Source organism: Pituophis catenifer, unplaced genomic scaffold (assembly GCF_029215685.1).
Source record: "Pituophis catenifer annectens isolate HBS135680 unplaced genomic scaffold, rPitCat1.0.hap2 SCAF_2, whole genome shotgun sequence".
In the NCBI taxonomy this organism is placed as follows: Eukaryota; Metazoa; Chordata; class Lepidosauria; order Squamata; family Colubridae; genus Pituophis; species Pituophis catenifer.
Genome location: NW_027256882.1, coordinates 29,236,480 through 29,304,734, shown reverse-complemented (window position 1 = coordinate 29,304,734; position 68,255 = coordinate 29,236,480). Strand labels below are relative to the sequence as shown.

Here is a 68,255-nt window from a genome sequence, read left to right as displayed (position 1 = left end):
CCTCCTCAGGATGAACCTTTAAAATCCCAGCCAGAATTTCAGCAGATATTTTTCTTAAATCATCTCTATTATTTTCCTGTAATCCTCTCATTCTGATCGCAAATTCTGTGAACCTGTATTGCATCATTAAAACTTCTTTTTCAATCCCTTGTTTTATATTTTCTACATTACAAGTCTCGTGATCAACTTCCATTTTAAATTTTACTTCTGAGCTATTGTCTTGAATATTTGTCAAATCATTTTCAATTCTTTGTATTTTGTTATCCAAATTATAAATCTTGTCATCAACTTCCTCCATTCTAGACTCTAACAACCTGATATTATCATCCATCTTTATAAGTATTTCTGAAAAAGTATTAGTCACTGTTATAATCTTTTGTTTCAAATTATCATACTTTGATTGTATCAATTCTTTAATTTCCTGCTTAAATTTTTCAAGATTCTGGTTCACAATCTCATCCCGTCTTGCCATCTCCTCCAAAACAAATTCTTTTAAGTTAAAATCATTTTTCTGAGTCTGTAAGTTTGAAACTTGTTCACATAGTTTGTAAATGGGGGAACCCCCCCCCCCCCCGCTGCTTGTTTGTCTAGCTTTGTTAGTTAGAGCCAACAGGTGTTCTCTTACCTTATTTTTCCATATTTTAATTTGCATTCCTAATCTGGCACTTATGATTCTGTTTTTGATAAGTTGTGTCATGTTTTCTTTTTAGGTGAAAACACATGTAAAGTATCTTCTTTGTACCTTCTCCCCCCTTCTTATACTCCTGTGAATTAGGGAGGAGTCTGTCTGAGTCTCTTCTAAATAGGATCCATGTGCTGCGGACTTGGGAGATGTTTCCCCTTCACCTCTTTAGTAATGGAGTTTGCATATCTCCCAAGCAGGGGTGGGTTCTATTTACCTTTACTACCAATTTGCAATGGGAGCGTGCACGTGCTTCTGTGCATGCGCAAAAGCTTCTGTGCAGACGCAGATTGTCCATCATGACATCCGGGCGGATGGGCGGAGCCTCCCGCCGCTTTTACTACCGGTTCGCAGGAACCAGACCAAACCGGGAGCAACCCACCACTGCTCCCAAGGCCATTTTCTTCAGTCTGAGCATAGGGAGGGCATTGGATAGGGTGGATATTGTGCTGGGTTAAGAGCAGGGAGGTAGAGTTGGTGTTCTCCACTCAGTCATGGAAAGTCCCCAGTGATTATCCATACAGACCACTGAGTTACATTCACTAGCAAACTCTAGAGATGCTCCTGGCCCAATAGTTGTAGAGAGCTTAAAGTCTTGTTGTAAGTAAACATTGACAACAAGCTGAACTGGGCCTGCATGGGCACAGGGGGAAGAATCAGGCTGGAATTTCTGGACCAGTGGATCAAAATCGGTAGTGGGTTTCAATTCTGTTCGCTAACGGTTCGCTTGTGCGCACGCAGGCTGCTTCTGTGCATGCCTCTCGCTCTACCACTTTGCCTGATCTGGAGCAAACCGGTAGCAACCCACCACTGGTCGAAATGTTTATATTCCCTGACTGTATCTCACAGAGCGCATAGTTGCCCTGCTGACCTTGTAGGCAGAGAGAAATAATGAGATTATCAAAAATATTCCAACGTCATGCTGTACTCTATAGGGTGCTTGCCTGTTTCTACATCTTTCTAATGTAGTGGGCCAACGGTATATAAGATGCGGTTCTGCTTTAGGTCAAGGCTGCTCAGAAAGCTGCCAATGCTTTGCTGGAATCCATTGTGCACAGTGATTGTTTGCATGCTTAATATATGTTGAATCTTCAAAGTGATTGGTTGCTTTAGATGAGGCATGTCTTGGCCACAATATTCCCTTACTTTATGTTGTTGTTTTTTTACCTCTCTTCTCCCCCATTGACGGCCAGGAAGTAGTCAGGTTGCTCTCACTGAGATGGGTGTGTGTGTGAGAGAGAAAGAGAGAGGGAGAGGGAGAGGAGAGAGGTAGGGAGGGCAGGAGAGAAAACACACTGAAGAAGGAAATGACAGTTTGTGTGTTGCTGTCAAGAAACCTGTAATAACTGGACTTCCGGTTTTGCGGGCTCCGGTGAAGACGGTGCCTTTTTAAGGTCCGCCAGCCCCGCCGTCTGTAGAGCCGCTTCGATCGTGAGAAGCGGCTTGAAAACTCCAGAATCTGCAGGATTTGAAGGAGAGAGTAGGCAAGGTGCAGGTTGAGCCCCTGTGAGCCCCCAGAAGTTTGCTACTGGGGAGGAAACAGGCGCGGCTCCCTTTCAACTTGCGAAGACTCCGGACGGCGTGGGATGACTCTGCTTCCTGCAGAGCAAGCCGGCAGCAGCATACATAAAAATCCATTGAATTTAACCTTACTAACTAACGGAGAAAAAAACCTGAACCCTGAAACCAAGGAACTGCAAGTATTTTCCTTTCTTTGTGACTTTCCGATCTGACTAAAAATTTAAGTGAGCAGAAGCGGTGTGAAAAGATGGCGCCGCTCCAGCGTTAACAAGTTAACAAGCTAAAAGGGAGAGTGACTTTTCAAAGCAATTCTAACAAGTTACATTGTTGCGCTGCTTGTTGTGAGCACAGGAGAAGAGGGGGGAGAAAATCCCTTTTTAAAACAAGCTGACTTCATACAAGTTTAATTCTACTTCTAATCTGACTAAAACTGGGGGACTTTTTTAGAGGACTTTGTGGTGCTGGAAGAGGAAAAAGGATTTCTCTTTTTAGAAAATCTAACTTACGTGGCAAAATGGCTTCTAAAAAACAGGAAAGCAAGGCAGCAGGGGGGGGGGATCTCCCACACATAAGCCTGAGGAGCAGTTTGATTTTGAAAGTTTAAAAAAATTTATCACGCAGGCTTTGGATGATAATTTCCAAAAATCTCAACAGGAAATGGATGATAAATTTCAAAAATCTCAACAGGAAATTAAGCAGGAAATTACTGAAATGAAAAACTTGGTGAAAGAGAATTACGACAAGGTGACTGATAAATTATCAAATGCAGTTTCTGGCCTGTCAGAAATTATTATTAAAGTGGATTCCAAATTGGAAGAATTTAAATCAGAAGTGAATGTCAAAATAAAGGATACTGATTTTAAAATTTCTGATGTGGATAATAAGATGCAGAGAGTTGAAAACGAAATCACGATGATGCAATTCCGGTCCATGGAATTTGCTATAAGAATTAGAGGTATTAAGGAGAATGACCGGCAAGATCTGAGACAGGTTTGTGCTGATGCACTAGCAGTGCTGTTAAAAATTAATGCTGATGAGATTTTTTACAAAATAGACAAAATTTACAGAGTGAATTCGTGGGTAGCCAGACAAAGACAATTACCTAGAGATATGGTGATATACTTTACAGACAGAAGAATGAGAAATGATATTTTGCAAAAATCTTTTCTCTCCTCCGTGCAAATGGAGGGAACTCAAATTGGAATTTATAAAGAATTACCACCAAAGATGCTGAAAGATAGAAAAGACTTTGGCTTTTTAGTAAAGGAATTAAACAAATTAGAGATTCCATTCCGGTGGGATGCCCCAACGGGTATAATTTTGAAGTACCAGGGGGAAAGACACCGACTGAACACTGTTGAAAAAGCGGAATATTTTTATTATAATGTTTTTAAGGAGAGGTCACCATCTTCACGTTCATCTACTGTATTGGAGATAAAGGAGAGTGAGAAGGAGAAGCAACCCCAGCAAGAGTTGGAAGTGCAGCCTAAGCAGATCGAATTAGCTCCAACAGAAGCGCAGGGTGCTGTAGGAGGTTTTCTGGAGGAGCCTCTGTTAGAATCTTCTCCAATTCTGACTACAAGAGATGTGGCATTGGACCTAGCTCGTATGGCTGAAGCTAAAGACCAGCGAATAACTCGTGCAGTTTCAAAACAACTCAAAGAAAAACAATTGCAAGAAAGAGCTACGGCACAACAATATAAAAAAGGAGCTAAGAGTACTACAGAACAAAGGGAAGCCATGGGGAGAGCAAAGTCGGTGGCCTCGGAAGACATCCGGCAATTCTGCTCGTCGCTTCAAAATCAAGTTGCAACAAATTTACAATATGCAAAGCATAACACATTTTGTAATGCCAATAAACTGGGCAGATGGCTGGCTTATACTTTAAGGAAGAAGCAGAGTATGCTGACCATCAACTGTATTGATATTGGAGGGACAGAAATTTATCAACAAAAATTAATTAAAGAAGTTTTTGTAGATTATTATACTAAATTATATGCTAAAGATGACATACAGAATGGACTTATAGAAAAATATCTAGAAAATAAGAGTTACAAAAGTTACTAATCAACAAAAGGAAAGAATGAATTACCCTATAACAGCTGAGGAGATAATTGCAGCAATTAAACAACTGAAAACTGCCAAAGCTCCGGGAACAGATGGCCTGACTGCAGTGTACTATAAAACTTTGCAAGCAGAAATGGTGGAACAACTGAGAGACTTATTTTGTAATATACAACAAGGGGGTAAAATACCCCCATCATGGAAAACAGCTTATATTTCTTTGATACCAAAAGAGCAAGCAGGTCCTAAAAAACCGGAAAACTATAGACCAATATCTCTTCTGAATAATGACTATAAAATTTATGCAAAAGTACTAGCCAACAGGTTGATGCCAGTAATTCAAGAGGTAATTCATGATGATCAAGCGGGATTTATAGAGGGCAGATATATGAAGGACAACGTAAGGCAAGTGATAGACTTACTGGAATATCTTGAGAAGAATAAACAGATCCCTGCAGTGCTGGCTTTCTTGGATGCGGAGAAAGCCTTTGATAGAGTGGATTGGAATTTTCTATTAAAGACTTTGAAAAAAATGGACTTTGGGGATCAATTTATACAGGCGGTTTCAGCAATTTACCAAGAGCAAAAGGCACAGATTATTATTAATGGAAGTTTGACAACAGATTTTAAAATTGAAAAAGGAACAAGACAAGGTTGTCCGTTATCCCCTCTGTTATTTATTTTAACATTAGAAGTCTTGTTGAATACAATACGGGATTCGAACAGCTTGAAAGGTATAGTGATAAGGCAAGAGGATTACAGAATAAGGGCATTTGCAGATGATCTGGTTGTTACCCTAACACAGCCGGTGGAATCAATAATCCAGATGAAAGACATTATAAAAGATTATGGCACAGTATCAGGATTTAGACTGAACCAGAAAAAAACTAAGATGATAGTTAAAAATATAACACAAGACCGAAAACATGAACTTGAAAGGAGGGCAGGTTTTGAGATTGTATCAAAGGTTAAATATCTAGGAGTTCAGGTTGCAGAATCAAATATGAAACTGTTTCAAAATAACTATGAGGTGCTGTGGCGAGAGGTACAAAAAGACATGGAGACTTGGAAAAAACTGCAGCTTTCTTTACTTGGAAGAATAGCAGCAGTTAAGATGAACATTTTGCCAAGATTTCTTTTTTAGTTTCAAATGATTCCGGTGCTTAAAAGTGATAAACAACTGAAAGAATGGCAAAGTGGAGTGAATAAGTTTGTTTGGAACGAGAAAAAATCAAGAGTAAAAATGAAAATTATGCAAGATGTTCCAGAAAGGGGAGGTCTTAAACTTCCAAACCTACAGTTATATTATGAAGCAGCAACTTTGACTCAAGCAAGTGATTGGTTTGGAAGGAAAAAGACTGGAATACTGAATATAGAAAGTTTTGATCTCGAATTTGGTTGGCACTCTTACTTATTTTATGAAAACAAAGTGGATAAAGTATTTAAAAGCCATACACTTAGAGATTCTTTGATGAGAGTATGGAAGAAGCACCGATTCAAATGGGATTATAAAATACCGTTATGGCTGGATCTTGGTCATATTATGTGGAATACAAATATAATGTCACTCGGGGGGGGTTTATATAAAGAGGTTCTTTTTACAGATGCGGGCAGATGGCAACTGAAGACATTAGAGACACTGTTGGGTGAAGGGATTAATCTAACTTGGTTACAATATAATCAACTTCAACTGAGATGGAAAGAGGACCAAAAAACTGGTATTATGTTGCATGAGGAAGAATTGGTTAGACATATAAAAGAGAAAGGTCCAATGCATATCAAAAGGCTATATAATGTTTTGTTAGAAAGGGATTCAGAAACTGAATTGGTTAAAGATTGTATGATTAAATGGGCACAGAATTTTGCAGAACCAGTAATGTTGGAAACATGGGAGAAAATATGGGTTCAGAATGTTAAATTTACACAATCGCAGAACTTGAGGGAAAATTTTTATAAAATGTTTTACAGATGGCATTTAGATCCCAAGAAATTATCCTGTATGTATCCTAATGTTCAGCCAAAATGTTGGAGATGTGATTGTTTAGATGCTACATATTACCATGTTTGGTGGAATTGCAAGAAAGTTAAGGCTTTTTGGATAAAAATATGGTGGGTTATGCAGAATGTTTTGAAGAAAAAAATTCAATTTTCTCCACAATTGTTTTTATTGGGTGTAACAAAGGGTTTTACATTGAATGAAACTAAGCTGATATTGTATATGATAACAGCAGCGAGATTATTGATAGGCAAATATTGGAAAAATGAAGCTTTACCCACTATTGAAGAATGGACTTTGAAGATGGCCAGTTTTGCGGAGATGGCGAAGATCTCAGCATATTTAAAAGATCGCTCACAAGAGACTTATGAATGGGAATGGAAAAATTGGATAGATTATGTGCAGAACAAATATCAAGTTAGGAAGTATCAAATAGCTTTTCATTGAAAGTATTATATAAAAATAGAAATGTATGAATTCTGTGAAGATAAAAAACTTTAAGGGGGTTTGAGGGGTTCAAGTTTTATAAAAAGGGGATTTTGATGGGATTATATTTTATGGAAGTCAGGGGGGAGGGTTAGGGGGGGTTAGGGTGGGGAGTGGGGGGGGGAAATGGGGTGAAAATGTAATTGTAAAACTTTTGCAATAAAAAAAAAGAAACCTGTAATAACTAATCCATTAAATCGCCAGGCATTGAGTGCCACTCCAAAAAGATTTGAGTAAACTTTTTCTGCAGCATACTTGATGTCCTTCTTGCTTGCTTGTTGTTCTGGGAGGCTCCCACCATCAACAGTGTTTCCTCAGAGAAGTCACAGGGAACTTATAGGTGCAGGAGGAGGGAAGCAACTTTTGACTCCAATTCAAGAATTTGGGCGGTCCCTACAAATGATAGTATGTGTGCGCGCCTGTTGTACATCTGCTGTGGGGTATGAGATCCCTGGGAAGCAAGCTATGAAAAACATGGCTTGTTGGTCCCGTCTCATTCCTTGGGATCCCACCTGGCCCAATAAGTACTTATGTGGGATTCAACCATGAGGATCCGGTTACTGCTTGCTACCTGTACATTGAGAAAATCTCCCTGTTCCTACGAGCAATGTGGAAGGGAAATGTTGGACTGGATTTCTCTGAGGAATGGACTCCAGGCCAGGATCCGTTTCCAAGGAAGTTTTTATTCTGGTCAACTGAGCAGAGATAATTTCTATATAAGAATGTGTGATGACAATTTCTCAACAGAGAAAAAGGAGGAAGGTGCAATTATATTTTTCTTTTTTTGATTCCTTTCCTGCTTCTCTGTATCATTCTTTGTTTTTGTTTGATTTATATATTTTATTAGATTAAATTTTCTAATTAAAAAAAGGAATGTGTATCAAACAAAGAGTCAGTCTTGATGCCTGGCCTTGCAGTTTCCTTGGCAAGGATTTTGTATATTTTATTAGATTAATATATTGAATTTAAAAAAGGAATGGGTATCAAACAAAGAGTGGTACATTGTTGCATGCACATCTGTATTACCAATCTTTTTTCCAGCCCTTGGAAATGCCTTTTGGAAACATTTCTCTTACCATATACAGGCAGTCATCTCCTCTTGTTAAGCCCCCTTTTCCAGCCCTGCTGGGTATGTGACTTTCTCACTTTGACCTAATGGAGACTTCTGTGTATGCAAAGTTACAGACGCACAAGGCATTTAACATGGGTGTGCTTGGAAGCATCTCTGGGCAGCACGAATGAAACTGGCTCCCTTTGAGCCTCTGACCCACTGATTCTCCTGGGTCTTAAATCCTTGGCAGACACAGGAAATCAGTCATAAAGTTTGGGGATGTAGAGAGGTTTTGATCTCCACTGAGTCACCCCTAAGAAAGTGCAGAAATCTATACGTCAGCTTTCTGCAAAGTAGTGCCCTCCAAGTCTTTTGCCCAAACTGTTTGGGAATAATAAAGCTAACTCCTCTGGAGATTGGGAAGGATGCTCAGAGCAAGTCTTCCCCCAAGTGAGATTTAGGCTCTGCAAGGATGCAGACAGAAAGAATCTCTCCTATCTAGATGTGGTTTGGAAGGTGGGTGTTATTGTTATTGTTCCAGGTTTCATTATTCTATTCAAAGGATGAAGCTGGAAATAATTTAGCAGCTGTGCATACAAACAAGAACTTCATAAATATTTATGGCACAACACGTCCCTAATCTTGGGAAGCTAAGTAGGTCAGGCTTCACTCTCCAAAGTTGCAAAAGTAGGTTTTGGGGAATTATCCTGCACTCCCGTTTCTCTGCAGTTTCCTTGGCAAGATTTTTTGTAAGCAGATTTCCCTTCAAAGACCTGAGAGGACGGGACAGGCCAAGGTCTCTGAGATGGCTTTGTGCCTAAAGCAGGACCGGAAATGAGCGTCTCTCAGGCTGTAGCCTGGTGACCACCAAACTGAGCTTTCTTCCTCCCCAAAAAAATCTATCCATGCAGCTGTTCCTGCTACTCCAGCCCTAAATTCAAGGCTGCAGTTTTCAAGATCCAGTATCTTCCAAATAACACCTACTTTCCACCTTTCAATGTAAGCGTCAAAGTTTGGTTCTGAGGAAATGGACTGTTCGTCTGAGTAGGGACTTATGGCTTTTGACCTCGCTCTATAGACCATCCGCTCTGACTCTTAGATTGGCTTCATTTAATTTTGCTTGATTATCTACTGTACAATTTTTTTCTCACATCTCCCCACCAAGGGGGGAGAACCACAAAAGTATCAGTCCCTTGGTGCTGCTCTCAGGCCCCAGCTGTCAAAGTCTTAACAAGGAGGCCCCTAAAAACAAAGGAGATCACAGCAGGAGTTGTGAATAAACCTGGAGATCCTGTGCTGAAAACCACAATCCCTTTTCTCCTCAACTATTTCTACAGCTCTTCTTCATGAAGGTCACCTGCAGGGCAGAACAGCCTTTACATCTGAAATTTTACACTGGTTTTGTCACTGCCCCAAACTCCCCCCAAATATTTGCTTTTCATGTGGTTTCTTCCACTTGCGTGCCTCATTCTTGACACAATCTGAACAGACATGCTTCATGCGCTGAATTCCTGGAACAGTTAGGAAAAGATGAACTTTGAATCCCTCCACTCTACGCTCACTTTCTCCTCATAAGAGCCATGGTGGCGAGTTTAGCAGCTCAATTCCCACCAGCTCAAGGTTGACTTGGCTTTCTATCCTTCCGAGGTCGGTAAAATGAGGACCCAGATGGTCAATGGTATCAAAAGCCGCTGAGAGATCTAACAGGACCAGGATAGAGGAGCAACCCCTATCCCGAGCCCTCCAGAGATCATCCACCAACGCGACCAATGCCGTTTCCGTGCTGTACCCAGGTCGGAAGCCGGACTGGAGCGGGTCTAGATAGACCTATTGCTATTATATGAGGAGCCACAATCTCTAACTATAGTCTGGGTGCTCCTATCCCAAAGAGATGCTGGCTGGGGGAATTCTGGGGCTGAAAATCTCAGGGGCACCCAGGGAGAAAAAGGCTGGGACTATGCCGGTGGCATTTCTATCATCTACCATGATAAAAATGCAAAGAACACTCCCAAAAAGATTTTTACATAATTGCACAATTTCTGCAAAAATAAATATTCAGCAACTTCTGCTGATGATGACCAGATAGCCTTTATCAAACTAGTATGTTCCAATTTTTTCTTTCTTCCTTTCTGACTAATATCATGACATATTTGCCTACAAAAAATCAGGCAAATTCTTTGTAGTCAAATTAAATAGTCAATTTCTCAGCTGGACTTACAATGTGACATTAGAAATGAAATTCAAACTCTGTCTACACTCATCACTTTGGGCCTCATGTGGATTTTCTTGTGTACGATAAGGTTGGAAGGTTTCCTGAAGCATCATGCACACTCGGGGCACTTAAATGGTTTTTCCCCTGTGTGTATGATTTAGAAGGCTATCCTTAGTACTGAAATCTTTCCCACAGTCTGGACACTCATATGGTTTCTCTCCTGTGTGAGTTCTCCGGTGTCTAACCAAACTAGAATTTTCACTGAAACATTTCCCACAATCAAGACATTCAAAGGGTTTCTCTACTGTGTGAGTTCTCCGGTGTCTAACCAAGCTAGAATTTAAATTGAAACATTTCCCACAATCAGGACATTCAAATGGTTTCTCTCCTGTGTGAATCCTCCAGTGTCTAACCCAGCTGGAATTATCACTGAAACATTTCCCACAATCAGGACATTCAAAGGGTTTCTCTCCTATATGAATCCTCTGGTGTTTAACCAGGCTGGAAATCTGACGGAAACTTTTCCCACAATCAGGACATTCAAAGGGTTTCACTCCTGTGTGAATCCTTTGGTGTTGAACCAGGCTGAAATTATGACTTAAACATTTCCCACAGTCAGGACATTCAAAGGGTTTCTCTCCTGTGTGAATCCTCTGGTGGCCAATGAGGTTGGAATATTGACTGAAACTTTTCCCACAGTCAGGACATTCAAAGGGTTTCTCTCCTGTGTGAGTCCTCTGGTGGCCAATGAGGTTGGAATTCCGACTGAAACTTTTCCCACAGTCAGGACATTCAAAGGGTTTCACTCCTGTGTGAATCCTCTGGTGTTTAACCAGGCTGGAATTCCGACTGAAACTTTTCCCACAATCAGGACATTCAAAGGGTTTCTCTCCTGTGTGAATCCTCTGGTGTTTAACCAGGCTGGAATTCTGACTGAAACTTTTCCCACAATCAGGACATTCAAAGGGTTTCACTCCTGTGTGAATCCTCTGGTGGCCAATGAGGTGGGAACTCTGACTGAAACTTTTCCCACAGTCAGGACATTCAAAGGGTTTCTCTCCTGTGTGAGTTCTCTGGTGTTTAACCAGGCTGGAATTATCACTGAAACATTTCCCACAATCAGGACATTTAAAGGGTTTCTCTCCTGTGTGAATCCTCTGGTGTTTAACCAGGCTGGAATTCTGACTGAAACATTTCCCACAATCACATTCAAAGGGTTTCTCTCCTGTGTGAATCCTCTGGTGGCCAATGAGGTTGCAATTTTGACTGAAACTTTTCCCACAATCAGGACATTCAAAGGGTTTCTCTCCTGTGTGAATCCTGTGGTGGCCAATGAGGTTGGAACTTTGACTGAAACATTTCCCACAATCAGGACATTCAAATGGTTTCTCTCCTGTGTGAGTCCTCTGGTGTTTAACCAGGCTGGAATTCTGACTGAAACGTTTCCCACAGTCAGGACATTCAAAGGGTTTCTCTCCTGTGTGAGTCCTCTGGTGTTGAACGAAGCTGGAATTCTGAACGAAACATTTCCCACAATCAGGACATTCAAAGGGTTTCTCCTTGGTGTGAGTCCACGTTGCCATGCTTGCTAAAGCATTTACCGCATTGGGAACATTTGTAGGGCTTCTCTCTTGTGTGGGTCCTTCCATGAAAGAAAATGAAGTTGTTCTGACCAAAGCTTTTGCCACATTCAGAGTATTTGTACGGTTTTTCTCCAGTCTGGATCCCCTCTGGCATAATCCGCTGTGATTTGCAAGTTGTATCTTTCCCAGAACAGAAACGTCTATGGAGTTTTTCCACAACTAATATTCTTGAGGAGGTCAAAAATATGGATAATCCCTTTAGTGCTGCTTTGATTTACTGGTGATTTTCTTCCTCCCAGAGCGAGGCCTTCAACACTGTCTGCTCTACGTGGCTTCCTCCCCAGTAACTTCCATATATTTCCCCCTTTTCCTGAATGGAAAAATAATCTCCCTTGACTTTTCATGTAACGTATGCATTAATTTCACACTCTATTTTTCCAGTTAGAAATCTCTTCTTAATTTTCTCTCATTTCTCTCTCACTTGCTGGGGGACTCTCTGAAGGAAATGGAAAATATTTTGATTTCTGGACTGACTTGTTTTGCTATTCAAAGTTGTTTGTTATCCTCAGTTGTCCAGAGTGCTCATTGCCATCTTCTTTGTCTATAAGATTCAAATAAAAGTGTATCTTTAATTGTGCATAAAACGGTTGCAGAAGATGAGAAAAGAAGAAAAAAGTTTACATTATAATGAGAAAGCAAACATGCCACAATGCTCCAATAATAATAATAATAATAATAATAATAATAATAATAATAATAATAATAATAATAATAATAATAATAATAATAAATAATAAATAATAATAATAATAATAATTTTATTTCTATACCGCCCTTCTCCCGAAGGACTCAGGGCGGTGTACAGCCTATTTAAAAACACAGACAAAACAACAATATAAAATTTAAAATAATTAAATAAAGTGGCTCAAATTTAAAACCCCAATAAATTTAAATACCCCAATTTAAAACTATTGTGTTGATAGTCCGGCCTGGCGGAACAACAGGGTCTTCAATGCGCAGCGAAACACCCGGAGGTCGGAGATCTTACGAATTTCCGGGGGCAGTTCGTTCCACAGGGCTGGGGCTCCCACAGAGAAGGCCCTCCCCCTGGGCGTCGCCAGCCGACATAACTTGGCTGATGGCACCCTGAGGAGACCCTCTCTGTGGGAACGGACTGGTCGGTGGGAGGCTATTGGTGGCAGAAGACGGTCTCGAAGGTACCCGGGTCCTATGCCATGGAGCGCTTTAAAGGTGGTAACCAACACCTTGAATCGCACCCGGAAGACCACTGGGAGCCAGTGCAGCTCACGCAGGAGGGGTGTCACATGGGCACAACGGGTTGCGCCCATAACCACCCGCGCGGCCGCATTCTGGACCAGTTGGAGCCTCCGAGTGCTCTTCAAGGGGAGCCCCATGTAGAGAGCATTACAATAGTCCAACCGGGAGGTGACAAGGGCATGAGTGACCGTGCGCAAGGCGTCCTGGTCCAGAAAGGGCTGCAACTGGCGAATCAGGCGAACCTGATAAAAGGCCCCCCTGGCCACGGCCGTCATGTGCTCTTCTAAAGACAGCCGTGCGTCCAGGAGGACACCCAGATTGCGAGCCCTCTCTGTGGGGGGCAAAGATTCACCCCCAATAGTCAGCGATGGCACCTGCTGACTATATCGGGGCGCCGGAAGCCACAGCCACTCAGTCTTGGAGGGGTTGAGTCTGAGCCTGTTCCTCCCCATCCAGACCCGCACGGCCTCCAGGCAGCGAGACATCACATCAAGGGCATCGTTGGGGTGGTCTGGGGTGGAGATGTACAGCTGAGTATCATCAGCGTACAGATGGCACTTCACCCCAAAACCACGGATGATCTCACCCAGCGGCTTCACATAAATGTTGAACAGGAGGGGCGAGAGGACCGACCCTTGCGGCACTCCCCATGCGAGACGCCTCAAGGTCGACCTCTGTCCCCCTGCCAACACAAACTGCGAGCAGTCGGAGAGGAAGGAGGAGAACCACCGCAAAACGGTGCCCCCTATTCCTAACCCCCTCAACCGCTGCAGCATGATACCATGGTCGATGGTATCAAAAGCCGCTGAGAGATCTAATAGGACTAGGACAGAGGAGCAACCCCTGTCCCGAGCCCTCCAGAGATCATCCACCAACGCGACCAATGCCGTTTCTGTGCTGTATCCCTGCCTGAAGCCCGACTGGCACGGGTCTAGATAGATAGCTTCATCCAGGTGCCGGGAAAGTTGTCGTGCCACCGCGCTCTCAACAACCTTCGCAACAAAACGAAGGTTGGAGACTGGACGATAGTTGGCTAATTCAGCCGGGTCCAGGGAAGGCTTCTTGAGGAGGGGCCTTACTACCGCCTCTTTCAAGGCGGCAGGAAAGGCACCCTCACTCAGAGAAGCACCTATAATCCCCTGGAGCCAGCCTCGTGTAACCTCCTGGGAGGCCAGTATCAACCAGGAGGGACACGGGTCCAATAAACACGTGGCGGCACTAATCTTACCCAGAACCCTGTCCACATCCTCGGGAGTCACAGGATCAAACTCCTCCCAGATAACATTCTCAGGACCTGCCCCGGTCTCCTCCCGTGGACTCATCCAATCGGAGTCCAAGCCATCCCGAATCCGAGCGACTTTATTGTGCAGGAATTGCACAAAATCCTCAGCGCGACCCTGCAAGGGGTCTTCCCGCACTCCCCCCCGAAGAAGGGAGTGGGTCACCCTAAACAGGGCGGCTGGGCGGTTCTCTGCAGATGCGATAAGAGCGGAAAAATGGCTAGACTTTGCCGCTTTTATCGCCACTAGGTAGGTCTTGATATAAGACCTCACCTGTGTCCGGTCGGAATCGGATTGACTAGTCCTCCAAATGCTCTCTAGGCGTCTTTTCCGACGCTTCATCTCTCTCAGCTCCTAAGAGAACCAAGGAGCTAATTGAGATCGGCATCGGGTCAGAGGCCGCAAAGGCACGACGCGGTCCAAAGCTCCAGCGGCCGCCCTTTCCCAGGCGGCTACCAGCTCTTCAGTTGAGTCGTGTGTTAGAGTCTCAGGAAACGGCCCAAGCTCCGTCAGGAACCTTTCGGGATCCATCAGGCGCCTGGGACGGAACCATCTGGTCGGTTCCATCTCCCTGCGGTGGGGGCAGGCGGTAGGAAAGTCTAGTTGAAGGAGTGAATGATCTGTCCATGACAAGGGTTTAATATCTAGGTCCTCTCTACCAAGATCATTCAACCACTGACCAGAGATAAAAATCAGGTCCAGAGTGTGTCCCCCTATGTGAGTGGGGCCTTGAACTAACTGGGTCAGGTCCAAGGCCGTCATGGAAGCCATGAACTCCCGAGCCACCTCTGACGCCTCACCTGTGGATGGGAGGTTGAAATCCCCCATGACAATAAGTCTGGGGGTATCGACTGCCACCCCGGCAATGACGTCGAGTAGCTCGGGCAGGGTCGCTGCCACTTGGCAGGGAGCCAGGTACGTAGTCAGCAAACCCATCTGCACCTCACGGCCCCACTTCACACAAAGGGACTCACATCCGGCTATCTGAGGAACAGTGGTCTCCCTCGGACAAAGACTCTCCCTAATGATCACCGCCACTCCCCCACCCCTCCCCTGGGCCCTTGGCTGATGAAATGCACGGAAACCTGGCGGGCACATCTCAACGAGGGGGACCCCCCCTCTTGGCCCAACCAGGTCTCCGTAATACCTGCCAGGTCTGCACCCCCCTCCAATATAAGATCACAGATGAGGGGGGCCTTATTAACCACCGACCTGGCATTACATAACATCAGCCGCGGACCCTGGGCCTGAGGCTCTACACATCCCAGGACATGAGTCACGCATTGGGGGCCGGAGTGCGCAATCGCTCGGAGACAGCGTGTGCGCACCCCCGACACTTGATATGACCCCCTGCGCCCGTCATACCTGCCCCTCCCACTCATGATTTCAATTACACAGCCCTTTCTATCGTCCCCCTGCCCCCCGGTTAAATTTCCTTTCGCGACCCCTCTGCTGCAGCTAATCAACCCATCATCCCGCGCAGTCGCTATCTGGACCCCCCCAGGTCCACTTTTACAACCCCCACCCGTCCTCCCGGGTCCCCTTAAAATTTTCCTTAAAAATTTAACTAAAAAACCCCTCAGCCCCCTCTTTGCTGCATGCCATCTCTCGGGGTCCCAAAGCCCGTCATCAAGATAGGCCCTCGATAACGTGGAGGGCCAGGCCTGCGAGAGGGGGGAGTCTCGCAGCGCAAGAAGGTCGGTTTTTTGGAGCATCAACCGAGCCAAAGATGGGGAAAAGAAAAGCCAGTCTGGGAATCTGTCATAGTCCAAGGGATAACTGAGCATAAAGGTCACAAAATATCCATTTATAGGGCTGGACTCCACTGTCCTCTCACGACAGGGAGAGGGTCCAATGTTCTTTTTCTCCAACAGAGGCTAATGGCCAACCATCCTCTCACGACGGCCGGTCCCGTTACAAGTTAACGGGAGCAATGTTCTATCCTCTCCGTTGGGATGTGGAAAATCCCTCAGCTCTCTCAAATGGTGCACAGTCTCTCCTACCAGCGAGGGTGTGAGTGGAGCATAATAAGGGGTCCAAAGTGTCCAAAGTGTAGATGTTAATAACGATGGTAATAATAAAGATGTTAATAAAGATGATAATAGACCCACGGGCACAAGATCTTCCTTGAGGTGAGAGTAGGAGTAGCAAGACAGGAAAGCCCAATCCAGGGGTGGTTGACCCACCCATACCTGGGGGAAAGGGGGGGGAGGAGAGGCCACCCGAGGCGACCAACCAACCAAACCATGGTCAGCCTCCCGCCTCTCCAACCCCAATTTCCACAACCCCCAGTCACAGCTTTGTTCTAAAACACCCCATCACAGTAAAAAATCTACTGTGAGCCAGATGGTAGCCTAGGGGTGAGGCTGTCAGCTTCTCCCCCATCAACCTGCTGCCTGGATGTTTCTCTGGCCGGCCGGTCCATGTCAGCCATTGCCTCTGCCGCCGCCGCCGCCAGCCCGCAACCAGGCACCCCAAGCTCCCAGGGCCTCTTACATTGATCATGATTCAATTGACACATGGAAGACCACCCAGATCCAAGTTCAAATATCCATTCAATGATGAAATTCCATTGTTGACTTCAGTCAATCACAAATTCTTAGCAATGCAAAGGGTTGTTTTCAAATGCAATCAATTGAAAAAGAAACTACACCTGCTTTGATTTCTTGTGGTTTTACTTATCAGGGTATCATAAATATCATCGCAACAGAACAGAAGAGAATAACAGAATTGGAAGGGACCTTGGAGGTCTTCTAATCCAACCCCTGCTCAAGCAGGACACCCTATATCCTTTCAGACAAATGGTTGTCTCATCTCTTCTGAAAAGCCTCAAGTGATGCAGCACCACAACTTCTGAAGGCCAGCGGTTCTGCTAGTTAATTGTTCTCACCATTAGGAAATTTCTCACTGCTTCCATAGTATAAAGAGGGGAAGTAGTAGCCACGTACTGCTAATAAAATGCCCTTGATCAATTGATCAGCAAATATGATTACATCTATCTCTGACACTGAGTTGTGTGTTTAACACAATGCCAAAGAATAAAGAATCAGCAATGATTTTAGAGAAAAAATTGTTGCTGCCCATCAATTTGGGAAGGTTTAAAAGGTAATTTCCAAACAATTAAAAACCCATCATTCTACAGTGCGGAAGACAAGTGTAAAGCATTCAGGAGAGTTGCTAATCTTCCCAGGAGTGGACGTTCAAGGAAATTCAGCCCAAGGTCAGACGGTGCAATGGCCAGAGAAATTGCAAAGAGTTATATCTCAAGACTCTACAGCAGAGCTGTCAAACTAGTGGCCTGTGGGCCAGATGGGTCACGCACCGGCCAGGCCACGTTTAAAGAAGGGGAAAAAAGTTGTGATACATCACATGATCATGCCGTGATGATGCAGGTTTGACGCCCCTGCTCTACAGGCTTCAGTTAGCATGTTAAATGTTAAGATTCATAACAATGGAATTAGAAAAATACTGAAGAAGTATGGTTCGTTTGGAAGGGTTGAATGGAGAAAGCCTCTTCTCTCTAAAAAGGTCATAGCACATAGCTGTTGTTTGCAAAGTTGCATCTGAACAAATCACAGGACTTCGGGATCACTGTCCTTTGCACACACCAGACCAAAGTGGAAATGGTTGGCCATAATGCAATTGGGCCACAGGCCATCACACCAATAGCTAAAGCTTGGCTGACAAAGGATTATGCAACAGGATAATGGTCGCAAAACACATCAGCAAATCGACAACAAAATAGCTGAAAAAGAATCAAGGTGCTGCAGTCAAAGTCTAGACCTCAACCCAATTGGCAGGACCTCAAGAGAGTTGTGCATAAAAAAACACCCTCAAACCTCAATGAACTGAAGCAATGTTGTAAAAAAGAGTGGGCCAAAATTCCTCCACAACACTGCAAGAGACTGATAAAGTCACACAGAAAAGAATTACTTCTAATTGTTGCTGCTAAAGGTGGTTCTACAAATGATTAAATCATACATTTTTCATACCTGACTTCACCGTTTTGGCTTCCTTTTTATAAAATAAATGATGACCTGATGTAATATTTCATCTTGTTGTTCATCTACGGTTGTATTTACCTACTTTTAAGAACTTCTAAGGACCAATTGATTTTTACTATGCCCCAATACGTAAAATCATAAAAGTCAAGGAGAGTGTACTTTCTTTTTCACATGACTGTTTATCTGGAGGTCCTGGGGATAGATTATACATTTGCAGGTATGTACATTCAGAAATAAAAATACGCACACCTACAACATGAAGATAATTCATGTGTTTGAAGTCTGAAAAACATCTTAAACCTTCTGAGCTATTGTTAATCAGGAATTGGATGAATTGGATGATTGCTCATATGTTGAGATGGCAAGGCTGAAGTTCAGGCCTCAAAAGGCTTTTGAAGCCATGGAAAATTTCATAGGAAACACAAGCCTATGGGTTAGGCACGTGACCAAAACCACAGAAGGCAAACTTGACTATTTTTATTATTTCTATATCTTCTCTGTCATGTGCCAACTGCCTCTTATGTAATGAAGCGAAAGCAAAGAAATGTATAAATATCTGCCTTTCACTATGTTCAGGGTTCCTTCTTTCTTAGGAGGATGAAGAAATGCATTGGCTTATCAACACACACACACTTGGACTCTGTCTCTTATTTCACTGAGCCATATCTGTCAATCGCAGTTATGTCACGGTAAGGTTGGTGGCCAATACATTTTATAAATAAATACCCCTGGACAGTTCAAACATTCAATAGCTATTTTTTAAAAAGTGCTGGGTTAAGCACAGTTGAACTTGGGGGGGCACCATAGGAAACACATACTTGTTAGCTAGAAATGGAAGTAAAACAAAACAAGAACAACCCAAAAAAGACCAGAGACACATAAATCCGATCTTGTTGCCCAGAAAACATCAGGTCCATAAGAGAAGAATTGAGTTGGGGGGACCTTGGAGGTCTTCTAGTCCATCCCCTATTCAGGCAGGAGACCCTATTCCATCTAGAACAAATGGCTGCCCAATCTCCCCTCAAAACCCTCCAGGGACGGAGCAGCCACAACCTCTGGAGGGAAGCCATTCCCAAAGAACCAACCTCCACTTGAAAGAGGCTTTTTCAATCTTCCCACCAGCAGAAATTGCAGCCCCCAGTTTCCCAGCCTGCAGCACCAGTGGGCTTCCATTTGGGGAGGGAAGGAACCTGCAGCAGCCGCAGCTGAGAGGCTTCAGCCCAGTTGCTTCTCCGCTTCCAGCCCAAGTTGCTCCCGGACTCTCCTCCCACCTGCTGCCCTCCACTCACCTGCCAGCTGCTGCTTCCACCATGGAAACAGCACAAAAGCCGCTCTGCACACCAACTTCCTCCCATGAGCCATCCGGAAGAGGAAGTTCCTCTGCGCCTCTCCTCTCCTCTCCTCTCCTCCTTTCTAGCAATGCAGTGTTGATGGCTTTCTAGGCACAGATGTTGCATGACCGCCATCTAGCGACAGCAGGTGGAAAAACACGCTTTTCCAATCTCCACCAAGGCGTTTGGAAGAGGTTTCCTGTGATTACATTGCAGCAGGTCGTTTTCGATTCCCAGCAACCGACCTTTGCAACTGAGCCAAGTGAAAAAGTGAAACGTGATGCTACTTCGGTTTTGGTGCCTTTGGGTCAGTCTTGATGCCTGCCCTTGCAGTTTCCTTTGGAAGGGTTTTGGGGAGGGGTTCCCCCCCCTTTCCTGCTTCCAATGGCTGAGAGGACTGGCCAAAGTTCAACAGATGGTTTTGCCCTTCAGGTGGGACTGGAACTGAGCGTTTCTCTGTCTCTAACCTGGTGCCTTCACCACTACATCAAACTGGAACTTCTTCCTCCCCACAAAATCTACCCATTGACCTGTTCCTGGTGCTCCCACAGCAAATTCAAGGCTGCAGCTTTCAAGATCAATCAATCAATCAGGATAGAGTTGGAAGGGACCATGGAGGTCTTCTGCTCAAGCAGGAGACTCTACCATTTCAGACAAGTGACTATCCAATCTATTTTTTAAAACTTCCAGTGATGAAGCACCCACAACTTCTGAAGGCAAGCTGAAGGCACTTATTAATTCACACTGTAAGTTTCCAGGTTGCTTCTCTCCTTCCTTAGTTCCCATCCATTGTTCCATGTCTTGCCTTCTATTGTTTAGGAAGATAACTTGAGACCCTCCTCTTTGTGGCAGCCACTCAAATATTGGAAGACTCCTATCATGCCTCCCCTTGTCCTTTTCATTAGACTAGACGAGGGGTGTCAAACTCAAGGGCTGGTGGCCGGATGCAGCCCTCCCGAGCTCAGTTTTTCCTGGAAGAGGTTTGCAGGAAGCCATCGCAACCAAAAACAGCTTGGGAGCCAGTTTTCTCTGGCAGAGCGCTTGGGCCACCAGAGGTGCCCCCAACGTGAGTGATATCGAGCTGGCCATGCCAAAACCTGGCCATGCCCACTCCGGCCCCCAGAGGTCAAACACAACCCTGATGTGGGCCTCAATGAAATCGAGTTTGACACCCCTGGACTAGACATACCCAATTCGTGTAAATGTTCTTTGTATGTTTTAGCTTCCAGTCCCTAATCATCTTTGTTGCTCTTCTCTGCACGCTTTCCAGAGTCCCAATATCTTTTTATATTGTGGTGACTAGAATTGGATGCAGTATTCCAAGTGTGGTCTTACTAAGGCTTTGTGAAGCAGTACTATAACTTCATGTGATCTTAATTCTATCCCTCTATTAATGCAGCCTGGGATTGTATTGGTAATTTTGGCTGCTGCCAATCACAAAAAAATAGTAAGAGAACACCTGTCTGATCTTGATGAATACAAATCACCAGGACCTGATGGATTACATCCCAGAGTTCTAAAGGAGCTGGCAGATGACATCTCAGAACCATTGCACCACATCTTTCAAAAATCCTGGAATACCAGGGAACTACCAAAGGACTGGAAAAGAGCTAATGTGGTTCCCATCTTCAAAAAGGGGAAAAAAACAGACCAAAACTACAGACCAATCAGCCTAACATCAATTCCCGGGAAGATACTGGAAAAGATAATAAGAAACAGATCTGCCAACACCTAGAAACGAGTAAAGTAATAATTAGCAGCCAGTACAGGTTTGTTAAAAACAGATCATGCCAAACCAACCTTATTTCATTCTTCAACATAGTGACTAAATTAGTAGACCAGCAAAATCCTGTGGACATAATATACTTAGACTTCAGCAAGGCATTCGACAGAATAGACCACAACCTACTTCTTCATAAGGTAGAAAAAAGTGGGATAGCTTCACCTCCAGATGGATTTGCAACTGGTTGACAAACCGTACTCAACAAGTAGTCCTTAATGGGTGTAAGTCTACATGGAGAGAAGTAAGCAGGGGGGTGCCACAAGGTTCCTTCTTAGGCCCAGTACTCTTCAATATCTTCATAAACGATTTAGATGAGGGAATAGAAGGGGAACTCACCAAATTTGCAGATGATATAAAGCTGGCAGGAATAGCTAACACTCTAGAAGATAGGCTCAAGATCTAGATGGATCTTGACAGACTTGAACACTGGGCCCTATCTAACAAAATGAAATTCAATGTAGAGAAAAGTAAAGTCTTACACTTAGGTAAGAAAAACCAAAAGTACACACAGATACTGGGGGAAACCAGGCTTAATAGCAGCGACTGTGAGAGGGATCTTGGAGTCTTAGTGCACAATCCGCTGAATATGAGCTAGCAGTGTGCAGCGGCAGCTAAAAAAGCCAAAGCAATCCTGAACTGCATTAACAGAGGGATACAATCAAGATCAAGTGAGGTACTAATACCACTCTATAAAGCTCTAGTAAGACCACACCTAGAGTACTGCATCCAGTTTTGGTCACCACACTATAAAAGATGTTGAAACTCAAAGTGCAGAGGGGAGCAACCAGGATGATTAGGGGACTGGAGACTAAAACAGAAGAAGAACAGTTACGGAAACTGGGCATGGCGAGTCTAGTGAAGAGAAGGAGCAGGGGAGACATGATAGCAGTCTTCCAATATTTGAGGGGCTGCTACAGAGAGGAGGGGGTCAAGCTATTTTCCAAAGCACCTGAAGGCCAGACAAGGAATAATGGATGGAAACTGACCAAAAAGAGGGATTCAACCTAGAAATGAGGAGGAACTTTCTGACAGTGAGAACAATCAACCAATGGAAGAGCTTGCCTTCGGAAGTTGTGGGAGCTTCATCACTCGAGACTTTCAAGAAAAGATTGGACTGCCATTTGTCAGATATGGTATAGGGTCTCCTGCTTGAGCGGGGGGCTGCACTAGATGACCTATAAGGTCCCTTCCAACTCTGTTAATCTGATCTGATCTGATCTGAACTGTTGGCTCACATTTAAGTGACTATACACTACGACTCCAAGATCCCTCTCACAGTTACGGGAATTAAACCAGGTTTCACCTAGTTTAATTATACCTATGCAATTGGTTTTTCTTGTCTAAGTGTAAAACTTTATTTTTATCTTTGTTGAATATCATTTTGTTAGATAGGGGCCACTGTTCAAGTTCACATTTTTTTAGCTTGCCAAGAAGTAGGTTGTGATCTACATAATCAAATGCTTTACTGAAAACTAAGTATACTATGTCCTCAGCATTTCTCTGGTACACTAATTTAGTCACTTTGTCAAAGAATGAAATAAGGTTTGTTTGGCATGATCTCTTTTTGATCAACCCAGGGATGAAATGCTATCAGTTCACACCAGTTTGGGCACACCGGTAGTTATAAAAACTACCGGTTCAGGTGAACCAGTAGTAAAAAAAAACTACCGGTTCCTCTGAACTGGTATTTCCGATGATCAGTCTGAGCATAGGGAGGGTATTGGATAGGGTGGATATTGTGCTGGGTTAAGAGCAGGGAGGTAGAGTTTGTGTTCTCCACTCAGTCATGGAAAGTCCCCAGTGATTATCCATACAGACCACTGAGTTACATTCACTAGCAAACCTCTAGAGATGCTCCTGGCCCAATAGTTGTAGAGAGCTTAAAGTCTTGTTGTAAGTGAACATTGACAACAAGCTGAACTGGGCCTGCATGGGCACAGGGGGAAGAATCAGGCTGGAATTTCTGGACCAGTGGGTCAAAATCAGTAGTGGGTTTCAATTCTGTTCGCTAACGGTTCACTTGTGCGCACACAGGCTGCTTCTGTGCATGCCTCTCGCTCTACCACCTTGCCTGATCTGGGGAAAACCGGTAGCAACCCACCACTAGTCAAAATGTTTATATTCCCTGACCATATCTCACAAAGCGCATAGTTGTCCTGCTGACCTTGTAGCCTGGGAGAAATAGAGATTATCAAAAATATTCCAACGTCATGCTGTACTCTATAGGGTGCTTGCCTGTTTCTACATCTTTCTAATGTAGTGGGCCAACAGTATATATAACCTGCGGTTCTGCTTTAGGTCAGGGCTGCTCAGAAAGCTGCCAATGCTTTGCTGGAATCCATTGTGCAGTGATTGTTTGAATGCTTAATATATGTTGAATCTTCAAAGTGATTGGTTGCTTTAGATGAGGCATGTTTTGGCCACAATATTCCCTTACTTGATGCTTTTTTTTTAACCTCTCTTCTCCCCCATTGACTGCCAGGAAGTAATCAGGTTGCTCTCAGTGAGATGTGTGTGTGTGTGTGAGAGAGAGAGAGGAGAAAGGGAGAGGTAGGGAGGGCGGGAGAGAAAACACACTGAAGAAGGAAATGACAGTTTGTGTGTTGCTGTCAAGAAACCTGTAATAACTAATCCATTAAATCGCCAGGCATTGAGTGCCACTCCAAAAAGATTTGAGTAAACTTTTTTCTGCAGCATACTTGATGTCATTCTTGCTTGCTTGTTGTTCTGGGAGCCTCCCACCATCAAAAGTGTTTCCTCAGAGAAGTCACAGGGAACTTATAGGTGCAGGAGGAGGGAAGCAACTTTTGACTCCAATTCAAGAATTTTGGTGGGTTTTTACATAATTGCCCAATTTCTACAAAAATAAATATCCAGCAACCTCTTACGCTGAAGGCCAGATAGCCATTATCAAAGTAATATGTTCCAACTTTTCCTTTCCTCTGCCCCATCTAATACCATTATATATTTGCCTACAAAAAATCAGGCAAATTCTAATTAATTTAATCAATTTAAATGATCAATACCTCAGTTGGACTTACAATGGGACACCAGAAATGAAATTCAAGCCTTCTTTACACTTATCATTTGGCCTTCATGTGGATTTTTCTGTGAGCAATAAGGGTGGAATATTTCCTGAAGCACTGTCCACGCTCGGGACATTAAAACGGTTTCTCCCCTTTGTGTATAAGGACATGATTGATAATATTAACCCTAGTACTGAGATCTTTCCCACAGTCTGGAAACTCGTACAGTTTCCCTCCTGTATGAGTCCTCTGGTGTTTACCCAGGCTGGAATTATGACTGAAACTTTTCCCACAGTCAGGACATTCAAAGGGTTTCTCTCCTGTGTGAGTCCTCTGGTGTTTCCCCAGGTTGGAATTGTTACTGAAACTTTTACCACAATCGGAACATTCAAAGGGTTTCTCTCCTGTGTGAATCCGCTGGTGTTGAACCAGGGTGGAATTCTGACTGAAACTTTTCCCACAGTCAGGACATTCAAAGGGTTTCACTCCTGTGTGAATCCTCTGGTGTTGAACCAGGCTGGAATTCTGACTGAAACTTTTCCCACAGTCAGGACATTCAAAGGGTTTCTCTCCTGTATGAGTCCTCTGGTGTTCAACCAGGCTGGAATTATGACTGAAACTTTTCCCACAGTCAGGACATTCAAAGGGTTTCTCTCCTGTGTGAATCCTCTTGTGGCCAATGAGGTTGGAATTCCGACTGAAACTTTTCCCACAGTCAGGACATTTAAAGGGTTTTTCTCCTGTGTGAATCTTCTGGTGGCCAATGAGGTTGGAATATTGACTGAAACTTTTCCCACAGTCAGGACATTTATAGGGTTTCTCTCCTGTGTGAGTCCTCTGGTGTTGAACCAGGCTGGAATTCTGGACGAAACATTTCCCACAATCAGGACATTCAAAGGATTTCACTCCTGTGTGAATCCTCTGGTGTTTAACCAGGCTGGAATTCTGACTGAAACATTTCCCACAATCAGGACATTCAAAGGGTTTCTCTCCTGTGTGAATCCTCTGGTGGCCAATGAGGTTGGAATTTTGACTGAAACATTTCCCACAATCAGGACATTCAAATGGTTTCTCTCCTGTATGAGTCCTCTGGTGTGTCATCAGGTTGTAATTGTTACTGAAACATTTCTCACAATTAGGACATTCAAAGGGTTTCTCCTTGGTGTGAGTCCACGTTGCCATGCTTGCTAAAGCATTTTCCGCATTGGGAACATTTGTAGGGCTTCTCTCTTGTGTAGGTCCTTCCATGAAAGAAAATGAAGCTGTTGTGACCAAAGCGTTTGCCACATTCAGAGTATTTGTACGGTTTTTCTCCAGTATGGATCCCCTCTGGCATAATCAGCTGTGATTTGCAAGTTGTATCTTTCCGAGAACAGAAACGTCTATGGAGCTTTTCCACAACTAATATTCTTGAGGAGGTCAAAAATATGGATAATATCTTTAGTGCTGCTTTGATTTATTGGTGATTTTCTTCCTCCCAGAGCGAGGCCTGGAACACTGTCTGCTCTACGTGGCTTCCTCCCCAGTAACTTCCAGATATTTCCCTCTTTTCCTGAATGGAAAAATAATCCCCCGTGACTTTTCATGTAACGTATGCTTTAATTTCACACTCTATTTTTCCAGTTAGAAATCTCTTCTTGATTTTCTCTCATTTCTCTCTCACCTGCTGGGGGACTCTCTGAAGGAAATGGAAAATATTTTGATTTCTGGACTGACTTGTTTTGCTATTCAAAGTTGTTTGTTATCCTCAGTTGTCCAGAGTGCTCATTGCCATCTTCTTTGTCTATAAGATTCAAATAAAAGCGTATCTTTAATTGTACATAAAATGGTTGCAGAAGATGAGAAAAGAAGAAAAAAGTTTACATTATAATGAAAAAGCAAACATGCCACAATGCTCCAATAACCTCTTACATTGATCATGATTCAATTGACACATGGAAGACCACCCAGATCCAAGTTCGAATATCCATTCAATGATTCTAATTCGATTGTTGACTTCAGTCAATCACAAATTCTTAGCAATGCAAAGGTTGTTTTCAAATACTATCAATTGAAAAAGAAACTACACCTGCTTTGATTTCTTGTGGTTTTACTTATCAGGGTATCATAAATATCATCGCAACAGAACAGAAGAGAATAACAGAATTGGAAGGGACCTTGGAGGTCACCCTATATCATTTCAGACAAATGGCTGTCTCATCTCTTCTGAAAAGCCTCCAGTGATGAGCACCACAACTTCTAAAGGCCAGCTGTTCTGCTGGTTATTTGTTCTCACCATTAGGAAATTTCTCACTGCTTCCATAGTATAAAGAGGGGAAGTAGCAGCCACGTACTGCTAATAAAATGCCCTTGATCAATTGATCATCAGCAAGTATGATTACATCTATCTCTGACACTGAGTTGTGTGTTAACACAATGCCAAAGAATAAAGAATCAGCAATGATCTTAGAGAAGAAATTGTTGCTGCCCATCAATTTGGGAAGGTTTAAAAGGTCATTTCCAAACAATTAAAAACCCATCGTTCTACAGTGCGGAAGATTATTCACAAGAGTAAAGCATTCAAGAGAGTTGCTAATCTTCCCAGGAGTGGACGTTCAAGGAAATTCAGCCCAAAGTCAAACGGTGCAATGACCAAAACCACAGAAGGCAAACTTGACTATTTTTATAATTTCTATATCTTATCTGTCATCTGCCAACTGCCTCTTATGTAATGAAGCGAAAGCAAAGAAATGTATAAATATCTGCCTTTCACTACGTTCCTTCCTTCTTAGGAGGATGAAGAAATGCATTGGCTTATCAACACACACACACACTTGGACTCTGTCTCTTATTTCACTGAGCCATATCTGTCAATCGCAGTTATGTCACGGTAAGGTTGGTGGCCAATACATTTTATAAATAAATACACCTGAACAGTTCAAACATTCAATAGCTATTTTTTAAAAAGTGCTGGGTTAAGCACAGTGGAGCCTGGGGGGGCACCAATAGGAAACACATACTTCTTAGCTAGAAATGGAAGTAGAACAAAACAAGAACAACCCAAAAAAGACCAGAGGCAAATAAATCCGATCTTGTTGCCCAGAAAACATCAGGTCCATAAGAGAAGAATTGAGTTGGGGGGACCTTGGAGGTCTTCTAGTCCATCCCCTGTTCAGGCAGGAGACCCTATTCCATCTAGAACAAATGGCTGCCCAATCTCCCCTCAAAACCCTCCAGTGACGGAGCAGCCACAACCTCTGGAGGGAAGCCATTCCCAAAGAACCAACCTCCACTTGAAAGAGGCTTTTTCAAGCTTCCCACCAGCAGAAATTGCAGCCACCAGTTTCCCAGCCTGCAGCACCAGTGGGCTTCCATTTGGGGAGGGAAGGACCAGCAGCAGCAGCAGCTGAGAGGCTTCAGCCCAGTTGCTTCTCCGCTTCCAGCCCAAGTTGCTCCCGGACTCTCCTCCCACCTGCTGCCCTCCACTCACCTGCCAGCTGCTGCTTCGACCATGGAAACAGCACAAAAGCCGCTCTGCACACCAACTTCCTCCCATCAGCCATCCGGAAGAGGAAGTTCCTCTGCGCCTCTCCTCTCCTCTCCTCCCAGCCTTTCTAGCAATGCAGTGTTGATGGCTTTCTAGGCACAGATGTTGCCTGACCGCCATCTAGCGACAGCAGGTGGAAAAACACGCTTTTCCAATCTCCACCAAGGCGTTTGGAAGAGGTTTCCTGTGATTACATTGCAGCAGGTCGTTTTCGATTCCCAGCAACCGACCTTTGCAACTGAGCCAAGTGAAAAAGTGAAACGTGATGCTACTTCGTTTCTGGTGCCTTTGGGTCAGTCTTGATGCCTGGCCTTGCAGTTTCCTTTGGAAGGGTTTTTGGGAGGGGTTCCCCCCCCCCCATTTCCTGCTTCCAAGGGCTGAGAGGACTGGCCAAAGTTGAGCAGATGGTTTTGCCCTTCAGGTGGGACTGGAACTGAGCGTTTCTCTGTCTCTAACCTGGTGCCTTCCCCACTACACCAAACTGGAACTTCTTCCTCCCCACAAAATGTACCCATTGACTTGTTCCTGGTGCTCCCACAGCAAATTCAAGGCTGCAGCTTTCAAGATCAATGATACAATGAATAAATAGAGTTGGAAGGGACCATGGAGATCTTCTGTTCCAACCCCCTGCTCAAGCAGGAGACTCTATCCCATTTCAGACAAGTGACTATCCAATCTATTTTTTAAAACTTCCAGTGATGAAGCACCCACAACTTCTGAAGGCAAGCTGAAGGCGCTTATTAATTCACACTGTAAGTTTCCAGGTTGCTTCTCTCCTTCCTTAGTTCCCATCCATTGTTCCATGTCTTACCTTCTAGTGTTTAGGAAGATAACTTGAGACCCTCCTCTTTGTGGCAGCCACTCAAATATTGTTTGTTTGTTTTTTTAACGTTTTTTATTATATTTTTATTGTTAAGGAATAACAAAAAGGAAAAAAATCAATACAAAAAATAAATAGTAAGGAAAGAAAAAAAAAATTTTTTCCCCCAACGTGCTATACAAACGGAAAGGAAGTTTTAGGAACTTGAAGTCTTCAATTCTTCCAGAAATCTCTTTGATAAGGTACTGGTGCCGATTCATCCAATCTCCCAAGTGCAAAGTCCACAAATGGTTGCCAAGTGTTCCAAAAAACATTTTCTTTATATATACCACTTCTAATTTTAATATCACAAGTCAATTTATCATTTAATGCAAATTTCCATGTTTCATTGTACCATTCTTCTAATTTTAAATCAACATTTAATTTCCAATATCTAGCAATTATAATTCTCCCCATTATAACCAAAATCCTCACCAATTCTCTTTCTCCAGTTGTTAATGTTGTTTCATTCAATATTAATAATAATACGGTTTCCAATTTCAATTTGACCCTCTTCTTAATTATTTCAAATATTTCATTTTCTATCCTAGACCAAAAAAGTTCAACCCCATTACATTTACACCACATATGAGCATATGTCCCGAGTCCACTTTACATCTCCAACACATTTTATCCACTTTATTATCCATTTGAAAAAGTCTTATTGGGGTCAAATACCACTTCCAAATAACTCTATAATTATGTTCTTTAATCCTTATTGATAATGTCCTCATTATTCTGCTAACCCAATTCATATTCCAATTTTGATCAGAAATTTCAATACCCAGTTCTTTTACCCAATTCTCTTTCATTACCCTTTGTGAATTATTATCAGAGTTAATAATTTTATAAATTTTACTAACTAATCCCTTTGGCCCAATTTCATCTTTTATTATTCGAGATGTCAAATTTTCAAATTCCGTTTCCTTTCTGCTCTCATCGTTCCTTTCTTTGCATTTCCTATTCCATTGGAAGTTGGAAGGGACCATAGAGGTCTTCAAACGACACCTGCTTTGATTTCTTGTAGTTTTATTATCAGGGTATCATAAACATCATCGCAACAGAACAGAAGAGAATAACAGAATTGGAAGGGACCTTGGAGGTCTTCTGTTCCAACCCCCTGCTCAAGCAGGAGACTCTATACCATTTCAGACAAGTGACTATCCAATCTATTTTTTAAAACTTCCAGTGATGAAGCACCCACAACTTCTGAAGGCAAGCTGAAGCCACTTATTAATTCACACTGTAAGTTTCCAGGTTGCTTCTCTCCTTCCTTAGTTCCCATCCATTGTTCCATGTCTTGCCTTCTAGTGTTTAGGAAGATAACTTGAGACCCTCCTCTTTGTGGCAGCCACTCAAATATTGGAAGACTGCTATCATGCCTCCCCTTGTCCTTTTCATTAGACTAGACGAGGGGTGTCAAACTCAAGGGCTGGTGGCCGGATGCAGCCCTCCCGAGCTCAGTTTTTCCTGGAAGAGGTTTGCAGGAAGCCATCGCAACCAAAAACAGCTTGGGAGCCAGTTTTCTCTGGCAGAGCGCTTGGGCCACCAGAGGCGCCCCCAACGTGAGTGATATCGAGCTGGCCACGCCCAACCTGGCCATGCCCACTCCGGCCCCCAGAGGTCAAACACAACCCTGATGCGGCCCTCAATGAAATCGAGTTTGACACCCCTGGACTAGACATACCCAATTTGTGTAACTGTTCTTTGTATGTTTTAGCTTCCAGTCCCCTAATCATCTTTGTTGCTCTTCTCTGCATGCTTTCCAGAGTCCCAATATCTTTTTATATTGTGGTGACTAGAATTGGATGCAGTATTCCAAGTGTGGTCTTACTAAGGCTTTGTGAAGCAGTACTATAACTTCATGTGATCTTAATTCTATCCCTCTATTAATGCAGCCTGGGATTGTATTGGTAATTTTGGCTGCTGCCAATCACAAAAAAATAGTAAGAGAACACCTGTCTGATCCTGATGAATACAAATCACCAGGACCTGATGGATTACATCCTAGAGTTCTAAAGGAGCTGGCAGATGTCATCTCAGAACCATTGCACCACATCTTTCAAAAATCCTGGAACACCAGGGAATTACCAAAGGACTGGAAAAGATCTAATGTGGTTCCCATCTTCAAGAAGGGGAAAAAAACAGACCAAAACTACAGACCAATCAGCCTAACATCAATTCCCAGGAAGATACTGGAAAAGATAATAAGAAACAGATCTGCCAACACCTAGAAATGAGTAAAGTAATAATTAGCACCCAGTACAGGTTTGTTAAAAACAGATCATGCCAAACCAATCTTATTTCATTCTTCAACATAGTGACTAAATTAGTAGACCAGCAAAATCCTGTGGACATAATATACTTAGACTTCAGCAAGGCATTCGACAGAATAGACCACAACCTACTTCTTCATAAGCTAGAAAAAAGTGGGATAGATAGCTTCACCTCCACATGGATTTGCAACTGGCTGACAAACCGTACTCAACGAGTAGTCCCTAATGGGTGTAAGTCTACATGGAGAGAACTAAGCAGGGGGGTGCCACAAGTTTCCTTCTTAGGCCCAGTAATCTTCAATATCTTCATAAACGATTTAGATGAGGGAATAGAAGGGGAACTCACCAAATTTGCAGATGATACAAAGCTGGCAGGAATAGCTAACACTCTAGAAGATAGGCTCAAGATCTAGATGGATCTTGACAGACTTGAACACTGGGCCCTATCTAACAAAATGAAATTCAATGTAGAGAAAAGTAAAGTCTTACACTTAGGTAAGAAAAACCAAAAGTACACATATAAACTGGGGGAAACCAGGCTTAATAGCAGTGACTGTGAGAGGGATCTTGGAGTCTTAGTGCACAATCCGCTGAATATGAGCCAGTAGTGTGCAGCGGCAGCTAAAAAAGCCAAAGCAATCCTGAACTGCATTAACAGAGGGATACAATCAAGATCAAGTGAGGTACTAATACCACTCTATAAAGCTCTAGTAAGACCACACCTAGAGTACTGCATCCAGTTTTGGTCACCACGCTATAAGAGATGTTGAAACTCAAAGTGCAGAGGGGAGCAACCAGGATGACTAGGGGACTGGAGACTAAAACAGATGAAGAACAGTTACAGGAACTGGGCATGGCTAGTGTAGTGAAGAGAAGGACCAGGGGAGACATGATAGCAGTCTTCCAATATTTGAGGGGCTGCTACAGAGAGAAGGGGGTCAAGCTATTTTCCAAAGCACCTGAAGGCCAGACAAGGAATAATGGTTGGAAACTGACCAAAGAGAGATTCAACCTAGAAATGAGGAGGAACTTTCTGACAGTGAGAACAATCAACCAATGGAAGAGCTTGCCTTCGGAAGTTGTGGAAGCTTCATCACTCGAGACTTTCAAGAAAAGATTGGACTGCCTTTGTCAGATATGGTATAGGGTCTCCTGCTTGAGCGGGGGGCTGCACTAGATGACCTATAAGGTCCCTTCCAACTCTGTTAATCTGATCTGATCTGATCTGAACTGTTGGCTCACATTTAAGTGACTATATACCAGGGTGGATAAAAATCAATGATTTTTTTAAAAAATCAAAAAAATCAGATTTTTTTTTATTTAAATCAGATTTTTTTAAATAAAATGCTTTTTGAGGAAAATATATTACCATCCAAAGGTTATTCCAGCATGAAATAAAGATTAGTTTTTTAATTATGTAGAATAAGGCTATATATGTTTACTTTTTTTGGTAAATAAATTCCATTAATCCATTCACAATGTCATGCTCTTCCAGAGGTTTTTGTAAGATTATTGGGCAGTTTCTCTGCCTACAAGATATTATCACAGATGCTTGGTTTACTTTTGCAGTTCTCAAAACTGAATTTGACTCAGCAGAGATCACATGTCTCTTCTTCACAGCAAAAATGTTATAACATGAACAGAGTTGAGAAAAAGACCTTAATCTTATTGTTCTACAAACCTATGAATACAGAATCAACCCCTTCAGTGCTAAGTTTCAAGAAGTTCAGTGAATAGAATAGAAACAATATTTTTCTGATTGTTTGGAGTGGAATAGATCTGCACAAGAAGAAAATGAAACTAAGTGTGAGGAGGAAGGGGCAAGCAGACAAACAGTACAAAATGAAAGTGAAACTTTCTGAGGACAATACTGCACAGCCACAGACAGACAAGTCTTTGGATCTTTTTGTGTGTATGACCTGAGGTTTATCACATTCTTTCCTTGGAGGAAAAAAACCTATAATGGCAGCAGGCCGTAAAAGAGACCCAGTTTGGCAATACTTTAATGAAGTTCCTTTACCTATCGGTAAGGCAGGCATGCGTGCAAACTGCAAACACTGCAACAAAGAAATGCAAGGCCTGGTGGCCCGAATGAGGCAACATCATGAGAAGTGTTGTGATGAAGATGACCAAAGAAACACATTTGAACAGGCAGGATCTTCAGGTTGGTAAACATTTTTATTGAATCATATTTCTAAAGACTGCCTTGAACTGTCATGTTTGAGCAAAATTATATTTCTTATTATTACTGCATGTTACTGTGATTTGGTACAGTTATGAAGAAAAGCAAATATTCCTTTTGGGGCAGTGCTGTGTACAATAAGCAGAAATTGTATAAACAATAAAATAACAGCATTGTGGAGATGGTGTGACCTCAGTTGTCGGCAAACCGCACTGAGTAAACAAGTCAGCACATAATCCTAATCCTATCAGAGATGTAAAGACAGAAATGTATAGACAGGATGTCTGGCAAAAAGACCCTTTATCAAGATATGCAACTCAGCACGTAGCATTGTTTGTCATAGAAAATAACATGAGGGTAACATGAGGGATCCATGTGGACTTCACAAGCTTTCTTTAGCCAATTAGCATCTGTAAACGTTGATTAATGTTTTGACATGATAGTTGTAAAATGACAATAAAAGGAAGCCTTCTGGATGGAGTCAGGGTGCCTTCCCCAAGGTATCTCACACCGAGGTACCTTGATCAAGGTGCCTTCCACCCGAGGGGCCTTCCCGTGAACCATCATCCTGCCTACGCATCTTTCTTCATCGAAACAACATCTGGTGACCCCGACGTGATTCCTCCTATGCTTACTCGGCCGGACGAGCCCAGGTGCACCTCAGCGAACTTCGCTCCCAATATTTCGTGAGTATGGGAAGGGAAATCTCAGTTCAGCAGAAGTTTCATGCACAAGAATTGAGAAAAATACTTAAAAGTAATGGAATGGCAGGAATTAAGTGAGTTAGACTCACCGCCACGAGCAGAAATAAAGCATTTATTGCTGTGGCAAAAATGTAAGGAAGAAGTAGAGGTTATAGGGACTCATAAACTCAAGGCACTGTTGGAAGAAACATCCTTCTGGGTTCTGCTCCAAGTGGGGAAAACAGACACTGGAAACATGGAGACTGCTTGGAAAGATGGTTTAATGGTGGACAGGATCACATGGCTTGAGTTCCTGAACAGAAAAGGGCAGATACAGTAAATCCTCGGGTTTTTATGCTCTCTCTGGCTCTGCATTTCTTGGGGCCCCGAAAGAGTATCCTGATTGGTTGTCAGACTCCCAGGGGGTGGGGGCCTTGCTGGCTGATGGTCACATGTGCTTCCCAGGTCACATGTGGTGAGTTTCTGCTGCTATTGTGTAGAGGGCTAATCCCATCTTTGGCGATTCCTACTATGGCTCTGCCTGAAGGAGGCAGATCTTTGTTATGTAGAATAGACTGGCCCAGGCCTTAATGGCCCATTGACAAAGGGTGGGGGGCAGTAAGGTGGGAGCTGCTTTGTCTGTAAAATATGCTTCTCATATTTCTCATCCAGGGAAATATAATATTCTGCCTTTTTCATATTTCCTAAAATATTTCACTCTTCCAGGAAAGGGGTGGGTGCTAACTTCCTACAGCACCATCTCCATCTCTCTCTCTGTCTTCTGATCAGGGGTCTGCTCCCCCTCCGCCTTATTTTCAGCTGACTTTGCCGGCTACAACTACATTGCAGCCAGTAGAAATTAGTTCCCCGACAGCTCCCTTATTGGTTTCTTCTTTACAGGAGATTTTTTCAGCTGTCAGAGCAGGGTTTCAGGAAGAGCAACAAAAAGGAACTCTCACTGGGGTAGAAATAACAGAGAGTCTCCAAGCTTTTCTTGTCATACAGAAGGTTAATCCCCAGAGACAAGCTCAATCTTTGTCATATAAAGTTTTGAGAGAGCTAAGGAAAAGAATCACAGAGACAGGTTTGTGTTTCACCTATAATACTGGCTTGGTGGAAGGAATAAACCATGAATATATTTTGTTTCCTGAAGATTGGAAGCAAGTTTTTCTAATGATTTTGACTTCAATAGAGTATGTTGTTTGGGACAGAGCTAAAAAGAGTGTTTTTCCTAGAGTCATGTCTCCGCCTCCAGTCTTTTATCTGCAGTTCCAGAGTCACAGCAGATAATGCTTGGCTTGATTTAATCACTCAGGAGTCTGTGGAATTTAAATTTACTTTGGAGGCTCTGGTTTTAGTGGGTCTTATCTTACCTTGATCTATTGCAAAATTTTATTTGGTATATCATCGTATGGATGATATTTTAATTGGAGCTTAAAAATATAACTTAATTGGCTTTCTGAAATATAAAATGATTTATGTGATTGGATTGTAAATTGTCTAGAATAAATACAGCTGCAAGTTTCTTATCTGTACTTAGGATTTAAACTGTTGCAGTTTTTTTTCTACTCTGGCTTTTCCTCATTTAAAGTTACCAAAAGTTATTTCTTTAGTAAACTTGAAACAATTGCTGGGTACTATTAATTGGATTGGCTCATATTTTTGTTACCTACGCATTTACTTAATTCATTATTTGAATTATTGACTAAAAGAAAAAAGCCAGGATATTTAATTATAGTTACATCTGTAGTATGTGCTACAGTTGAGAAAATTAATAACATCTTGAGTATTTAGTTTATGGATTGAATCTCTCATAGAGATTGTCAGTTATTTCTTCATATTTCCTCCTAATAAAAATATTGGGAGTCTTAGAACAGCAAAAAGTATATTGTATTGAATGGTTTTATTTGCCTCATTACCATCAAAAATTAAAAATGTTTTACCCTTGTTGAAAGATATGAGAAAAGAAGAAACTTAGGCAGAGTTTCAGCCCCCACCTTTCTCAATGGGCCATTAAGAAGCTGAAGCTACCTTATTTTACACAACAAAGGAAAGAAAAAATTACAGGGGCCAGCAACATTTAAAGCAGATTTGGGACACAGGAAAGAAAAGCACGCACCCAAGAAGGAAATGAAATCAAGTTAAAGTAACTAGAATTTTTAACACATGAGGAAAGGAGAAAAACACAGAAATAGCAAGCTGAATAATTACAGGGAATGAACAATTACAAAGGGCTAGGAAAAACAAAGTGTAGACTATAAAACAATTATTGATTAAGAATTTCAAAAGACTTTAAAGGGTCACATAGAAAATCAAAAGATGTTTTAGGATATAAAAAAGGGTTACTTTTACAGTTTAAACAGGCTAGCCTGGAAACTCTGTGTTTGCATTTATTTCTTGCTTGTCTTCCTATAAACAAGAAACTGATTCTATTCTCAAGCAGCTGACCTCCCAGCCGGGAGTTTTAAATTCAAGAAGGGAAAGCTCTGCCTCCTAGCATTCCTTAAAGGGAAAGGCTTCTTTTTCATTCTAACAATTTTTATTTAAGCTACTGCTGAAATTATAACCTTGGGGCGTACTTGAGCCTGTCGAAGAAATGGAACTGACTTAATAGATATTGTTCTTTCTATCTTAAAATCTGACTTTCAATTTTATTTTCAGAATAATTTATTTCTTTAGTGTTTTAATTGACTATGTAGGTTGTATTTCACATCATCTGTCTACAGATCCTAGGTTTAATGATTTCCTCATTTTCTATTCAATCTATTGATCACAAGCTCATTGCTTTTCTGATGGGGAGGAATGAGAGGAGTGATTGCTTATAAAGATCTTCAAGAGGACTTCTGGAAAGTTTCCTCTCAATGTTCAGAATTGTCTGTTGTTATTTTAGCTTTCCACATTTTTTCTCAACAGCTTTTTAATCTGATCTCTGACTCTCAGTAACTGATTTTTAATCTTCCTAGTGCATATGTTACACTTTCTTTGAATAAGGATCTTCTGTCTCTCTTTTTGACATTACAGCAAGTTTTGCAAATTAGAAAGAATTAAATTTAGATTGCACATATTAGGAGTCATTAGTCTTTCCCAGGTATGTTATCAGAAGGAAATGCTGTTGCAGACAACGAAGCAACATGTTTTATCTGTTACTCCATGGGAAAGTCATTCTATGTTTCATCAAAATGCCAAGGCTTTAGCGAAACAATTTCACATTCCTTTAGATCATGCTAGAGCAATTTTACAACAATGTCCTCAATGTTCTCAAATCACCCCATCTCCTTCCATTGGGGTGAATCCAAGAGGGCTTAAAGCAAATGAACTTTGGCAAATGGATGTAACTCGATATCCCTCTTTTGCTCCTTGGAAATATCTTCATGTAACCATTGATACCTTTTCTCATTTTATTTGGGCTACCCCTCAGAAAGGAGAAGCTACTAAACATGTTATTAATCATTGTATTCGAACATTTGCTGTCATGGGCCTACCTTCTACATTAGAAACAGACAATGGTCTTGCATATTGTAGTTGCTCCTTTGATGAATTTTGTGACACATGGCAAATTAAACATCTTTTTGGCATATTTTTAACTCTACAGGACAAGCCATAAGTGGAGCACGAGAATTTTACATTAAAGTCTGCTTTGGATAAAACAAAAACAAACAGGGCGAATTCCTATAGGTCTCCCTGGTAAACAGGAATGGTTAAATAAAGTTCTGTTTACTCTGAATCATCTTAATATCACAAATTTATCAACTCCAGTAGATGATCATTTTGGAAGTAGAATAAGTCATCCCCAGCCACAGGTAATGTATAGATTATTGCCTAACACTGAATGGCATGGACCTGTTCCCTTATTGACATGGGGAAGGGGATATGCTGCTGTTCTTACACCTACAGGTCCGGTGTGGATCCCTGCTCGGTGTGTGAAACCGTGGAAGGATGGCGTGGCACCAAGGACTGAAGAACCCGATCCCAAACTTCTCACTCAGCCTGCAAAACCCTCAGCAGGATCGGGACCGAGCACCTCGCCAGGCTCATCAAGTGACCTGGGGACAGATTAAAGCTCTTTCTGCTCCATCTACAAAACTGCTACAGGAAAAGAACATGCCGCAGACGCCGGAGAACTTTTTAGTAGCAGCTTTTGCTTGTTTAAATGCTAATTCTGTAACCATGATAATGTGTATTATTCTTATGTGTATTTTCCCTTCTTGTGTGGCTACAATGACTTTGCAACATGGAATTCCAGAACAAGGTCTTTGGGATCAAAATTCCTATATATGGGATGTGCAAAATGTCTCTTGATTAGTAAACAAGACTGACTGTTGGATCTGCATGCATGTTCCCACACATGCAAGGGAAGGACTTTTAATACATGCTATTCATTTTCATGAAACCGGATGGAATCAACATCTTTAGATCCCTGGAACGCTACAAAATGAAAATGTTAATTATCCTATTTAGTTATGCTTTAGATATTATTTTAGCAGCCAAGGGTGGTGTATGTGCTTTGATTGATTCACATTGTTGTATATATGTTACTGATTATAAAGCAAATATTTCAGCTACAATTGAGCACATGGAAAACATGATTGCAGATAATCCAATTGGCTCCACTATTCCACAATCTCCATGGGAGTGGTTATGGTCTTGGCTCCCAGATTTTGGATGGGTACGACAAATAGTATCCATCGTTATAATAGTCATCATTGCTTTAATTTGTTGTTGCTGTTGCATACAATGTTTACCTGGGTTATTAGCGATATTTCGCCCAAGAATTCGGCCTTCCAAATCTGAAATTATGTATACTTGCAAAATTTTAAACAATAAAAAATAAAATAAAAAAGGAGGATATGTGGAGATGGTGAGACCTCAGTTGTCGGCAAACCGCACTGAGTAAACAAGTCAGCACATAATCCTAATCCTATCAGAGATGTAAAGACAGAAATGTATAGACAGGATGTCTGGCAAAAAGACCCTTTATCAAGATATGCAACTCAGCACGTAGCATTGTTTGTCACAGAAAATAACATGAGGGTAACACGAGGGATCCATGTGGACTTCACGAACTTTCTTTAGCCAATTAGCATCTGTAAACGTTGATTAATATTTTGCCATGAAAGTTGTAAAATGACAATAAAAGGAAGCCTTCTGGATGGAGTCAGGGTGCCTTCCCCAAGGTATCTCACACCGAGGTACCTTGATCAAGGTGCCTTCCACCCGAGGGGCCTTCCCGTGAACCATCATCCTGCCTACGCATATTTCTTCATCGAAACAACATCTGGTGACCCCGACGTGATTCCTCCTATGCTTACTCGGCCGGACGAGCCCAGGTGCACCTCAGCGAACTTCGCTCCCAATATTTCGTGAGTATGGGAAGGGAAATCTCAGTTCAGCAGAAGTTTCATGCACAAGAATTGAGAAAAATACTTAAAAGTAATGGAATGGCAGGAATTAAGTTAAGTGAGTTAGACTCACCGCCACGAGCAGAAATAAAGCATTTATTGCTGTGGCAAAAATGTAAGGAAGAAGTAGAGGTTATGGGGACTCATAAACTCAAGGCACCATCTCCATCTCTCTCTCTGTCTTCTGATCAGGGGTCTGCTCCCCCTCCGCCTTATTTTCAGCTGACTCTGCCGGCTACAACTACATTGCAGCCAGTAGAAATTAGTTCCCCGACAGCTCCCTTATTGGTTTCTTCTTTACAGGAGATTTTTTCAGCTGTCAGAGCAGGGTTTCAGGAAGAGCAACAAAAAGGAACTCTCACTGGGGTAGAAATAACAGAGAGTCTCCAAGCTTTTCTTGTCATACAGAAGGTTAATCCCCAGAGACAAGCTCAATCTTTGTCATATAAAGTTTTGAGAGAGCTAAGGAAAAGAATCACAGAGACAGGTTTGTGTTTCACCTATAATACTGGCTTGGTGGAAGGAATAAACCATGAATATATTTTGTTTCCTGAAGATTGGAAGCAAGTTTTTCTAATGATTTTGACTTCAATAGAGTATGTTGTTTGGGACAGAGCTAAAAAGAGTGTTTTTCCTAGAGTCATGTCTCCGCCTCCAGTCTTTTATCTGCAGTTCCAGAGTCACAGCAGATAATGCTTGGCTTGATTTAATCACTCAGGAGTCTGTGGAATTTAAATTTACTTTGGAGGCTCTGGTTTTAGTGGGTCTTATCTTACCTTGATCTATTGCAAAATTTTATTTGGTATATCATCGTATGGATGATATTTTAATTGGAGCTTAAAAATATAACTTAATTGGCTTTCTGAAATATAAAATGATTTATGTGATTGGATTGTAAATTGTCTAGAATAAATACAGCTGCAAGTTTCTTATCTGTACTTAGGATTTAAACTGTTGCAGTTTTTTTTCTACTCTGGCTTTTCCTCATTTAAAGTTACCAAAAGTTATTTCTTTAGTAAACTTGAAACAATTGCTGGGTACTATTAATTGGATTGGCTCATATTTTTGTTACCTACGCATTTACTTAATTCATTATTTGAATTATTGACTAAAAGAAAAAAGCCAGGATATTTAATTATAGTTACATCTGTAGTATGTGCTACAGTTGAGAAAATTAATAACATCTTGAGTATTTAGTTTATGGATTGAATCTCTCATAGAGATTGTCAGTTATTTCTTCATATTTCCTCCTAATAAAAATATTGGGAGTCTTAGAACAGCAAAAAGTATATTGTATTGAATGGTTTTATTTGCCTCATTACCATCAAAAATTAAAAATGTTTTACCCTTGTTGAAAGATATGAGAAAAGAAGAAACTTAGGCAGAGTTTCAGCCCCCACCTTTCTCAATGGGCCATTAAGAAGCTGAAGCTACCTTATTTTACACAACAAAGGAAAGAAAAAATTACAGGGGCCAGCAACATTTAAAGCAGATTTGGGACACAGGAAAGAAAAGCACGCACCCAAGAAGGAAATGAAATCAAGTTAAAGTAACTAGAATTTTTAACACATGAGGAAAGGAGAAAAACACAGAAATAGCAAGCTGAATAATTACAGGGAATGAACAATTACAAAGGGCTAGGAAAAACAAAGTGTAGACTATAAAACAATTATTTATTAAGAATTTCAAAAGACTTTAAAGGGTCACATAGAAAATCAAAAGATGTTTTAGGATATAAAAAAGGGTTACTTTTACAGTTTAAACAGGCTAGCCTGGAAACACTGTGTTTGCATTTATTTCTTGCTTGTCTTCCTATAAACAAGAAACTGATTCTATTCTCAAGCAGCTGACCTCCCAGCCGGGAGTTTTAAATTCAAGAAGGGAAAGCTCTGCCTCCTAGCATTCCTTAAAGGGAAAGGCTTCTTTTTCATTCTAACAATTTTTATTTAAGCTACTGCTGAAATTATAACCTTGGGGCGTACTTGAGCCTGTCGAAGAAATGGAACTGACTTAATAGATATTGTTCTTTCTATCTTAAAATCTGACTTTCAATTTTATTTTCAGAATAATTTATTTCTTTAGTGTTTTAATTGACTATGTAGGTTGTATTTCACATCATCTGTCTACAGATCCTAGGTTTAATGATTTCCTCATTTTCTATTCAATCTATTGATCACAAGCTCATTGCTTTTCTGATGGGGAGGAATGAGAGGAGTGATTGCTTATAAAGATCTTCAAGAGGACTTCTGGAAAGTTTCCTCTCAATGTTCAGAATTGTCTGTTGTTATTTTAGCTTTCCACATTTTTTCTCAACAGCTTTTTAATCTGATCTCTGACTCTCAGTAACTGATTTTTAATCTTCCTAGTGCATATGTTACACTTTCTTTGAATAAGGATCTTCTGTCTCTCTTTTTAACATTACAGCAAGTTTTGCAAATTAGAAAGAATTAAATTTAGATTGCACATATTAGGAGTCATTAGTCTTTCCCAGGTATGTTATCAGAAGGAAATGCTGTTGCAGACAACGAAGCAACATGTTTTATCTGTTACTCCATGGGAAAGTCATTCTATGTTTCATCAAAATGCCAAGGCTTTAGCGAAACAATTTCACATTCCTTTAGATCATGCTAGAGCAATTTTACAACAATGTCCTCAATGTTCTCAAATCACCCCATCTCCTTCCATTGGGGTGAATCCAAGAGGGCTTAAAGCAAATGAACTTTGGCAAATGGATGTAACTCGATATCCCTCTTTTGCTCCTTGGAAATATCTTCATGTAACCATTGATACCTTTTCTCATTTTATTTGGGCTACCCCTCAGAAAAGAGAAGCTACTAAACATGTTATTAATCATTGTATTCGAACATTTGCTGTCATGGGCCTACCTTCTACATTAGAAGCAGACAATGGTCTTGCATATTGTAGTTGCTCCTTTGATGAATTTTGTGACACATGGCAAATTAAACATCTTTTTGGCATATTTTTAACTCTACAGGACAAGCCATAAGTGGAGCACGAGAATTTTACATTAAAGTCTGCTTTGGATAAAACAAAAACAAACAGGGCGAATTCCTATAGGTCTCCCTGGTAAACAGGAATGGTTAAATAAAGTTCTGTTTACTCTGAATCATCTTAATATCACAAATTTATCAACTCCAGTAGATGATCATTTTGGAAGTAGAATAAGTCATCCCCAGCCACAGGTAATGTATAGATTATTGCCTAACACTGAATGGCATGGACCTGTTCCCTTATTGACATGGGGAAGGGGATATGCTGCTGTTCTTACACCTACAGGTCCGGTGTGGATCCCTGCTCGGTGTGTGAAACCGTGGAAGGATGGCGTGGCACCAAGGACTGAAGAACCCGATCCCAAACTTCTCACTCAGCCTGCAAAACCCTCAGCAGGATCGGGACCGAGCACCTCGCCAGGCTCATCAAGTGACCTGGGGACAGATTAAAGCTCTTTCTGCTCCATCTACAAAACTGCTACAGGAAAAGAACATGCCGCAGACGCCGGAGAACTTTTTAGTAGCAGCTTTTGCTTGTTTAAATGCTAATTCTGTAACCATGATAATGTGTATTATTCTTATGTGTATTTTCCCTTCTTGTGTGGCTACAATGACTTTGCAACATGGAATTCCAGAACAAGGTCTTTGGGATCAAAATTCCTATATATGGGATGTGCAAAATGTCTCTTGATTAGTAAACAAGACTGACTGTTGGATCTGCATGCATGTTCCCACACATGCAAGGGAAGGACTTTTAATACATGCTATTCATTTTCATGAAACCGGATGGAATCAACATCTTTAGATCCCTGGAACGCTACAAAATGAAAATGTTAATTATCCTATTTAGTTATGCTTTAGATATTATTTTAGCAGCCAAGGGTGGTGTATGTGCTTTGATTGATTCACATTGTTGTATATATGTTACTGATTATAAAGCAAATATTTCAGCTACAATTGAGCACATGGAAAACATGATTGCAGATAATCCAATTGGCTCCACTATTCCACAATCTCCATGGGAGTGGTTATGGTCTTGGCTCCCAGATTTTGGATGGGTACGACAAATAGTATCCATCGTTATAATAGTCATCATTGCTTTAATTTGTTGTTGCTGTTGCATACAATGTTTACCTGGGTTATTAGCGATATTTCGCCCAAGAATTCGGCCTTCCAAATCTGAAATTATGTATACTTGCAAAATTTTAAACAATAAAAAATAAAATAAAAAAGGAGGATATGTGGAGATGGTGAGACCTCAGTTGTCGGCAAACCGCACTGAGTAAACAAGTCAGCACATAATCCTAATCCTATCAGAGATGTAAAGACAGAAATGTATAGACAGGATGTCTGGCAAAAAGACCCTTTATCAAGATATGCAACTCAGCACGTAGCATTGTTTGTCACAGGAAATAACATGAGGGTAACACGAGGGATCCATGTGGACTTCACGAACTTTCTTTAGCCAATTAGCATCTGTAAACGTTGATTAATATTTTGCCATGAAAGTTGTAAAATGACAATAAAAGGAAGCCTTCTGGATGGAGTCAGGGTGCCTTCCCCAAGGTACTTTCACACCGAGGTACCTTGATCAAGGTGCCTTCCACCTGAACCATCATCCTGCCTACGCGTCTTTCTTCATCGAAACAACACAGCATTGACTTTTTTGTTTAGGGGAATTCATGGATTCTGGAAACTATCCACCTTCAAGATCACCATCCTCCTGTTCTACAGTTTCAGAGTTATCCATCCAGGATAGTGCTTCATTAGCATCATCATCATCAGACACCCACAGCCACATATCACTATCACCTAAAAGAAAGAAAAAACCCTTCCCTCCTGGAACCACCATAGATAAGTTTGTGATAAAAACTAGCAGATTAGAAAAAGAGTTAATTGATGAAAAAAATGCCCAGTTTGTTTATGCAACAAACTCTTCTTTCCGTCTGACTGAGAACCCACATTTCATTAATATGGTTCAGTCACTGAGACCAGGATACAGTCCACCCAGCAGAGCAGATGTTGCAGGGAAACTGCTGGATAAAGTGTATGACAGAGAAATGGAGCAATGTGCAACAGCTCTGGAGGGTAGAATTGTTAACCTAAGTATTGATGGGTGGAGTAATGTCCACAATGATCCTATTGTATGTGCTTGTATAACAAAAGAAGAAGGGAAAGTCTTCCTTGCACAAACAATTGATATGTCAGGAAATGCACACACAGCAGAATACCTACAAGAAGTGGCAGTAAAAGCTATAATAATATGTGAACAAAAATTCAAATGTCTAGTATGCAGTTTGGTCACAGACAATGCTGCAAATGTATCCAAGATGAGAAGAAATTTAGAAGAGCAGGAAGGGAATACAAAGCTAATAACATATGGTTGCAGTGCTCATTTGCTGCATCTCTTAGCCAAAGATTTAAGTGTTCCAGAAATAAAGACTAATGTTGTTGAAATTGCTAAATACTTCCGTAACAATCATTTTGCTGCAGCAGCTCTGAAAAGGATGGGTGGAACCAAGCTAACGCTCCCACAAGATGTTAGATGGAACTCTGTGGTGGACTGTTTTGAGCAGTATATCAAGAACTGGCCTATTCTGATGACAGTTTGTGAAGAAAATCGAGATAAAATAGATGGCACTGTCACGGCCAAAATCCTCAACATTGGGCTTAAGAGAAATGTTGAATTTATGCTGAGCATCCTGAAACCCATCTCTAAAGCTTTAAACAAAATACAGAAAAATAGCTGTTTTATTGCTGATGCTGTTGAAATTTGGAAGGAACTGAGTGAACACTTAAAAACAGAAATACACATGGCCAGAATTAAATTACAAGCATTAAAAAAACAAATGGGACAAGTACTGTCTCCAGCTCATTTTTTGTCAAATATTGTCAATATCCAGTATCAGGCTCAAAACTTAAGAGCTGAGGAAGAGGAGTTAGCTATGACATGGGTATCCAGCAATCATCCATCTGTAATGCCAACTATAATAAACTTCAAAGCTAAGGGGGAACCATTCAAGAAATATATGTTTGCTGAAGATATTTTAAAGAAAGTCACACCAGTGAACTGGTGGAAGTCACTTAAGCACTTGGATTTAGAGACTTTCAAGTAATGATTTCACTTTTAACAGCAGTAGCTTCTTCTGCAGGCGTTGAAAGAATATTCTCTTCCTTTGGACTCATTCATTCTAAATTGAGAAATCGTTTGGGACCCGATAAAGCAGGAAAGCTTGTTTTTCTTTTCCAGATTATGAACAAAGAAGAAGATGAAGATGACGAGTGAGCTACAGAGGACAGTATTTAAGTTTTTCATGTGTAGGCTGGACTGACAGTCTAAGTTTCTTAAAATATATATATTTTGTTTAGCCAAATTAGTTAACAAACATGGATGTTTGTTTAAGCAAACAACATACGCTGTAATGTTATTGTTTCAGTTGAATAAATCTATTTAAATTGTTATTATTAAGGTAATGATTCCTAGGTACAACAGAAAAGTTGTCCAAATATGAATGATTAACTTATTAAACTGGGGGTAAAAAAACTAATATGAAAAGTTGTTATTCTAAAAATTTTCATCTACTTGCATATTAAAGTTATACCAGCAAGAATTAGTCTTTATGTAGAAAACTATGATTTAAATCAAGCCTTACTGACTAGTGATTTAAATCGTGATTTAAATCGTGATTTAAATCAGTTTGATTTAAATCAAATCCACCCTGCTATATACTAGGACTCCAAGATCCCTCTCACAGTTACCGGAATTAAACCAGGTTTCACCTAGTTTAATTATACCTATGCAATTTGTTTTTCTTGTCTAAGTGTAAAACTTTATTTTTATCTTTGTTGAATATCATTTTGTTAGATAGGGGCCACTGTTCAAGTTCACATTTTTTTAGCTTGCCAAGAAGTAGGTTGTGATCTACATAATCAAATGCTTTACTGAAAACTAAGTATACCATGTCCTCAGCATTTCTCTGGTCCACTAATTTAGTCACTTTGTCAAATATCACTGTGGGTGAGACGTCGGAGGTGGCTCAGGAGTTCATGGCTTCCATGGCAGCTATGGACCTGCACGAGTTAATTCATGGCCCTACCCACTCAGGGGGAAACACGCTGGACCTGATTTTTGTCTCTGGACAGTGGTTGAGTGATCTTGAGATAGGGGATATAGTCACCGAGCCCTTGTCATGGTCGGATCACTCTCTCCTTCGCCTTGACCTTCGAACCGCTATACCCCATCGTAGGGAGGCGGAGTCGGTAAGATGGTTCCGCCCCAGGTGCCTGATGGAACCTGATAGGTTCCAGATGGAGCTTGGGCCATTTCCTGAGGCTCTGGCACACGCCTCGACTAGGGACCCAGTGGCCGCCTGGGATAGGGCGACCACTGGAGCTCTGGATCGGGTCGTGCCTTTGCGGCCTCTGACCCGGCGCCGATCTCACCAAGCTCCTTGGTTCACTGAGGAGCTGAGGGAGATGAAGCGCCAGAAAAGATGCCTAGGAGGGCCAGTCTTTCTGAATCCGACTGGACACTGGTAAGATCTCATATTAAGAATTACCTAGTGGCAATAAAAGCAGCAAAATGTACATATTTTGCTGCTCTTATTGCATCATCAGATAATCGCCCAACCGCTCTGTTTAGGGTGACCCACTCCCTGCTCCACCAGGAAGCGCGGGAGGACCCCTTAGAGGGTAGAGCCGAGGATTTTGTTCAATATCTGCATGACAAAATCACTCAGATTCGGGAAGATCTGGACTCCGACTGGGTAGTTCCAGGGGGGTTGACTGAGGCAGGTCTTGAGAATGTTATCTGGGATGAGTTTGATCCTGTGACCCCTGACGATGTGGACAGGATTCTGGGTGGACTGAATGCGACCACATGTTTATTGGACCCGTGCCCCTCCTGGTTAGTGCTGGCTTCCCGGGAGGTGACGCGAGGCTGGCTTCAGGAGATTATAAATGCTTCGTTAGGTGAGGGTGACTTCCCCGCCACCTTGAAAGAGGCGGTGGTGAGGCCTCTCCTCAAGAAGCCTTCCCTGGACCCGGCAGTGTTGGCTAACTATCATCCAGTCTCCAACATTCACTTTGTTGTGAAGGTTGTTGAGAGTGTGGTTGCGCGACATCTCCCTCAGTACCTGGATGAAACGACGTATCTGGATCCGTTCCAGTCGGGCTTCAGGCCTGGGTACAGCACGGAAACGGCATTGGTCGCGTTGGTTGATGATCTCTGGAGGGCTCGGGACAGGGGCTGCTCCTCTGTCCTGATCCTATTAGACCTCTCAGCGGCTTTTGATACCATCGACCATGGTATCATGCTGCACCGGTTGGAAGAGTTAGGAGTGGGGGGTACTGTATTATGGTGGTTCTCCTCCTTTCTCTCTGACCGGTTGCAGTCTGTGTTGGCAGGGGGGCAGAGGTCGACCTCAAGGCGCCTCATATGTGGGGTGCCACAAGGGTCGGTCCTCTCACCCCTTTTGTTCAACATTTATGTAAAGCCGCTGGGCGAGATCATCCATGGTTTCGGGGTGAAGTACCATCAGTCCACTGATGACACCCAGCTGTACATCTCCACCCTGGACCACCCCAACGATGCCCTTGAAGTGATGTCCCGGTGTCTGGAGGCCGTGCGGATCTGGATGGGGAGGAACAGGCTCAAGCTCAACCCATCCAAGACCGAGTGGCTATGGTTTCCGACATCCTGATATAGTCAGTTGACACCATCGCTGACTATTGGGGGTGAATCGCTGGCCCCCACGGAGAGCGCTCACAACTTGGGTGTCCTCCTGGATTCACGGCTGTCTTTAGAAGAGCACTTGACGGCCGTGACCGGGAGGATTTTTCATCAGGTTTGCCCAATTTGCCAGTTGCGTCCCTTTCTGGATCGGGACTCCCTACACACAGTCACTCATGCCCTCGTCACTTCCCGCCTGGACTACTGCAACGCTCTCTACATGGGGCTCCCCTTGAGGAGCACCTGGAGGCTCCAACTGGCGCAGAGTGCAGCCGCGCGGGTGGTTATGGGAGCAACATGGCGCTCCCGTTTGACACCTCTCCTGCGCGAGCTGCACTGGCTCCCTGTGGTCTTCCGGGTGCGCTTCAAGGTTCTGATTACCACCTTTAGAGCGCTCCATGGCTTAGGACCTGGTTATTTACGGGACCGCCTACTACCACAAGCAGTCTCCCATCGGCCGGTACACTCTCATAGAAAGGGGCTCCTCCGGGTGCCATCAGCTAAACAATGTCGACTGGCGGCCCCCAGGGGGAGGGCCTTCTCTGTGGGGGCACCCACTATCTGGAACAAGCTCCTCCCAGAGATACGGAGGATCCCGGATCTACGCACTTTCCGCCGTGCTCTTAAGATTCTCCTATTCCAAAAAGCCAGCCTGACCTAATTTTCTCCCGTTTTAAAATTCTTTTACATCAAAATTTTAATTTGTTTTAAATTTTGGGATTTTTAATTGTCTTGGGCTAAATTATTTAATCTGGTTTTAATTATATCTTTTAACTTTTGTATTTATGTATTTTACTTTGTGCCTGTTCACCGCCCTGAGTCCTTCGGGAGTAGGGCGGTATCTAATAATAATAATAAAAAAGAAATGGCATGATCTCTTTTTGATCAACCCAGGGGTGAAATGCTATCAGTTCACACCAGTTTGGGCAAAGCGGTAGTGATAAAAACTACTGGTTCAGGTGAACCAGTAGTAAAAAAAAACTATCAGTTCCTCTGGTATTTTCCTCTGGAAACTGGTATTTCCAATGATCAGCTGTGCCGCACGGCGAATCTAAATCATGTGGCACAGCTGTTTCCCTCCCTCACTGCTCTACTTAACTTGTGAAGTCTTCTTTTTCTGCGCGAAGTGTGCGTGTGGAGCGCAATGCGCATGCACAGGCAGTGAACCGGTGGCAATCTACAGAGGATTTCACCACTGCATCAACCCATGTTGGCTAATGGTTATAACTTGTTTGCTTCTAGGTGTGCACAGATTTGTTGCTTGGATATGTTTTCCAAGATATTACCAGATATTAATGTCAGGCTGATTTGTCTGTAAATTCCTGCATGTTTTTTACCTTTTTGAAGGTAAAAATCAGCTCTTTTCCAGTCCCCAGTTACAGGTAGTCCTGAACTTACAACCACAATTGAGTCCAAAATTTATGTTGTTAAGTGAAAAAATTGTTAAGTGAATTTTGCCCCGTTTTATGACTTTTCTTGCCACATTTGTTAATGAATCATTGCCATTGTTAAATGAGTTACACTGTTGTTAAGTGAATTTGTTTTCCCCATTGAGTTTGGTTGATAGCATGTCATAAAAGGGGATCACATGACTCCGGGACACTACAACTGTCATAAATGTCACTTGTCAAACATCTGAATGTAAATCACATGACCAGGGGGATGCTACAACGGTCATAAGTGTGATAAATGATCATAAATCACTTTTTTCAGTGTCATTGTAACTACGGTCACCAAATTAACTATTGTAAGTAGAGGAATACCTCTAGTTCCCCCGTGCTCCAAGGACTTTGAAACATACAGTATGTTACAATGGTTCTGAAATCACATTTATTAGTTCCAGTAAAATTCTGGCTGCAGTCCGTCCCGATCCAGTGATTTGAATTTGTCTAGAGCAGGTGTTCCCTTACCTTATTTTTCCATATTTTAATTTGCATTCCTAATCTGGCACTTATGATTCTGTTTTTGATAAGTTGTGTCATGTTTTCTTTTTGGGTGAAAACACATGTAAAGTACCTTCTTTGTACCTTCTCCTCCCTTCTTATACTCCTGTGAATTAGGGAGGAGTCTGTCTGAGTCTCTTCTAAATAGGATCCATGTGCTGCAGACTTGGGAGATGTTTCCCCTTCACCTCTTTAGTAATGGAGTTTGCATATTTTCCAAGCAGGGGTGGGTTCTATTGACCTTTACTACCGGTTTGCAATGGGAGCGTGCACGTGCTTCTGTGCATGCGCAAAAGCTTCTGTGCAGACGCAGATTGTCCATCATGACATCCGGGCAGATGGGCGGAGCCTCCCACCGCTTTTACTACCGGTTCGCAGGAACTGGACCAAACCGGGAGCAACCCACCACTGGTCCCAAGGCCATTTTCTTCAGTCTGAGCATAGGGAGGGCATTGGATAGGGTGGATATTGTGCTGGGTTAAGAGCAGGGAGGTGGAGTTTGTATTCTCCACTCAGTCATGGAAAGTCCCCAGTGATTATCCATACAGACCACTGCGTTACATTCACTAGGAAACCTCTAGAGATGCTCCTGCACCCCAATAGTTGTAGAGAGCTTAAAGTCTTGTTGTAAGTAAACATTGACAACAAGCTGAACTGGGCCTGCATGGGCACAGGGGGAAGAATCAGACTGGAATTTCTGGACCAGTGGGTCAAAATCAGTAGTGGGTTTCAATTCTGTTCGCTAACGGTTCGCTTGTGCGCACACAGGCTGCTTCTGTGCATGCCTCTCGCTCTACCACCTTGCCTGATCTGGGAAAAACCGGTAGCAACCCACCACTGGCCAAAATGTTTATATTCCCTGACCGTATCTCACAGAGCGCATAGTTGCCCTGCTGACCTTGTAGGCAGGGAGAAATAATGAGATTATCAAAAATATTCCAACGTCATGCTGTACTCTATAGGGTGCTTGCCTGTTTCTACATCTTTCTAATGTAGTGGGCCAACAGTATATATAAGCTGCGGTTCTGCTTTAGGTCGGGGCTGCTCAGAAAGCTGCCAATGCTTTGCTGGAATCCATTGTGCACAGTGATTGTTTGAATGCTTAATATATGTTGAATCTTCAAAGTGATTGGTTGCTTTAGATGAGGCATGTTTTGGCCACAATATTCCCTTACTTTATGCTCTCTTTTTTTTTTTACCTCTCTTCTCCCCCATTGATTGCCAGGAAGTAATCAGGTGGCTCTCAGTGAGATGTGTGTGTCTGTGTGTGTGTGTGTGAGAGAGAGAGAGAGAGAGGGAGAGGAACACTAAAATGGTTTCTCCCCTTTGTGTATAAGAATGTGATTCATAATATTAACCCTAGTACTGAGATCTTTCCTACAGTCTGGAAAGTTTCCCTCCTGTGTGAGTCCTCTGGTGTTTACCCAGGCTGGAATGATGACTGAAACTTTTCCCACAGTCAGGACATTGAAAGGGTTTCTCTCCTGTGTGAATCCTCTGGTGTTGAACCAGGCTGGAATTCTGACTGAAACTTTTCCCACAGTCAGGACATTCAAAGGGTTTCTCTCCTGTGTGAGTTCTCTGGTGTCTAACCAAGTTAGAATATTCACTGAAACATTTCCCACAATCAGGACATTCAAATGGTTTCTCTCCTGTGTGAGTTCTCTGGTGTCTAACCCAGCTGGAATTATCACTGAAACATTTCCCACAATCAGGACATTCAAAGGGTTTCTCTCCTGTATGAGTCCTCTGGTGTTTAACCAGGCTGGAAATCTGACGGAAACTTTTCCCACAATCAGGACATTCAAAGGGTTTCACTCCTGTGTGAATCCTCTGGTGTTTAACCAGGCTGAAATTATGACTGAAACATTTCCCACAGTCAGGACATTCAAAGGGTTTCTCTCCTGTGTGAATCCTCTGGTGGCCAATGAGGTGGGAATTCTGACTGAAACTTTTCCCACAGTCAGGACATTCAAAGGGTTTCTCTCCTGTGTGAGTCCTCTGGTGTTGAACCAAGCTGGAATTATCACTGAAACATTTCCCACAATCAGGACATTCAAATGGTTTCTCTCCTGTGTGAATCCTCTGGTGGCCAATGAGGGTGGAATTCTGACTGAAACTTTTCCCACAGTCAGGACATTCAAAGGGTTTCTCTCCTGTGTGAGTCCTCTGGTGTTGAACCAAGCTGGAATTATCACTGAAACATTTCCCACAATCAGGACATTCAAAGGGTTTCACTCCTGTGTGAATCCTCTGGTGTTTAACCAGGCTGGAATTCCGACTGAAACATTTCCCACAATCAAGACATTCAAAGGGTTTCACTCCTGTGTGAATCCTCTGGTGTTTAACCAGGCTGGAATTCTGACTGAAACTTTTCCCACAATCAGGACATTCAAAGGGTTTCTCTCCTGTGTGAGTCCTCTGGTGGCCAATGAGTTTGGAATTCCGACTGAAACGTTTCCCACAATCAGGACATTCAAAGGGTTTCTCTCCTGGGTGAGTCTTCTGGTGGCCAATGAGTTTGGAATTCCGACTGAAACGTTTCCCACAATCAGGACATTCAAAGGGTTTCTCTCCTGGGTGAGTCTTCTGGTGGTCAATGAGTTTGGAATTCTGACTGAAACTTTTCCCACAGTCAGGACATTCAAAGGGTTTCTCTCCTGTGTGAATCCTCTGGTGTTTAACCAGGCTGGAATTCTGACTGAAACTTTTCCCACAGTCAGGACATTCAAAGGGTTTCTCTCCTGTGTGAATCCTCTGGTGTCTAACCCAGCTGGAATTCTGACTGAAACATTTCCCACAGTCAGGACATTCAAAGGGTTTCTCTCCTGTGTGAGTCCTCTGGTGGTCAAGGAGGTTGGAATTCCAACTGAAACTTTTCCCACAGTCAGGACATTCAAAGGGTTTCTCTCCTGTGTGAGTCCTCTGGTGGTCAAGGAGGTTGGAATTCTTACTGAAACTTTTCCCACAATCAGGACATTCAAAGGGTTTCACTCCTGTGTGAATCCTCTGGTGTTTAACCAGGCTGGAATTCTGACTGAAACATTTCCCACAATTAGGACATTGAAACGTTTTCTCCCTGGTGTGAGTCCACGTTGCCATGCTTGCTAAAGCATTTACCACATTGGGAACATTTGTAGGGCTTCTCTCTTGTGTGGGTCCTTCCATGAAAGTAAATGAAGTTGTTCTGACCAAAGCTTTTGCCACATTCAGAGTATTTCTCCAGTCTGGATCCCCTCTGGCATAATCAGCTGTGATTTGCAAGTTGTATCTTTCCCAGAACAGAAACGTCTATGGAGCTTTTCCACAACTAATATTCTTGAGGTGGTCAAAAATATGGATAATGCCTTTAGTGCTGCTTTGATTTACTGGTGATTTTCTTCCTCCGAGAGCGAGGCCTGCAACACGGTCTGCTCTACGTGGCTTCCTCCCCAGTAACTTCCAGATATCTCCCCCTTTTCCTGAATGGAAAAATAATCTCCCTTGACTTTTCATGTAACGTATGCTTTAATTTCACACTCTATTTTTCCAGTTAGAAATCTCTTCTTGATTTTCTCTCATTTCTCTCTCACCTGCTGGGGGACTCTCTGAAGGAAATGGAAAATATTTTGATTTCTGGACTGACTGGTTTTGCTATTCAAAGTTGTTTGTTATCCTCAGTTGTCCAGAGTGCTCATTGCCATCTTCTTTGTCTATAAAATTCAAATAAAAGTGTATCTTTAATTGTGCATAAAATGGTTGCAGAAGATGAGAAAAGAAGAAAAAAGTTTACATTATAATGAAAAAACAAACATGCCACAATGCTCCAATAAGCTCTTACATTGATCATGATTCAATTGACACATGGAAGACCACCCAGATCCAAGTTCAAATATCCATTCAATGATTCTAATTCGATTGTTGACTTCAGTCAATCACAAATTCTTAGCAATGCAAAGGGTTGTTTTCAAATACAATCAATTGAAAAAGAAACTACACCTGCTTTGATTTCTTGCGGTTTTACTTATCAGGGTATCATAAATATCATTGCAACAGAACAGAAGAGAATAACAGAATTGGAAGGGACCTTGGAGGTCTTCTAATCCAACCTCTGCTCAAGCAGGACACCCTATATCCTTTCAGACAAATGGCTGTCTCATCTCTTCTGAAAAGCCTCCAATGATGGAGCACCACAACTTCTGAAGGCCAGTTGTTCTGCTGGTTAATTGTTCTCACCATTAGGAAATTTCTCACTGCTTCCATAGTATAAAGAGGGGAAGTAGCAGCCACGTACTGCTAATAAAATGCCCTTCATCAATTGATCATCAGCAAGTATGATTACATCTATCTCTGACACTGAGTTGTGTGTTAACACAATGCCAAAGAATAAAGAATCAGCAATGATCTTAGAGAAGAAATTGTTGCTGCCCATCAATTTGGGAAGATTTAAAAGGTCATTTCCAAACAATTAAAAACCCATTGTTCTATAGTGCAGAAGATTATTCACAAGTGTAAAGCATTCAAGAGAGTTGCTAATCTTCCCAGGAGTGGACGTTCAAGGAAATTCAGCCCAAGGTCAGAAGGTGCAATGACCAAAACCACAGAAGGCAAACTTGACTATTTTTATAATTTCTATATCTTCTCTGTCATGTGCCAACTGCCTCTTATGTAATGAAGCGAAAGCAAAGAAATGTATAAATATCTGCCTTTCACTACGTTCCTTCCTTCTTAGGAGGATGAAGAAATGCATTGGCTTATCAACACACACACACACACACACACACTTGGACTCTGTCTCTTATTTCACTGAGCCATATCTGTCAATCGCAGTTATGTCACGGTAAGGTTGGTGGCCAATACATTTTATAAATAAATACACCTGAACAGTTCAAACATTCAATAGCTATTTTTTAAAAAGTGCTGGGTTAAGCACAGTGGAACCTGGGGGCAATAGGAAACACATACTTGTTAGCTAGAAATGGAAGTAGAACAAAAGAAGAACAACCCAAAAAAGACCAGATGCAAATAAATCCGATCTTGTTGCCCAGAAAACATCAGGTCCATAAGAGAAGAATTGAGTTGGGGGGACCTTGGAGGTCTTCTAGTCCATCCCCTGTTAAGGCAGGAGACCCTATTCCATCCAGAACAAATGGCTGTCCAATCGCCCCTCAAAACCCTCCAGGGACGGAGCAGCCACAACCTCTGGAGGGAAGCCATTCCCAAAGAATCAACCTCCACTTGAAAGAGGCTTTTTCAATCTTCCCACCAGCAGAAATTGCAGCCACCAGTTTCCCAGCCTGCAGCACCAGTGGGCTTCCATTTGGGGAGGGAAGGAACCTGCAGCAGCAGCAGCTGAGAGGCTTCAGCCCAGTTGCTTCTCCGCTTCCAGGCCGTGGAGGGAACCGAACAGCCCGACTTGCTCCCGGACTCTCCTCCCACCTGCAGCCCTCAACTCACCTGCCAGCTGCTGCTTCGATCCTGGGAAGAGCAGAAAAGCCGCTCTGCACACCAACTTCCTCCCATCAGTCATCCGGAAGAGGAAGTTCCTCTGCGCCTCTCCTCTCCTCTCCTCCCAGCCTTTCTAGCAATGCAGTGTTGATGGCTTTCTAGGCACAGATGTTGCGTGACCGCCATCTAGCAACAGGAGGTGGAAAAACACGCTTTTCCAATCTCCACCAAGGCGTTTGGAAGAGGTTTCCTGTGATTACATTGCAGCAAGTCGTTTTTGATTCCTAGCAACCGACCTTTGCAACTGAGCCAAGTGAAAAAGTGAAACGTGATGCTACTTCGGTTTTGGTGCCTTTGGGTCAGTCTTGATGCCTGGCCTTGCAGTTTCCTTGGCAAGGGTTTTTGGGAGGGGTTTCCCCCCCCCCTTTCCTGCTTCCAAGGACTGAGAGGACTGGCCAAAGTTCAACAGATGGTTTTGCCCTTCAGGTGGGACTGGAACTGAGCATTTCTCTGACTCTAACCTGGTGCCTTCACCACTACACTGAAGGGAAACAATAATAAGGATATAATAAATAATACTAGGATATGATATACTGGTATACTAGATTCTGTAACCATTAGGTTCCTGTAATACATATTATGCCTTTATATTTGTATCTCCTGTAACAAACATTCTGTTATTAGGAGATCCAATCTGCGTTTCTGATTATCCGAGAGGAGATCAGCCAGAGACGATCGCTTTGAAAGGAGTGTGATTATTGGAATAAGAATCTGTAGTGCAGGAGAGGGCTCTGACCAAACTTCGGACCCACAGGGGAGGTCTGGGAAATCTCTTAGGGAAAAGGAGAGGGTTTGGTTAGGCTTCGCACCGACGGAAAGGTGTGGGAAATCTCCTCAGGAAGAAAGAGAGTCTAGTCAGGCTTCGAGCTGACAGAAAGGAATCCCCTGGAAAAATGGGCAATCATGCTGGTAGCCTGTTTGGAACAAATAACCTAGTAACAAGAATTGGGCCATGTTCTCCATTTGGCTATGTTAGCCCACTGGAACACGTTACAAACAAGTTGTGAAAAAACAAAACAAAACAAGAGTATAAAAAAAATGAATGAAAAAATGTTGTGGCAGTAAAAGTTGTCTGTAAAAAGAAAAGTGGAGTTCAAACTTGCTCATGAGAACCCTGGCTAAAAGCAAACAATGTGTATACCCCTTATACATCTTGATCTTTAAAATGGGCCAGCGATTGCTGAGAGCTCCAAGTTAGAATGAGAACACACAGAACACCCCCAGGGCAGAGGCATGTAGTAACAATCTAGTGTCTAAAGAGAGATCTATGGGTGGCAAAGAAATATTGCAGTGTTATAAAGATCTTGATAATTTACCATTCTCAAAAGAGCCAGAGAAGTCTGAAAGAACTAAGAATAAAGAAGAAATTGTTTATTGTTCTTCCCACGTGGGTTTTAGCAGGTAATAAAAATGTAAAACCTGCCTAAATGGGGAAATTCATATAATTTGACTTGATCAATTTGGTGTGATTTCTGTTACAAAATTCCTGGATATGCATCTATAATAATAGTATGTAGAATTGATTGTGATATGTCTGGCCAGCCTGCAAATTAAGTAAACATCTCGGCTTGGAGCTGTGGGAAATGGAAAGTAGTTAGGGCCCACAATCATATTTATGATTTAAACTGCTCTCTGAGTTTTCCCACTGCTTTAAGAATAAGCTATAGGTTGCCCAAGGAAATAAAATTAAAACAAAAAACAACCTCCACAGGTCTGGAAATGTTTGATGGTATGTGTATGTATGTGTATGTATGTAATCATTTCCAAACCTGCAGGAAGGATGAGACCTTCTAACAACAGTACACAAAAAGTTATTTAGAAAATGGAGCGCATTGGCTTGTGAAAAGTTCCCTGAAATAATTTGATTTGCATGGAGGAAGCATTAAATGAAATTTTTGTATGTGAAATTGGTGTATACAAAAAGTCTGATTGCAGTACAAATGTGAATGTGTGTGTGTGAGATGTTCCGAGCTCATAAGGAGTGATAAAGTGAAGTGATCTTGAGACCTGTGAATGCCTGTGTGTTGATGTGGGAGATAAAATTGTGGAAAATGTCTGTTAGTTATTCAGGCTAGAGAGAAATGCAGAGGGTTGTTTTGTTGAAAGGATGCTGAGAGGTGAAAGGAGGTGAGAATTCTAAGTAGTTTAAACATTTTTTCTCCCTGTATTTCCTTTCCCCCCTCCCTTGGAGGAGAGAAGCAGGAAAAAGAGGGGCTGCGGGCTGGTTCTCTGCTGAACCAGCCTGAGAAAGGCGGGGTAAAGGGTGATATCTGATACCTGCCTTTGCAGTTTCACTGTTTTTGGCTCGGAATGCAGTTTATTTATTTGTTTGTTTGTTTGTTTGCTTGTTTGTTTCTTAGCAGCACAAGTTGCTGCCCTTTTAGGAATTGTTACAGAGATGAGTTAGAAATTACAATATTGTAGTAAGACAGAGTCAGTGGCATTTTTGTCTAAAATGTTAGATCCTGCCTGTTAAGGATTTCCAGTTTGTGTTCAAACAGTGGCAGCTATGGCAGTGTTAGTGAAGGAAAGCAGAAAGTTGACTTTTGGAGGAGCCCTAGTGCCCCTCCTCAAGTGAGGATGATCTTGATTGAGAGTATGCTTGTTTTTGTTTGAATCCAGCTGTCAGCCTCCAACTTTCTGCTTTGGCTGCCATAAGAAGTGGTGGGGGGAGCATGGGGGAGGGAAGCAAGCTGGAGGATTTTGAAGAAACGAAACTTAATCACCGAAGTGGCTATCGGGTCAACCGTCATCGCGTTCCTGATTGATGACGATGCCAGACGTGCTTCCACCTGACCTCTGGGAGACATTTGGATTGGGTGATTGATGATGGACAGTGGGAGGGGATGCTTTCTATATGCTACTTTTGGGCCTATTGCTTTAGTTTCAGCTTTTTCTTGGTTGCGTTCATTTCATTTTCCAGTAAAAGTACATTACTCTATAAAATATGGAGTTTGGCTCATTCTTTCCTTGACTTTGAAGGAAATGGTATGTATGTATCTATTTTGTGCGGGAAATTCAAATGTTCTGTGAATTGTGATTGGTTAACGGTTGCTACTGAAAAGTATATAAAGAGGCTGTTGCCTGTGTTTCTTTGCTGAAGTCTCACCCTGAATTAAAGAGCTGTTGTCACTAGCTTGCTTGTGCCTCTCGTTATTCCCATGCTACAACATTGGCGATGAAGGTGGGATTGAGGCCACAAGAAGCAAATCAAAAAGAGCTCTGAGTTTCAGCCAGGGTGACTAGCGAACACGGAGACACGGCAATGTCTGCCTACCTTCTGCCAAAACCCTTCGACCCGACCCGAGAAAAGTGGGGATCGTATCTGACCAGGTTCGAGTGCTCCCTGGAAGCTAGCGAGATGCAAGGGCTCTCAGCAAACCGAAAACGAGCCCTGTTCTTAAGCCACTGTGGCCCAGACGTATTCGAGATGGCCGAGTCCCTCTGCGAGCCAACCCCAGTCCAGACGGTCCCCTGGGACGTCCTTCAAGCAAACCTGAGAGCCCACTACGCTCCAGTTCCTTCAAAATTTGTACAGCGCTATGAGCTCCGACAACGTGTACAAAGGGAAGGAGAACCGGTCAGCGCATATGTGGCTGCCCTTCGAAAAGCCGCAACACATTGCGACTACAGAGACCTTGATGATGCGCTACTCGAGCAATTGATTTGTGGTGTTAGAGACACTCGTTTACAGAGGCGCCTTCTGGTGAAGCCAGATTTAACATTAGCCGGCGCGCTCGATGAAGCCAGAGCACACGAAGCATCCACGAAGGCTTCTGAAGTGCTACAATGGCCACTACCAAGCAAAGACGGTCCGAAAACAGCCCCCGTTCACAGAGAGGAGGCACGAACCAGCACGGAGGAAGAGTCGGACGAGGACGTCTTCCACACAGAAAAGAACAAGAGCAAGCAAAGCCACCGCCACGAAAACTGTTTTAGCTGTGGCGGGGATCACGAGAGACAACCGTATAAATACAGAGACGCCATTTGCAGGCGTTGCGACAAGAAAGGCCACCTAGCACGAGTTTGCAGAGCTCAATTTCCGCGTAGTCGCAAGCCACATGACTACCGCGACCAACCAGAACCGGCATGTTCAAAACAGCCAATCAAAGACGACGGCGTGAGAAAATGGTGCAAGATTCAAAAGCGGGAGACCTACAGTACGAGAATCGGCCAAGCCAGCTCAACCGACAACGAGAAAGTCTACACGAAAGTAGAAATCGAATGGAGACCATGCGAAATGGAAATCGACACCGGGTCTACCCTGTCCATCATGTCCTGGACTACACTCAAAGCGCTCCTGCCAAAGATACAGAAGACCCAGCTGTCACGACAAAGAGTTCACCTCCTCGACTACCAAGGAAACCGAGTTCCTGTGGAAGGCGTAGGCACGTTCCGGGTCACCTACGGCGAGTTCCAGAAAGAGCTTCCCCTGACCATCGTTAGCAAGCCGCTACCAAGTCTCCTGGGCATGGCGTGGTTCTGGGCCCTCGGCATGGGCTTCACGGGCGTCCACAGTATCGGCGGGCCATCACTCAAAGAAACCCTCCTTCACGAGTTTCGGGACGTTTTTGAGGAGACTCTAGGCAAGTACGTGGGGACCCCTATCTCTTTTAATTTAGACCCCAATGTGGCCCAAATCAGACTAAAAGCAAGACGGGTTCCATTTGCTTTAAAGCCCAAAATTGACACGGAGCTCAACAAGCTAATCAAACAAGGGGTGTTAGTTCCCGTAGATCACGCTAAGTGGGAAACCCCAATAGTCACGCCAGTTAAATCAGATGGATCAATTAGAATCTGCGCTGACTATAAATGTACGCTCAACAAGGCGTTGCAGCAGAGCGCCTATCCTGTTCCGTCCACCATCTACTACACTCCCTGGGGCCTGGCAAGCTATTCGCAAAATTAGACCTCACGCAGGCGTACCAGCAGCTGCCAGTAGATGATGCTACGGTAGAATCACAGACCATAGTAACTCACAGAGGTGCCTTTAAATGCACTAGACTACAGTTTAGGGTTAGCATCGCCCCGGGGCTCTTCCAGAGCACTATGGAGCGCCTTCTCCAAGGCCTCCCAGGAGTCATCCCTTATTTCGACGACGTCCTAATTAGTGGCCAAGACGAGACACAGCTAGGGGATAGGGTTAGACAAGTCCTAACCAGATTCAGAGAAGCGGGACTCAAACTTAAACGATCCAAATGCAAAATAGCGGTTCCATCCGTGGAATTCTTAGGCTACAGAATTGACGGCACAGGCATTCACCCCACGGAAAGCAAAGTCAGGGCCATTCAGAATGCGCCCACCCCTAAATCGAAGCCCGAACTACAGGCTTTCTTGGGGCTTCTTAATTTCTACACCATGTTTTTAAAAGACAAAGCCACCATTGCGGAGCCACTGCACAGGCTCCTTGGAAAAAACGTTCCCTGGATGTGGGGCAAACGAGAAGCGGCTGCATTCCAAGCAGTAAAAAAACTTTTGTCCAAGGACAGCTTCCTCATACAATACAACTCAGAACTGCCTCTAGTTCTTGTGTGTGACGCTTCCCCCTTTGGCGTAGGTGCAGTGTTAAGCCATAGACTGCTGAACGGGTTAGAGGCGCCCATTGCCTATTACTCTCGCACTTTATCTAGTGCCGAAAGGAACTACAGCCAGCTGGACAGGGAGGCTTTAGCGGCTGTAGCTGGGGTCAAAAAGTTTCACAAGTATTTGTTTGGCCGAACTTTTGAACTTATTACGGACCACCAGCCTCTTTTGGGACTTTTGGCTGGAGACAAATCGACCCCGGCTGCTCTCTCCCCCCGGATGACCAGATGGTCCATTTTCCTAGCTGCATATTCCTACCGACTGCTCCACTGGCCGGGCAGAACTCTGGGCCATGCTGACGCCCTCAGCCGATGCCCCTTGCCCGAACTGTTAGACAACATGACTCCGGAAGCCCCTGTATTACTTATTGACGTTGTGTCCATGGGCCCCATTTCTTCCAGCGAGGTGGCGAAGGCTTCTGCCAGGGACTCTGTTTTGCACACTGTAATGGGCTGGGTAATGCGGGGTTGGCCTACCAAGGTGGACAGTGGGGATTTTCAATTGTATTTCAACAAAAAGAATGAACTTTCAATGTTGGGGGGTTGCTTATTGTGGGGAGACAGGGTGGTCATTCCTTCTCGGTTAAGGCATAGAGTTTTAGAAATGCTGCATGAGGGACACCCTGGTATTGTTTGCATGAAAGGCCTAGCTCGAAGCTATGTATGGTGGCCACACCTCGACCAAGACGTCACTTAGTGGATGGGGAAGTGCAGGCCCTGCCAGGAATCCCGCCCAGATCCCCCTATAGCTCCTGTTAGGGAATGGGAAAAACCAAAGGGACTGTGGGGGAGGATTCACATCGATTTCACAGCCAGAATTTTCTTATCATTGTAGATGCCTATTCTAAGTGGCTAGAGATTGCCTTGATGCCATCGACAACTTCTGAGGCCGTAATTAAAGTCCTCAGGAAACTATTTGTAACTCATGGGTTGCCGGATACCCTGGTATCTGACAATGGGCCCCAATTCATGGCAACTCAATTCGAGGGCTATCTGGCCGAGTTAGGCATACGACATGCATTATCTGCCCCTTTTCATCCGGCTTCGAATGGCCTTGTAGAGAGATTTGTGAGAACGGCCAAGGAAGCACTATCCCGGCTCAATGCAGGGGACTGGCAAACTAGGATAGACCAATTCTTAGCAATTCAGCATGCAACCCCGTGCCCCACCTCGGGCCGCAGCCCAGCCGAGCTCTTAATGGGCCGAAAGCTAAGGTGCATTCTCGATCGCTTACACCCCAATTACTCCCCCGATAGCTTCAAGGGGGAAGGGGGAGGATTAAGACAATTCCAAATTGGAACACCGGTATTCGCCAGACACTACACCAACGGGCCATTGTGGGTAGAGGGAACCATTGTAGGAATCACCGGCCCAAAATCATACACGGTCGATATAGGGCATGGTAAAATTTGGAGGAGACACATAGACCAATTGCGTAGACGATTACAGCACGAGAACTCAAACACTGTGAGTCCTAACTTCCAAAGTTTTCCTGACACAGCTACCTCAAGCCCGAGTAAGCCGGAATACTTATCTGGCAACCAAGAGTTCCAGCGCCGCCCCAGCGAGCCAACACTCCCAGCCGGGGAAAGCCACGCCTCTGGAGAAATCCAGGAGGTTCCATTGGCGGAGCCAGGAGAGACGGGAGGTCCCTCTGACCGGCTCGACGCCTCGCCAACAACTGAACTGCGCAGGTCAACCAGAACTAAGACACGCCCTGGTCACCTGCGTGATTTTGTATGTAAATATGTAAATAGACAGGATAAGTGCCTTCTGGGAGTGGAGGGGTGTTATGTATGTATCTATTTTGTGCGGGAAATTCAAATGTTCTGTGAATTGTGATTGGTTAACGGTTGCTACTGAAAAGTATATAAAGAGGGCTGTTGACTGTGTTTCTTTGCTGAAGTCTCACCCTGAATTAAAGAGCTGTTGTCACTAGCTTGCTTGTGCCTCTCGTTATTCCCGCGCTACAACAGGAAGCACACCTGACATTAAGCTGAAACTCAACTCCAGTCATCCCGGATAACCACTGAGGGGACTATGATCCAGATCATGTCGGATCAGGAAACTGAAGAAGCACAAATGGGAGCATCGGGCTCTATGATACCTTCATTTCAAACAGAGAAAGAAACTGCCGAATGGTTGGAAAAACTCGGCTGAGAGAGGAGCCTGAGGAAGCCAGATGGTCGAAAGGAGTAGAAAGGCTGCCGGACTGGGGAGGGACCCCCCAGGGTGTAACCAGCTCCAGATCACGTAAGAGAGAGGCAGTGTGGCTGCAAGAGCAAAAGGAAAGCCTCATGTTGGCACAGGCATTGCAACTCCTCCGTGATGTTGAAGAAAGCCGGAAAAGCCGTGAGTCTTATGGGTTCCCTGTAGAGAAGGGAGGAGACGGCCCCAGGGGGGAGCCGGAAGAAACAGCCTGTGGGGGAGAGGATGAGGAAGCTGAGGAAAGAACATCTCAGATTTCTGGAGCTCAAGTGAGGGATGCAGCAGGTCAGGGACCCCCAGCCTTGCAGGCCCCTCCCCACAGACGTAAAAAACCAAAAATTCCCCCCCTAACCGGGAAATATGATGGGAATCTGAAGACCTTGGGGTTTTTTTTGACTCAAGTGTGGAACCACATGCAGGATTGGGGGGAGTACTACTTATCAGATACCGCTTGAGTGAGATGCGTCACGAGCGTATTAGAGGGAGCAGCAGCTGACTGGATGGTGGTCCTCCACAATAATGACTCCCCCTTGCTAAGAAACTACAACCAATTCATGGGGGCTCTTGGGAGGCGGTTTGAAGACCACCTAGCTGAACGGAAAGCGAGACTTAGAATGAAAAGCATCCAGCAAGGCCGGAGATCAGTGGCAGAATATACCCAAGAATTCCGCGAGCTGGCACCCTACATGACAGGGTGGTCAGAAGCGGCTCTCCTGGAGAGCTTCAAAGATGGGCTGAATGAAGAGATATACAAGGATTGTAGAGGCCGGGGGGTCCCCGAAGACTTGCAGAGTTGGTATATAGCGGCTGAGGATGTGGAGATCGAGCTGGCCCGAAGCCGACTCCAAGGGGGGCGTGCTAGAGACCCGTCATCCTCCTTCCACCATAAAGGAGCACTTAAGATGGCCGAAGGGAAGGCAGAATTCAAACCAAAGTCAAAGCCTTTCACCTGTTTCAAATGTGGGAAGGAAGGACATCGGGCTGCCGAATGTTTCTCCAAACCAGTACCTAAGACCACCGGTTTGGGACCAAGGAAGGCCGACAAAACACCCGCAAAAACCCGCGGCACCATCCTGAAAGGAGAAGTCGTTGAGTTCGCTCCCCGAAACAAGGGTGAGTTGGGAACTCCGACCACCGCCAACGACAGCGGGACGGATTCCGACTCCGACTCCGACGATCTGGTGAGTCACACAGAGGACCCCATGCTCATCCCCATAGAAATAAGGGTGCCATCCACAGGGACAGAAGCGCAGATATTAGCCCTACTAGACTCTGGGTGCACCAGGTGCATAATCAGCCTGAAGGTGGTGGAAAAGATGGGCCTGAGACTAAAAATGCTAAAAAGGCCCATTGCGTTCTGTCAGTTGGACGGATCAATTGCAGGAGGGGGCCCAGCCAGTTTTGTGACCGAACTCATTGAAATGCAGCTGGGGGATCATGTAGAGAGTCTCAGATTTATTTTGGCCCCTGGCATGGAACGACCCCTCATACTTGGACTGCCTTGGCTCCGTAGATGGAACCCACAGGTTAATTGGAAGACGGGGGTCTTGCGAATTCGCACCAGAAAACCGAGATTAGAGAGGGAACCCCCCCCCCCAGAGGACAAGTCAGGGCCCGAAACTGTGGAAATGGCAGTAGGCCACATTGAAGGGGAGGAGAAGATTCCAAAAGAGTATTGGGATCTCCGTGAAGTTTTTAGTGAAAAGGCCTCAGATGTACTGCCTCCCCACAGAGCTACGGACTGTACCATTGAAATACTCCCAGGTGTGAAACTTCCTAAGCCGAAAATCTACCCCATGACCCCTCGAGAATTAGGGGAATTGCGAAACTTTATTGATAAAAATCTAGAACGGGGATTTATCCAACCTGCCAACCCAAAGGTGGCGGCACCAGTGTTTTTCCGAGAAAAGAAGGATGGTTCCTTTCGCTTGGTAGTTGATTATAGGAACCTAAATGCGATTTGTGTGGAAAACATTTACCCCCTACCACTTATGAAGGACATGCTATCTCACCTAGGAAAGGGAAAAATCTTCACCAAACTTGACTTACTGGAGGTTTACTACCGAGTGAGAATTAAAAAGGGAAATGAATGGAAGACAGCATTTAGCTGCCCACTTGGATGTTTCAAGTTTAGAGTGCTCCCATTTGGACTACAGGGAGCCCCTGCTGTGTTCATGCAATTGATTAACGAATTACTGCATGAGCACCTGTTTAAGAGGGTTCTGGTCTACTTGGACGACATTCTTATCTACTCAGAGAACATAGACAACCATGTGAAATTGGTGCGAACGGTCCTGAAAAAACTCAGGGCTGCTGAACTATATGCCAAACTTTCTAAGTGTGAGTTCCATCAAAGCAAAATTGACTATCTTGGAGATCGCATATCACATGAGGGGATAGAGATGGACCCTGGGAAGGTTTGGGCTGTATTGGAATGGGCCGCCCCACGCACCCGCAAACAATTACAAAGTTTCCTGGGATTTGCGAATTTCTATAGACAGTTTATCCCCTCATTTGCCAAAATAGCTCTGCCTATAACAAATCTTCTGAAAACTAAGGGTGAGGCAAAACCAAGGCCCTCACGACCTCTTGAATGGACTATGGACTGTCAAGCAGCTTTCGAAAAGTTGAAACGACTGTTTGCTGCTGTTTATTGTTGACCTACCAGAAAGTGAAGGGTGCACAGTCATTTGGGCAGTAACGGATTTGTTTTCCAAACAAGTGCATTTCATCCCCTGCTCTAAAATCCCTTCAGCAAAAACTCTTGCAAAACTGTTTATTCGTCATATTTACAGATTACATGGAGCTCCCAAATGTATAGTTTCGGACAGGGGTGTACAATTTACTTCCAACTTTTGGAAGGAGTTTTTGAGGTTAATAGGCTCCGCCCAAGGGCTAAGCTCTGCCCACCACCCCCAGACTAATGGGGCCTGTGAGAGAACCAATGCTGTGTTAGAACAGTACTTGAGATGTTATGTAAATTACCAGCAAGACAACTGGGTGGACTTATTGCCATTTGTGGAGGTGGCATACAATAACTCTATCCATAGCAGCACCGGGTTCACTCCATTTAAGGTAGCATCTGGTCAGGAATTTGTGCCAATCCCCGAACTACCACAAGAGACCCCACAAAACCCATCTTTGGTTGAGTGGATCGAACAGTTATGGAGCACTTGGGCTGTAACTCGAAAAGCTCTAGATGATGCACACCGAGCGCATAAGACGCAAGCCAATAAAAAACGGTCCCCGGGACACGTGTATAAAGTGGGTGACAGGGTTTATCTTTCCACCAAATACTTACAGACTTCACAGAAATCAAAAAAGCTTGGACCCAAGTATGTGGGTCCTTTCCTGGTCACTAGACTTATTAATCCAGTAACAGTTGAATTGGAGTTGCCAAAAAATTTGAGACGAATACACCCGGTGTTTCATGTTAGTTTGTTGAAACCAGAACACTTGTCCCTTTACGACCGGACCAAGATTCCCCTCCGGTCCCCATACTGATAGAAGGGGAGCAACATTTCGAAGTCAAAGAAATTTTGGACTCTAGGAAGCACCATGGTAGGGTGCAATATTTGGTGGCTTGGAAACATTTTCCTCTGTCTCAAGCTGTGTGGGTGAACAAACGTGATGTCAGTTTACAAGGAGATTTAGAAGGACGATCAGATATTGGTGCTGAGAAGGGAGGGCTACTTTAGTGTGAGACCATTTCAATGCATTTGAGTTGATTTCATTAGACTAACTTAAGTGGGGAGACTTAGATATTTATTGGTGATAGTGGGTCACTTGACTGGATGGGTTGAGGCTTATCCAGCCATGAGAGCCACTCAGTAGTAGTCACCAAAATTAACAGATAATACCTAAACATGGGACAGTAGAAGCTATAGACAGCAACCAAGAGACTCATTTTATTGCAAAAATGCTTCAATTAATAATGGAGGCAGTGGGAATGTCATGTTCCATGGAATGCAAAATCATCTCTGCTGTGAATCAAATCTTTACCCTTGCCTTGCCAAATGATGTTTGGATTACCACACTTGGGCAGAATGGGGGAAATTCCACAATATGAAACTAAAGACATGTTTGTAAAGAACTGTATACGTGGCCTCTATTCTTCTTTATTTTACCTCAGAATCAAAGGACTCCTAGCTCAAACCCTACCTCTCGATTTTGCTGTCCAGCCTGGTGATTGGGTCCTGATAAAACCTGATGTGAGGACAAACTTAACCAAGCCTGGGACAGGTCCTACCAAGTCCTGCTGACTACTGAAACAGCAGTCCAACCTAAAGACAAAGGGTGGACCACTACACTCGTGTAAAAGGACCAATGGAAGAACTTAAAGAGTGGCAAGTGATTCCTGAGGAAGACTTACTGAGAATAAACTTTTCCAAAAACTGGTGTGGTCATTGTGATATGAATGGGTTTTGTTTGTGATTTTTCTTGTTGCAGGAGTAGCAACTTTTTGGACTTTCCAGCCTGAGTGGTGGCCTCTCTTATTCCATCTGAAGATCCCAGCAGTAGCTGTGCAACTTCACACTCTCCAGATTGTGTTGGTCCCGTGATTGTAACTGTATCACTGAATGTTATTGTTATTCTTGTTGTAATTGTGAACTTATACCCACCTGTGGGGAATAATGGGACACTGTGCTTGTGTAAATGTGCAAGGGATTGCTCCCCATAGAAACTCTATTCCTATGTATATATCTATCCTACACTGGAGAATTGAGACATTGAATCAGGTCAATCTGACTTGAACACAGTAGTCCTAGGAGATAGTAATATCATGATCCCTGAAGATATAGAATGGTTCAATTCTATATTTGATTTAATGCAATGGTCCAATATTTGGGACTAATTTTCTTATGCATAGGACTAATATGAGGAGAATGCAATGATCAGTGTGAAAAATCATTTTACACGTAAGGGTGTTTTCTTTGCTTATTGTTACTTTTCAGTCTGGAATTAACCTGACACAACCTAGTAACCCATTTGAAAATATACCTAGACTGAGTGGGTTATGGACGGATGTGGTAACTCTTAACTGGCATGCTCCAGATGGCTTATATTGGAT

The 68,255-nt window shown here is 43.2% G+C and overlaps 1 protein-coding gene and 1 pseudogene across 1 annotated transcript; both read right to left on the bottom strand.

The window, feature by feature from the left end:
- Positions 1-9,915: 9,915 nt before the first annotated feature.
- Positions 9,916-26,075, bottom strand: LOC139311991 (zinc finger protein 850-like; annotated as a pseudogene).
- Positions 26,076-49,789: 23,714 nt separating this feature from the next.
- LOC139311990 (zinc finger protein 420-like) lies at positions 49,790-53,044 on the bottom strand. Its single transcript, XM_070936509.1, has one exon. The coding sequence runs from the start codon at positions 53,007-53,009 to the stop codon at positions 51,285-51,287; it is 1,725 nt and encodes a 574-aa protein (XP_070792610.1). The 5' UTR covers positions 53,010-53,044; the 3' UTR covers positions 49,790-51,284.
- Between the last annotated feature and the right edge of the window lie 15,211 nt (positions 53,045-68,255).

Bases quoted from the DNA above. Each gene is read 5' to 3' on its own strand.
- LOC139311990 (XM_070936509.1), bottom strand. From the start codon at position 53,009: ATGGCAACGTGGACTCACACCAGGGAGAAAACGTTTCAATGTCCTAAT.